The 72,089-nt window shown below is 33.5% G+C and overlaps 3 protein-coding genes, 1 long non-coding RNA gene and 1 other non-coding gene across 5 annotated transcripts; 1 reads left to right on the top strand and 4 right to left on the bottom strand.

Annotated features, from left to right (window-relative positions):
- Positions 1-4,427: 4,427 nt before the first annotated feature.
- Positions 4,428-4,534, bottom strand: LOC128282837 (small nucleolar RNA R71). Its single transcript, XR_008273191.1, has one exon. It is a non-coding gene; the product is annotated as a small nucleolar RNA R71 (small nucleolar RNA).
- Positions 4,535-20,206: 15,672 nt separating this feature from the next.
- LOC108488425 (dof zinc finger protein DOF5.1-like) lies at positions 20,207-21,733 on the top strand. Its single transcript, XM_017792704.2, has one exon. The coding sequence runs from the start codon at positions 20,414-20,416 to the stop codon at positions 21,362-21,364; it is 951 nt and encodes a 316-aa protein (XP_017648193.1). The 5' UTR covers positions 20,207-20,413; the 3' UTR covers positions 21,365-21,733.
- Positions 21,734-29,452: 7,719 nt separating this feature from the next.
- On the bottom strand, positions 29,453-37,868 carry LOC108488648 (L-ascorbate oxidase homolog). The gene is made up of 9 exons (XM_017792940.2): positions 37,428-37,868; positions 37,169-37,325; positions 36,947-37,056; positions 36,480-36,750; positions 35,983-36,079; positions 30,756-31,101; positions 30,302-30,667; positions 30,142-30,220; positions 29,453-29,880 (listed from the first exon to the last, which is right to left on the bottom strand). The coding sequence occupies exons 1-9, from the start codon at positions 37,442-37,444 to the stop codon at positions 29,677-29,679; spliced, it is 1,647 nt and encodes a 548-aa protein (XP_017648429.2). The 5' UTR covers positions 37,445-37,868; the 3' UTR covers positions 29,453-29,676.
- Positions 37,869-53,720: 15,852 nt separating this feature from the next.
- LOC128282358 (uncharacterized) lies at positions 53,721-54,450 on the bottom strand. The gene is made up of 2 exons (XR_008272617.1): positions 54,247-54,450; positions 53,721-54,000 (listed from the first exon to the last, which is right to left on the bottom strand). It is a non-coding gene; the product is annotated as an uncharacterized LOC128282358 (long non-coding RNA).
- A 10,340-nt stretch (positions 54,451-64,790) lies between these two features.
- On the bottom strand, positions 64,791-66,613 carry LOC108488762 (LOB domain-containing protein 36-like). The gene is made up of 2 exons (XM_053020587.1): positions 66,222-66,613; positions 64,791-66,111 (listed from the first exon to the last, which is right to left on the bottom strand). The coding sequence occupies exon 2, from the start codon at positions 66,092-66,094 to the stop codon at positions 65,180-65,182; it is 915 nt and encodes a 304-aa protein (XP_052876547.1). The 5' UTR covers positions 66,095-66,111; positions 66,222-66,613; the 3' UTR covers positions 64,791-65,179.
- Positions 66,614-72,089: the final 5,476 nt, after the last annotated feature.

Here is a 72,089-nt window from a genome sequence, read left to right as displayed (position 1 = left end):
AACAGGGCATACATACTGACTTGTACCACACGACCAAAGAAACGCCCGTCTGCCATGGCCATGGGAAAACTAGGGAGGTTGCTAATTTGGGCCACACGGTTGACCACACGCCTGTGTGTCTAGCCTGTGTACCCTTCGAAATGGCCACACACGCCCGTGTGCTAGGCCATGTGCCATTTAGGGGGTATACAGACTTATGTCACACGGTCAGTCACACGCCCTTGTGTGAGTCCGTGTAACACACACGGCTAGTAGACATGCCCGTGTGTTTAGGTCATGTCAAACCTGTAGGGTATACTGACTTATTTCGAAGAACTACCCCAGGGGACACACGTCCGTGTAACATGATAGTGTGTCACACACGGCGGAGACACACTCTTATGTCTCTGCCCTTGTGGACAAAAATAGGCCATTTGCAAAGCCAAATTGCCACCTTTTCCATAAGCATATAAATCAACCAAAATAGCACCATTTCAGTACATTTTTAGGCAACCAAATACATGCCAAATCAATCACATATCAAGCTATATATCACCAACCAATTCAACTACTAATTTCCATATACAAATATACCAAATCCATATATCAAAACCATCAAAACTTACCATTCCTCAAATATTGATAATTAACCAAATCAACATCCATTTAACTATATCCACAACTATGGAAAATATACCAAAATAAGCCAACATAAAGATATTATATGCATCACATATATCATTTATCAAGCACATAACTTAAGCCAACTTATATGACTAAAAACATACCAACGTTTATATCATTAACAAGCCAAATCACATGGCTAACATCATAGCTCAAAACATACTAAAATGAAACTAGCTTATACAAGTCATATACTATATATACAAAGCTTTCAAAGTACCAACAAAATGATCGATAGTGTGATGATGATCCTGATGATCCCCGAGTCTAAGCTAGCTTTGACTATTTATAAAACATAAACAAATAACACACAGTAAACTTCATAGCTTAGTAAGTTTGTAGTTAAGCAATTCAATTTATCAAATAATATAGTTCAACCATTTACACATTACCAAATCAACATTACATTAACACAAACCTTATTCATGTCTCAAACATAATTAAATACCATTTCATTAAACTTTCTCAATGTAGTACTTGAATAGGTTCCGTACATACCCGTATCACTTCGTACTAATATCTTTATCAACAATAACATTTATTTATCCATTGAATCATTAGGGATAGAAATCGGATTCCCACGAATCATAATCAATAAGTACCTATACCATGGCCCATAGCCAAATCAAAGTAACTTATCCCGGAGTACCTATACCATGGCCCGTAGCCAAACCAAGGTAACTCCTCTCAAAATACTTATTTCATGGTCAAATCAAGGTAACTTATCCCGGAGTACCCATACCATGGCCCGTAGCCAAATCAATGTAACTCATCTCAAAATACCTATTTCATGGCCAATAGCCAAATCAAGGTAACTTATCCCGGAGTACCTATACCATGGCCCATAGACAAATCAAGGTAACTCCTCTCAAAATACTTGTTTCATGGCCCGTATCCAATCAAGGTATAATTCACACCCGAAGTGTCGATATCTTGGCCCAACGCCAATGCATTAACTTAATGACATTACATTATCATCATCACTGTACTTAACGTTTAACTGGAAAGTTTCGCTTGTCGATTTCATCATTAAACACTTTCGTATAGCTGTATTCACAATTCAAACATTATCTGTAATTTCATAAACACATTTATGCAATATCAAAGCATATAAAATTCATTTATAATGGCCACCATTTTGTTTTTTTAATTAATATTACTTAATTACCAATTTACGATATTACCCTTGGTTATAAACATATAAAATCAATTAATGGATGTCCATTAATGTCCATTAACACTATCTATGGTCTAATTTCATCATAAGAGCTTTCGATTTAATCAACCATGACAATTTAACACTTTTAACTTATAGCATGCTACTTTTGCATTTTACGCGATTAAGTCATTTTTCTCAAATTGAGATATTAAACAATAAAATTAGCTCACGAAATTTTCACACATATTTATTCACATATTGTAAACACCAAAAATAATATTAAAATAATTTTATGACCTCTGATTTGTGGTTCTGAAACCACTATTCTGATTTAGTTAAAACCGGGCTGTTACATACCCTTTCGAATTAAGTCAGTATACCCTACAGGTTTGACACGGCTTAGGAACGCGGGCGTGTCTACTGGCTTTTTGTAACACACGGGCTGGCACATGGACGTGTGGCTGGCCGTGTGATCCAAGTCAGTAACCCCTCCAGTTTTCACACGGCCAGGCACACCGGCGTGTCCTCGGCCGTGTGGTGCAAGTTAGTATGTATGCCCTATTTTCACACGGCATGTGACATGGGCATGTCTTGTGGTCGTGTGAGGCACACGGCCTATTCACACGGGCGTGTGACCCCTGAGTAATTGAAAATTTTATAAGTTTCCCAAAGTTTGCAAATATTATCGGTTTAGTCTCGAACCACTTTTAACCATGTTTTAAGGTATCGTAGCACCTTATAAGGGACAATTTGGCAGGATTGAAGCACGACTTACATGACTGGATTACACGCCCGTGCCCATTTAACAGCCTTGACCACGACCTTCAGTAATCGCGCACGGGCGTGTCACATGGACGTGTCCCTACCAAACCCAAGTTTAGTCCAATTCAGAAAAGGTCAATTTTGAGGGCTCTTAGGCATTCCAAAGCCTATTTAAACACTTGAGGAGGCACTTAGGAAAGGGGATGCAGAGTAGGAAGCAAGGAATTACTCAAGGAAAGCCAATTGATCCATCTCAAGAGCCGGATTCATCATCAAGACTGGAGATCTCCCTTCAAGTTCCTTCAAGAGTTTTTGGTTTTCTTATGTTTTGTTATCTTTATGCTTTTGAGATGTTTTCTTTCATAAATATGAACTAAACCCCTAAATACCTAAGGGGAATGAAACCTAAGACAAATCTTGTTATTATTATCTGAATTGTATGATAAATATTTGACTTGTTCTTAATTATGTGTTCTTAATTCGTGATTTGATATTCCAGGATATTGATTCAAGTTAAGCTATTATTCAGAGGAGGAATAGACACTGTCTAAGAATAAATTTTTCATAATTAAGCGGAGTTGATTGCGCGCCTAGACATAGGATGACAAGATTTTGCTGGATTAGGGTGAAACCTAATAAGGGAATCCATAGATCGAGTTAATGCAATTCTAGGATGTCAATTAGAAAGAGATTTTAATTATTTAACCTAGGGTTAGACGTTATTAGTCTCGAGAGAGATAATAATATAACTTATAGATTTCTACGGATCAAGTCAAATGAATAAATCATCTAATTCAGAGTCAAATAACAAGTGAAGTCTAGGTGGATTTGTCCTTAGGTATTGTCTGAATCAATTCAAATTTTCCCAAAAATATTTTCCCAAGTTTTTCTTTCTGTGCATTCTTAGTTAGTAATTAGTTTAGACAACCAAACCTCTTAAATTTTAGGCTAGATAATAAAAAGGAAGTAAATACTAGTACTCGTAGTTCCTTTGGGTTCGACAATTCGGTCTTGCGGAACTATACTACTGTTCGATAGGTACACTTGCCTTAATCGTGATAAAAAGTTAGTCTCAAGAACATTTCATTTATAAATCTTTAAAACCTGTGACGAATATCATGCATCAAGTTTTTTGGGTCGTTGCCAGGGAGCTAGGATATTAGGAAAACTCGATTTTTATTACTTTAGCCACTTTACTTTTATTACAATTTAAATTTTCATTTTCTTTTCTAATTTTTCTCTTATTTCCTTCTGATAGGTTTTTCTAGTTTATGACCAGAAGAAACCCGTCAGGACCACTAATTTTTTACAGTGAGATCGACCGCACAGTTCACAGAAATCAAAGAGAAATAAAGCGAAGCCTAAGATACACAGAGGACGAGCAAGAGGACGATACTTCAACCACAACCGAGGAGATGGCTGAAAACCAAGAAAATCCGCTACCTCCTGCGATTGCTGTTAATCAGAATCTTACTCTGCGCACTCTGTATAATTATACTAAACCTTCTTTAACAATAACTAAATCGAGCATAGTTAGACTGGCTGTAGCCGCAAATACTTTTGAACTGAAACCTAACATAATTCAAATGATACAATAGTTTGTTCAATTTGATGGTTTGCATGACGAGGATCCCAACGCTCACTTGACAAACTTTTTGGAACTATGTGATACATTTAAAATTAATGGCGTTTCTGATAACGCCATCTATCTTCGATTATTCCCTTTTTCATTGAGAAACAAGCTAAATAGTGGTTGAACTCGTTGCCACGGGGGTCAATCACTACTTGCGAACAAATGACCAAAAAGTTTTTATTAAAATATTTTTCGCTGGCTAAAATGGCTAAATTACGTAATGATGTTTTTTTCTTTGTACAGATGGATTTATAAACACTCTACGATGCATGGAAGAGATACAAGGACCTCTTGAGAAGATGCCCTCACCATGGGTTACCGCTTTGGCTACAGATTCAAACCTTTCATAATGGCCTGAATCCTTCGACTCGACAAATGGTTAACGCAGCTGCTGGCGGAACCATCAATAATAAGTCACCTGAAGATGCCTATGAATTTATAGAGGAGATGTCACTGAATAACTATCAATGGCAAGTCATGAGGACAAAGCCAAAGGAAACAGCCAGCGTTTATAACGTCGATACGGTCACCATGCTCTCTAATCAGGTAGAACTCTTGAATAAGAAAAATGATGGTTTCCTTAGTTCTTTACAGGTTCACCCAGTAATGCAATACGAAGCAAGTGGAAGCGGATCAAACAGTTCAGAATACCCACCTTATGGCCACAACATGGAGAACGAACAGATAAATTACATGGATTACCATCCTCGATCTCAAAACAATCTCTATAGCAATACTTACAATGCATGTTGGAGGAACCACCCTAATTTTTCATGGGGAGGCTAAGGAAATCAAAGACCACCACCTCCAGGCTACAACAACCACCCTACCAACAAGAAAAAAAAGCGAACCTTGAGAAGATGCTATCAAATTCATCTCAGTGTCAGAAACTTGTTTTCAGAATACCGAGACCGCACTCAAAAATCAACAAGCATCAATCCAGGGGCTCGAAACTTAGATTGGACAGCTTATCAAGTTGATTTCTGAATGACCACAAGGTAGCCTGCCAAGCAACACTGAATCTAACCCAATGGAGCAACTCAACGCGATTGCCATTCAAGATGAGGAAGGGCTAGTTGCAGAACCAAGGCCAGAAACGGTGGTAAGCATAGGTAAGGATGAGGTAGGCCACAATGAGCCAAAACCGGTGATTACAGAATATAAACTTCGCATGTCATACCCCAATGCGACAAGGAAAGACCACTCAGACGAACAATTTGGTAAATTCCTTAAACTTCTAAAGAAACTACATATTGACTTACCGTTTATTGAAGCCCTTTCGCAGATGCCAAACGCAGTCAAGTTTTTAAAGGAGCTTTTAGAAAATAAATAGAAATTAGATGAAGCATCGCATATGGAGCTGAACGCGGTCTGCTCAGCCATTCTACAGAATAAGCTGCCTAACAAACTAAAAGATCCAGGGAGTTTAGATGTTAATAATGCGTTAGCTGATTTAGGGGCTAGTATCAATGTTATGCCTTAACAAATTATTTAAGCAACTAGGTCTAGGGAAACCCAAACAAACTACGATGAGCATTCAATTAGCAGATAAAACTATTAGATTTCCTAGGGGTATTATTGAAGATGTACTCGTTAAAATCGACAAATTTATATTCCCAGTTGATTTCGTTGTTCTAGGCATAGAGGAGGATAGCAACGTCCCCTTAATTTTAGGAAGGCCCTTTTTAGCAACCGCCAGAACAATTATTGACGTTGGCACAGGTGAACTCACACTTCGTGTGAGAGACAAAACAATCACCCTTCAAGCCCGTAGTTCGAATAACAAATCAAAAATCGAAGGTGACTGTACAAATCATTTGGCTAAAACTAACCATATAGTGCAACCTTCTTTGCAGAAAACAGGTTCGAAGAACATACATAAGCCAAGCAACAACAAAGAACCTATCCATGAAGAACGAAGGTTACAAATCGAGGAGCTAGATGAATAGCGGACACATAAATCGAAAAAATACGATAAACCAAAACCACACCATGAGGAGCTTAATTCTTCCAAAAATCAACTTAAAGTTGGAGACAAAGTACTACTCGATGCAGCAGATCCTCGAATCGCCACTTTTGAACTAAATGAAGAAACCCCTCTTACGGTAATTAGTATTTTTCCATATGGTATGGTCGAGGTAAATCACTCCAAATTTGGCACGTTCAAGGTAAATGGTACTCGTCTTAAACCTTATGTTGATAAAATTGATAGCAGAGATGAGGAGTGTAAACTCTTCGATTCACCATGATCACGCACCAGAGAAGTAAGTCGAACTTAGACTATAAATAAACACTTCTCGGGAGCCAACCCGAGTACTAACAGTATTAATTTCTTTAAATTTGAGTTTTTAACATCTAACGTACTAACCGAATCATGGTACACAGACTCTTTAAATACCACACAGCTAGGCACACGGGCCTGCCTTAGGCCGTGCAAAAACAGGGAAAAATTTTTCTAACACAGGAAGCTATAAAGTCGTCATGGCCGTGCGACATGGCCGTAGGCAAACCTGTCAAAGCAACACGACCGTTCGACACGCCCTTGCCTCAAAACCGTGGGCAAACCTGTCAAACTAGCACGAGCGTATGACACGTCCGTGCCCATCATCCGTGGGTGAACCTGTTACGTTAACACGGGCATGGACCTATGTACACGAGTGTGAGAGAAGCAAACGAAGCGAGACACGGCCGTGCGTCCGAGCAACATGGGTGTGGGCCGAATGTCAGATGCTCCTAAATTCAAAATTCATGAAACACACGGGCGTGTCCCACAGTCGTGTGCCCCAAAATCTATAAAAACCCCTCACTATTCATCATCTCCCTCCCTAAAAATCCCTAACCCTAGCCGCTGCAACTCCACACGCCCTACCCCCCATGCCCGTGCGCCGTCTACAACACCGATTTCGACGCCCCAAGTTCCTTCTTTTTGAGTTTGTTTACTCTTTTCTCTCTATCTCCCTTGAATATTTTGTTTATTTCATGATTTCCCTGCTCTGTTTGCCTATTTAAAATGAATTCTCATAGTTAGAACAATAGAATACTTTTGCTTTTTTATAAGAATTTTGTCATTTTAGTTACTCCATTATACTCTACTTTTTCATTTTCCCTAGTTTCGTGAAATTTATGCTTCCCATATACATTCATTCATATTCCTATTACATTATTCTAATAATACTATAACTTGATACATTTAGTAGTTTTGTTTACTTCATCCACTACGTAAGTCTCATGAAATCTTCATATTTAGTTTTGTGCTTTTGTGCTATTTTTGGGACGTATTGGTTGAGTTTCGATTTTTCAACGCAGGCACAATGTCATCATCACGTGGTAAGAAGACTGTTGTTCCTGCCTCGAAGAAGCAAAAAGGAGCAGCGTCATCCTCGGGTCCCATCTCAAAAAACTAACACCCCTTCCTCTATTTTCCACCAGGAAATCAGGAGCAACTTTTTCAGATACTTCGGGCCCGACCATTAGGTGTGGGCCGCTGCATTGACTAGACCGCGCTTGCACAAGTTCGGTTGGCCCAACACTTTGGGCTCCTCAACACAGCGGCCCAATCATCCTTCCTCACTCTCATCAGCCAGATGTCTCCACATGGCATCTCAAGCATGTTACATATGAGGATGATCGAGAAGCGCCAAGGAACCCACCCTCCTCAGTACCGCCTCGCCCAGTCCACCGAGGAGGAAGACCCCCAGGACATTACTGATGATGTCCCTCCACGTCACGAGGATCCACTGTCTCAACCACCACCTCCTCATCGTCCAGTTTATGCGGCGGCTTCATACACTGACATTTCTGAACGCCTTACTAGATTCAAGCAGCAGTGTTTTTCGTGCTTCGATAATATTAATGCTACTCTATAGCAGATTTGTCAGCATTTCCACATCTCATCGCCACCCCCACCTCGCGAACCATCTGGCGATGAAGATGTTTAAAAACTTTTATTTATTATTTTATGTTGTTCCTTTTATTTTCATTTAAGACTACTTTTTATTTTTCTTTCACCTTATTTTTATTAGGTTTTATAATATTTTACAATTTTTAATTTCGACTAATTCATTACGAGTACTTATTCTTCCTTATATATTTCCTAAAAGAGTTCCTGATTCTATCACAATTATAAAGAGCTCCAAAACTCACTATTACTCAGGAACTTGAAACTCCACTAAGAAAGGTTCTCCACGACTGCCATGTCCTATTCGACCACGACCATAGCTCCCACCAGATATAATATTCTTTTGGCGCAGGACTTATGGACTAATGAACCTCTACCACCACCGGAGTATCCTCCTCCACTCTCAAGCTGATTATTCTCTAATACTCTAGTTTAAGGAATTCATTCATCATTCAGGAAGTTTCACTTCTCTCCCTATCTTATGATTATCAATCTATCTTTCTCAATATATCTACCTTTGTATATTGAGGGCAATGTACATCTTAAGTGTGGGAGGTCTTTTATATCATCATTAGAAATCCCTGAATTATGTCTTATTCTCATGTAAATCACTCATATCACTATTAGAATAAATTGTAATTAACTTATGATTTTTATTATGTCTTGAATTAAAACTTACGTATTCATGCATTGATTGTTTAAACTTTAAGATATTAAAGAATCAAGCATGATAAGTTGACCTTTGAATTTAAAATTTTATAGGTTATTTCTCCCAAGTTTAGGTATTATCTTGAGTTGAAATTCACAGAATATAAACATCAAAAAGCTATAATTTTTGTGAGATTTTGAGCCTTTAGAGCATCTACTATTTCTTTCATGCTCACTTTTATTGTTGCTTTGAGTGCATCAGTATTGAATTGTTATTCTAGAACTTGCTTGACTATGCATGTCGAAACCACACCATTTGATTTGATATGTCAAAATGATAAAGGTACTTAGGTTTAACCCACTCACTCCAAAAAAGCCTACCGTCATAATTAACCCTTAGTAAACCCCTTTTGAGCCTAACAAGCCATTGATTAATTTACCCTCAATATTAACCCATAAACCATTATTGTTGAAATCCCCTAATTTGATCCCTATTTTTGTCGAGATTTGATTTGAACTAATTGCTTAGCTATATTTTTCTCTTCTATGTATTTGACTTACTCTAAAAAAAACATTCATACTTACATATTAGTAGTAATTTGGTAATGTTGAGCCGCAGTATCTAAATTCCATCTTCTGAGAAGAAGCTCACTTGTACTCAATTGATGTTTAATTACTTTTTCTAGTTAGGAAATTTTTCAATTCAGTCTTGATTCTAACCTTTTCTTTCAGCTTGTGACTACACCCTCGGACCAAAGCCACGTTACAACCCTTTAAAGACCTTTTCCTTGATGTTCATTTCAATATATAGTGGTGGAGATTAGATTTTCATGCAAGCCTATGGTAATGACTTTTTATTATTGACTATTAAGTGCTTCATGTATTGTCCTTAAAAACCTTTAGTGATTTGAGTGAATATTTAGTGAGGATGTGAAACTCTGTGATATTTTGAGTCAAAGGTAATTACTTAGATGAGGGGAGACACTTATGCTTTCATGATAAAATACTCAACTTGGAATGTTTTAGAACTTTTATGTTCTTTCAATCAAATTCTCAATGTATGATTACTTATGGATTATTTTGAGATATTATTAATAGGAATTATAAGTTAAGAAGAATTTATTTTGATTGTGAGTTGAGGGTTTTGCTTGAGGACAAGCAAATGCTTAAGTGCGGGGGTATTTGATAAACCATAATTTATACATATTTTTACCCCATGTTTAACACATTTTATAGATGATTTTTCCTTAGAATTGGTGAATTTGATGCTTCTAATGCCTTAATTTCATGTTTTATACTTAGAAGAGCATAGGAGAGCGAAAGGAACGAGAAACGGGCCAAAAACGGAGAAAATAGGCCAAAGTACAAAATCAACACGGCCTGAACTTCCTCACACGGGCAGGCCATACGACCATGTCAATTTGGCAAATTCGAAGTACGATTCACACGGGCGTGTCCCTGCCGAGCCCAAGTTGAGTCCAATTCGAAAAAGGCTAATTTTGAGGGTTTTTAGGCATTCTAAAGCCTATAAATACGCCTTAAAGAAAGAGAAAAAGGGGAGGCACGGAGAGGAAGGAAGGAATTACTCGAAAGAAGCCAATTGATCCATCTCAGAAGTCGGTTTCATCATCAAGATTGAAGATCTCCCCTCAACTTCCCTAAGGAGTTTTGGGTTTTCTTTATGTTTTGTATTCGTTATTCTTCTAAGATGTTTTCTTTTTTAGTTATGAACTAAATCCCCTAAATACCTAAGGGGAATGAAACCTAAGACGAATCTTGTTATTATTTTCTGAATTGTATGATAAATATTTAACTTGTTCTTAATTATGTGTTCTTAATTCTTGTTTTGATATCCCGGGATACTGATTCAAGATAAGCTCTTATTCAGAGGAGGAATAGACCCTGTCTAAGAGTACATTTGTCATAATTAAGCGGAGTTGTTTGTACGCCTAGACATAGGATGGCAAGATTTTGCCGGATTAGGTTGAAACCTAATAAGGGGATCCATAGATCAAGTTAATGCAACCCTAGGGTGTTAATTAGATAAAGGTCTCAATTATTCAATCTAGAGATTAGACGTTATTAGTCTTGAATAGGGATAATAACATAACTTAGGGATCTCTACGAACAAGTTAAATGAATAAATTGTCTGATTCGGAGCAAGAATAACAAGTAAAGTCTAGGTGGATTTTTCTTTGGGTATTGTCTTAATTCAATCGTTTTCCAAAAGTAATCCCCCAATTCTACTTTCCGCTAATTCTTAGTTTAGATAATTAGTTAGTTAAAAGAAAACCCCCTATTTTTAGGCTAGATAATAAAAATACGGCCATTACTAGTACTTTTAGTTCCTTTAGGTTTGACAATACGGTCTTACTAAAACTATACTACTTTTCGATAAGTACACTTGTCTGCATCGTGATAATAGTTAGTTTCAAGAACGATTAATTATAAATATTTAAAACTTACCTGTCACGAAAATCGCGACCACCCTGCCGAACCCAAGTTTAGTCCAATTCGGAAAAGGCTAATTTTGAGGGCTCTTGGGCATTCCAAAGGCTATTTAAAAACTTGAGAAGGCACTTAGGAAAAGGGATGCAGAGTAGGAAGCAAGGAATTACTCAAGGAAAGTCGATTAATCCATCTCAAGAGCCGGATTCATCATCAAGACTGGAGATCTCCCTTCAAGTTCCTTCAGGAGTTTTGCGTTTCTTTTGTTTTGTTATCTTTATGCTTTTGAGATGTTTTATTTCATAAGTATGAACTAAACCCCTAAATACCTAAGGGGAATGAAACCTAAGACAGATCTTGTTATTATTATCTGAATTGTATGATAAATATTTGACTTGTTCTTAATTATGTGTTCTTAATTCTTGTTTTGATATTCCAGGATATTGATTCAAGTTAAGCTATTATTCAGAGGAGGAATAGACCCTGTCTAAGAGTAAATTTGTCATAATTAAACGGAGTTAATTGCGCGCCTAGAGATAAAGTGACAAGATTTTGGCAGATTAGGGTGAAACCTAATAAGGTAATCCATAGATCGAGTTAATGCAATTCTAGGGTGTTAATTAGAAAGAGATTTCAATTCTTCAACCTAGGGTTAGACGTTATTAGTCTCGAGAGAGATAATAATATAACTTAGGGATTTCTACGGATCAAGTCAAATGAATAAATAAATCGATTTGAGTCAAATAACAAGTGAAGTCTAGGTGGATTTGTCCTTAGGTATTGTCTCAATCCATCGAATTTTCCCAAAAGTATTTTCCCAAGTTTTTCTTTCTGTGCATTCTTAGTTAGTAATTAGTTTAGACAACCAAACCTCTTAAATTTTAGGCTAGATAATAAAAAAAGAAGTAAATACTAGTACTCGTAGTTCCTTTGGGTTCGACAATTCGGTCTTGCTGAACATACTACTGTTCGATAGGTACACTTGCCTTAATCGTGATAATAAGTTAGTCTCGAAAATATTCCATTTATAAATCTCTAAAACCTGTTGCGAATATCATGCATCACTGTCGAAATTGGAAACTTGTAGAAAAGTTTTGAGATCCTTCTCCCACAACATCTAACAATTTTTACGTTAATCATTCCCTTCATATCATCCAACAAGACATTTCTATTAAATCTCATTGCTATTTATTGCCGAAATTCAAATATGCATCCAACGGTTGTTGTCAAGATGATTCCATCGAAATAAACGCATACGGAAAACTGATTATTCATCTTCAATACTAAATCTGTTAAAAAATAAACAATATTTCTCAAAACAATTTCGAACAACAAATAAATTACTGAAATAAAAAATTAATTAATCAATATGCAATTTTTTTCATTCATAAGCTCAGACTTTTTCAGTTCCCATTTTGTACATGAACAACATTTATCTTTACATTTAACCACTTAAATTCAGTTCTACGTTTTCTTCCATCTCCGATCCTGTATCTTCATCTGGGAAATTCTTTACAATCCAATTTAGAAATCTTGATTCTCTTCATATTCAACTTTTACAATCCAATTTAGAAATTCCTCGGGATCTTCTGGCTCTTCAATCTTTATAACGAGTATTGAATATACAAGTTCTCTTGGTAATTTCCTAACAACTAATTTATCCATCAATGGTTTGTCAAACACATTTTGCTTCCCAGTCAACTTTCGTGAACCTATATTTTGTCTCGCTATTTTCCTTGCTCTATAAGAGATTATAAACTTCACGAAGTTTATAACTAGATTCCAATAGGTTCGTGGTACAGATGTCTTCCAAAGTTCGTCGAGATTTATTTGAGGCTCCCGTTCTATTAATGTCCCTCTAAAAGTTAAGTATTGCACTTTATTCTTTCTAATCATTTCATGACCCTTCCACAACACTTTTTGCTTCTTTCATTTTACGGTAATAAGGTGTTGAACAATGTCTTCTTCTGGTTTCATTCTGTAATCTTGCACTTCTCTCATCATCTTATCAACTTTCTCTCTTTGTGCTAAAGTTATTTATCTCATCAGGCAATACCAAATATGTTGTCATTTCTAACAATATGTATAATGAAATATTTTCAGTTGTTATCACTAATTAACAATTACTTTATAATAATTTTACTAACATAAAACTTTCAAATATATTAAAAAATTTAAAACATAACATTCACAATAAACACATAATTAATCTAAATACAAAACTTACTAAAAATCACAATAAACAAAATAACTTTTAAAACAAAACATAAAAATAACACTAAACAAACTATATAATACTAACAAAATAAATTTTTCTTATCATAATCTATTCTATTTAAAAATAACAAAAAGAAGATACATTTTCTTTCTTCTCTTCTCCTCTCTCTACTGTAATTTTTTTTGGAAAAATTATTTTTTCTTTCTTTCTTCTCTTCTCCCTCTCTTCTTCCCAATTATTTTTACTGGTGTGTGCCTTCGTTTAACATTGATGGCTTAAATAGAGGGTTTGGGGGAGTGGGTACTGCCTGTGCCACGTCAACAACTGGTGCCGCCTCTGGCACATCCTCCTCTCTCTCTTTTTTTAACAGTTTATTTTTTTTAAAACTAATATTTTTTTAACTGTTGTCAAAAAAGTAGGGTGGTCACAACCCTACATGTACCATTTTGGTAAATAATTTTATGTTTGTATTATTTTGGGGGTTTTTTTATTAAATTAGTAAAAAAACCCATTATATCCTCTATTCTCTACATAGTTAACCTCTATTTGGTTACTTTTATTAGATAGTTAACCTCTATTTGGTTACTTTCATTAGCATTGCCTGACATAGCACCTTCACTATTATGTCCTACATTAGAATAGGTTAGAAAGGACTGATTTTGAACTTGCACCTTGGCCGAACTCATCTCTAATTGATTGAGCCTTTTGAGGACTTATTGATACTTGTCATCGCTATCGATTGCATTCACAGTCAATTTTTTGGCTTTATAAGAATTCATTGCCATATCCTCGATGAGTTGGCAAGCCTCGACATATGTCTTTGACATGAATGCCCCACGAACACTCCATTAGAAATTAGGTGTAAATTTTCATCCAACCCATTATAAAAAACATGAAGCTGTAACTAATCTTGCAATCCATGATATGGGCAATTATAAAGCATGAGTTTGAAGTAGATTTTCGATTGGCTAGTCTCTTTGTGGGTGTGGTGGTTGTTGAATTTTTACTTGCGAATTTTCGATGGGCTGGTCTCTTTGTGGAGGTTGGGTGTCCCTCGAAGGTTGTACCCTCATCGCGTGTATGATGATACGTTTTAGTTTCGGCTCAAATTGTTAGACACCAATACAGGTCCAAGTCATACAATGCCTCCTACAAGCACAAAAGAGTGAAACAAATTAACCAAAAATTGCAAAACAAATAAAAACAAAATTGTATCTGTAACTTCGACTTTTATCGATTATCTCCCTAAGTACACACAATGGAGATAAAAATAGTTCAATCAAATGTCGATTCCCTAACAATAGCGCCAACAACTTGACTGCCTCTCTCTCGATCGACGAGAAAGAGATATGAGATCAACACTTGGAAAATAAAATAAGATATAATTATCGTGCTTTATTGTAAGTGTGACAGGTCAGTTGTAATATTTGTAGTGCTACAATAGAACACTAGAGTGTTCTAAGGATAGAACCCATGAGAATCATGGACTGAACAATTTCTAAATAATGTGTGTGTAAAATAAAGAGTCTAACCAACTAATTGCAAAAAGCTACATTATGGCAAAACATAAAATTAAGAGAAGTGAATCTACTTTACTATTTAGCTAACAAGGACTAAATTGTAAAACATGTAAATTTATAAAATTAACAATTAAATAACAAAAGGTGGTTGGTTGACATTGATGTGGTTCAGTAATCCTTGAATTAGGGATCCAAATAGCTTAAACTCCCAAAATGGCTCCATTTTACCTACTGGCCTCCACTTTACCAAGTTAGATAAATTAATCCAAATTATCTCTCGATCTCCCGGTTAACCAGGAACTATTGAATTGGTGCCAAACAAGATCTCCTCTCGGTCTCACTTGCCTAAATGTTCCCCTAGTGTCGTTAATCCTAAATTTTTAATTTTATTCAAATTAGTACAATTTATTACAATTTGGTCCTTCATCCAAAAATCAGCTCACCATATCTCAATTAACCAATCCCTTTAAAAGTTTAGCTACTCATAATGAAAATAAATCTAACAACCATGAAAATAAAAAGCAAATAAGCCATTAAAGTAAAGCTAGAGAAAAATATAAAAGTTAAGATTTTTTTATATAAGAAAATCTAAAAGACATGTAAAAAAAACATTCAACAAGAAAATCTAAAGAAATAAACATAAAAGGAACAAACTTTAACAGGTAAAAAATGAAAGGAATTGACATACATTAAACTGAACCTAAAAATGTCTTACAACCAATGTATAGGGACTGAAAGTGCAAATAAACTTAAGCTACAGTGATAACTAACTTAGCTAACACTAAAACAACTAAAACAAGAAGAAAATTTGTTGGAAAATTTAAAATCTACAACTAAGTAAATGAAAATAAAAAAGTCTTAGAAGAAGAGAAAGAAAAACTAAGAGAAACTAAAAAAAACCCTAAGCTAAAACTACTCTAATGTGGCCTTTTTTTTTTCTCTAAACCAAATTTTGGTTGATATAGTAGCTATGCTGACCTAATTTGTGTGTCTGATGGTCACTAAACTAATTATAAATACGACAAAGGCAAACACACCTATCGAACAATAGTATAGCTATGGTGAGTAGACAATATTGTATCCACGAGAACTAAAAGTATTAGTAATTACTATTTTTCTATTATTTAACCGACAAACTGGAGTAATGTGTTTTAATCTAAAATTTACTAAGCTAATTTAACTAAGAACGCAATAGAGAATGAATCAAGAAAACAATCGAATATTAACCAATGAGATAGACAATACCTAGGAAAGAATCCACCTAGACTCCACCTATTATTATGAATCTGAATTAAACAATTTATTAACTTGTGTCTTGATCCGTAGAAATCCCTAAATTATGTTAATATCTCTTTTGAGAGTAAGAACAACTGACTCTAGGTTGATTAATTGAAATCTCTTTCTAATTAAAACCCCTATTGTTGCATTAACTTGATTTATGGATTCCCCTATTAGATTTGATTCTAATCCGGTTGATTTATGTTGTCTTATTTATAGGATTGCATGCAACTCCACTCAATTATGCTTGATTTACTATTAGACAGAGACTTTTCCTCCACTGAAATAAGCACATTAAACATGAATTAATATCTTGAAAATATTAAAACAAGAAATAAGCATACATAATTGATAACAAAAATCAAGTATTTACCGCGTAAAAACAAAAATTAAATAAAATGATTCATCATAGTTTTCATCCTCCCTAGGTATCTAGGGAATTAGTTCATAATCTTGAATGAAAGCATCTCAAAGTCAAAATAACCACAGGACATAAAGAAACTCAATAACACTTAGAAAGAAATTAAAAGGAGATATATGATCTTGATGGAGATCCAATTCCGAGTTGATTTTGATGGTGTTCTTTGAGTGTTTTCTTCGATCTTCTCTGATTGCCCCCTTATATCTTTTTTCTAATGGGTATTTATAGACTTTAGAATGCTCAGAAAGCCTAAAAATTGGGTTTTTTCGCGAATTTGGGAAGCAGGGTGCAAAATCAACACGGGCTGGCAGATGAGTGTGTGTCCAACCCGTATGAAAATGCCCATGCCGTGTGGATCCTGAAAATAGATCTATTTGTCTGATTTTGGCTCATTTTTCACCCTTTTTGCTCCCAAATATTCTCCTAAATATAGAAACATGATTTTAAGAGATTAGGAGTATCAAATTCACTAATTTGCATAATTAATCATCCAAAAATGCATTAAGAATTGGATTAAAATATGTTACTTTTATAGCGTATCAGTGCCTAAAATACCATTGAATGGACCTTCAATGATTGGTGCTTCGGGTGGATAAGATTACCCTTTTTGTCCAATTTTGTCCCTTTACGCTATAAATATCGCGATACAAAGAAGAGGATATCGCGATACCAAAAAAGAGGATATCGCGATACCACTAAAGGGTGGTTTCCAGTCTCGAGTCTGTTGGAGGTATCGCGATTCCAAAGTTTGGATATCGCAATGCCCTCTTCTTCGGTGTCGTTCTCACTCGTTTTCAGCCTCCAACACGTCTTTACATCACTCAACCAAAAGTTAGGACCCCTAATGGCATTACCGGCCAATTTGTGGCTCAAAATGAGTAAAAGTAAAGCATTTAAACTTATTACATGAAATTTTAAAAATTACGAAAAGCTACGAAAAAGACACTAGTTTACTTGAGAATAAGTTCTTTAACTATACCGAGAAAGTTTAATTTGTCACATTAAATTACGGTGGATCACATATCATACCTATGCATAATCACTACATCACCTTTAACAAAATAGTAGGGGTCAAATTGTATAAATGTTTAAAGGTTGAGGGCTAAATTTAGTATTATACTTTATATATAAACAACAAATTTTAACGGAAGAGTTATTTTACTTTTATCTAACGTATAAGAAATAGTTTACTATATTTCAATTAAAAAAATTAAAATACAATCTAAAATATAGCAGACGAGATTTTGTGGTAATTTTATAACCAAGAAACCCACCATCTTTTTAGATTATTGAAAGCATCATTGATCAAGTCGATAAGAGATTGGACGTGCCCTAGACTTTGTTACAATTATAGTTAGGGGTTAGGTAATGCCAAATTATAAATTAGTAATTTACACATTGTATCCCACAAGTTGATAATTAAAAGATTCGTTTCTTGACAATTGATACAATTTTAAGATGGTGAAAATGGTGATTGACAAATGGTTGGAGAAACTTGAAACATGTAGACCCCGCCATTTCCATCTCTCTCAATCTTTCATTTTCACCCAATTTCATCTTCTTTCCAAAGCCTTTCCTATACTTACGTGATTAAAAGCTTCCATTTTGTAAAACCATTGATCGATACTTCATGTTTAAGACACAAAACTGTTTTCAGACAATCATTGTTTGTAACAGACGATAACTATTCGTCAATTTCATGTAAGTTTTGGTTTGGATCAGTTCCGAGTTTGATTTGTAAATTGTCGTGTAGTAACTATCAATCCTTCTAATTTGTGCCTTTTCTTGTGCGAAATTTCACCGTGACTTCCTACTTAACTGTGACCCAATTCAGACAATTAAAGCAATCAAATCAATCTGTCTGTCATATTTAGTTCGTTGGATTTTTTGTTGTTTATCAGATCCTTTTTGCTCCGTAAAAGAACAAAAATACACCAATCTGTTTATTTTGTCATTTTTGTTATACAAATTTTGTTACAATCTACTTGTTAATGACTTCATGGAGATGGAATTAATGAGATTATAAAGGTCGAGAGAGCAGGAGTTGATTTAAATTGTATTTTATTTTTATTTAAAAATTGCGTAAATTAATCTTTATATATTTAATTCAATAGAAAATTAGTCTTTGTAAAAAAAAAAGAATATCTATTTTAACAATTAAAATTGGCGTGACTAATGAAGTAACTAGACAATTACACGTGGTATTTCACGTGTACTTCATCTTGATATATATATATAAATTAATTTTAATATATAATTTTAATTGAATAATCAATTTACTCTTTAATTTAATTTACCCATTTTATTAATAAAGAAAGCAAAGTATAATATCACAATTAATACAATCATCGTACTTTTACCGATTAGCTTGTTCCATCAAATGAAAGCAAGTAACTTATATTACGTTTTATATGATAAAATTACTCATTTATTGGTTAAACTGATAAACAAATTTAACCAATAAAAACCGAATTGAACCACCAAGCTTAACCTATAATTTCATTAATTATTAATTACATTTAATATTAAAATTAGTATTTAAGTACAATAAAGTTATATATATTTTACATTGGATGGAGATGGAGAATGGAAGATTTGACTGTCAATATCAGATTTTTTTTTTTAACATTAAGTAGGTATAAGAAAAAATTTTAACATTATTTGTAGGTATAAGAAAATTGATAAAGTATAGGGATTTGATTTTCAATGTTATGATATTATGTCAATATTTACTCCTTTTTATACTTGATTATGGATTAAGTGGGAATACATGTAAATATCCAAATAGGCAGAGAACCAGGTGTCTAGTACACAAGTATTGCTTGAACGATACAAATCTTATCTTTAAAGGCCATTTTCTTTCTTTATACGAATTCATCCACGAATGTCCAACTTTTTGATAGCATGACAGATGATTTCAGGGCTCTACATTTCTTGCAAGAGAAATTATATATTTGAAATATTTGTATTTGATGAATCGAAATATCAGTTTGATTTATAAATTCGAATTAAGATAAAATGTAAGGCATGAAGAAATGTAATTGGAAATGATGGAAGCAGGCTGGGGCAGGGAGGGCCATGAGTGGCATTGTGGTTGGAGGTGGGGAATTCCACTTTACACGCTCTTCAATGTCATTAGTCTTTCCTTTGAACTGGTAATCATGGATTTTCAGCCCTAAAACCCCAACCAAGCTTCTTCTTTTAGGAAACTTGATTACAAATAATCATTTGTCAATTTAATGCATAAAAAAATAATTAGTAGAATTGGATAGTTGAATTATTAAAAACACCCACAAGAAAAAATGATTGATAGAAAGGGATTCAATTTTCAGAATGGTTAGCTAATTATTAAAGTGAGTGTGGGTCTATTTATAGCAACATACCTTATACTGGCCTATGATATAACAAGATATTAACCTATGCACCCCCATTTTTTCCCAAATATAATTTATTTAAAATATGATTCCCACAAAATAATAAACTAAACTTCCATTTCACTTCCCTCCAAAAACCCACTTGCTTTTGAGAGAGATAGGCACTAAAGTAAGCATTTTTATTTTATTTGTAGAGGCTATATATTAAAGAGTCCCGGGGGCTTATCCTGTATTCATTTGCACCCACATAAACAGCCAAATTAACCAAACCCAAATTCAACTGAAACTCCCAAAGCCATTCCTACTTTAGCTTTTCACCCACTAACTCAAAAGAAAACACTCACCTAGCTTCTTTGCTTTTTCTTTTGGATTGTTTTAGATCTACAAAAAGATGATTCAAGAACTCCTTGGAGGTTCTTCTTGCTTAAACTTTGGAGGGGAGAGGAAGATCTCCATCAATGGAAGCATTTTGGAAGGAACCCCCACTTCTTCTCCATCACCATCGTCTTCTTCTTCTTCGGCGACGACTTCATCGACCACTAATTCATCGAATCCGGAGAATCATCACCAGAATTTGAGGTGCCCCAGGTGTGATTCCTCCAACACAAAGTTCTGCTATTACAACAACTACAACCTCACTCAGCCTCGTCACTTTTGCAAGACTTGCCGTCGGTATTGGACCAAAGGAGGAGCTCTCAGAAACGTTCCTATTGGTGGTGGGTGTAGGAAAAACAAAAGCACTACTGGTGTTTCAACATCTCTGGGGAAATCAAGTTCTTCCAAGATGAAAACAGTAGTTTCTGAAATTGGAAGATCTGGGTTCGATCATGAGCTTCAGTCTACTCCAATTCTTTGGACTTCAGCGGCCCAGACTTCCCATCTTCTATCCAATCTAACCTCAATGAGAGCTACCCTAAACCCTAAGCCTAACACATTGTCTAACCCTGTTAGTATTAAGGAAGAAGTGAGTTTGCTTGGATCTCAAGTGATGAATGAACCAGTGGTTGCAGCTGCTGCACTAAATGCTCGAACCCTAGGCTTGGATCTCGTTAACCCTTTCTGGAAAAATAATCAACACCACGCTCAACAACAACAGAATAATAATGGGTTCCTTGTAGGTGAAGTTCAAAACACAGGTATTCAAGAACTGTATCAAAGGCTCAAATCATCATCAAGTTATTACTCTGATACTTCAGCAGTAATTCTAAGCAATGTCGCTTCTTCTTCATCAACATCCATTTTGGAGTCAGCTCCAGTTGCTGGGGGAGAATTGGGTTACTGGAATCCGGCATTTTCATCATCGTGGTCTGATCTTCCAACAACTAATGGTGCATATCCTTAAAATAACCCTTTACCTTTCGTTTAATCTCACCTTTTTTTTTTTTATATAAGCTAAAAGTGTTGTCCATCGGTTCTTCTTTCGTAGTGCATCAGGTTGTTTCTTTTCTTTCTTTTTCTTTCTCTTTTAGGTGTGTTTAATTATTTAACTCATGAGCGTGTTCCAAGGATGTAGAACAAGTTTCTAAAAGAGATGAAAAATGTTATATGTTTTGTTACAGTTTTCGATTTTTCGTTGGATGTATCCATCACTGTAATGTTTAAAAAGGTGACATTTGACAAAGAAAACCATTATCGTATGTAAAGGGCTGAAGTTCAACAAAAGAGATAAGACAATGAAACTTGTTGAGTTTGCTTTTCTTAACCATACAAATTATTCAGAAGAGAATAACCAGACACATGGCTTTAACTTTAGTGTGGTGATTAAATATTAATTAACTCAAAAGCTTTTTTAGGGTTTCAGTTTATGAATTTTCATAAACTAAAAAGGTGCGTGTCATCAACTGGTGGGTTGCATATGAAAGATTGAAGATTCTCTAGCTACGAAATAAGGTTTGAAGCAGGCTTTAGTGCAAGTGTTGCCATAAACAGCTATTTGATTCGGCGCAGTTGAAAGGAGGATTCCTTGCAGCTGCATCCTTATCAGTTGGTGTGTCGGCCTGCTCTTGCCCTTGCCTGCTTCTCCCTGGATTTGCCTTCACTTTTATTCCTTTCTTTTTTTCACTTTTCAACTTTTTAACATTTCCATTCAATTGTTTTTGAGAGCTGAAATTAGATACTTTTTCGCTTGTAAAGGGTGTCTAATCATGGCATTAAATTGGATGTTTATCATTTTTTGTAATATCTAAATAGAAATTAGCATAATTGCTTAAAAAACTTTATTAGATTCAATTTACTCAACAAAAAGGATATTTTATTAAGAAAAAACCACTTAACAGTGAATTGCACGATAACACCTCATAAACCGCGAGGACATACAACATTGCAAACTAACGATGAGACCACAACTACCGCCTAAGAGGCCTAAAACTTCCGACAATAGAACATATCAGAAAGGTTAAACTCTGTATTTAGTTGTTGTATTTTGTGAAATATGTTAATTTGATTATTTTTAGTATTTATATTTTTAAATTTTAAAATTTCATTCCTTATAATTGTTAAATTAATTTAGTTAAATTTTGCTATTTTCAAAATCTAATCAGGTAAATATCTTATCATATGTGTAATGTCACGTCGGTTTGTTATTTTCACATATTATTCACTAAAAGTTTAGTTAATGGATTAACGACGTCTTTTGTGTCGAGTTTAAAATTTCAAAATTCGAAAAGTATAGAGACTTAAAATAATCCAAATAGAAAAATATGGACTAAATTTATAATTCCACACATAGTACAAGATTAATAATTAAATTTAATCCAATGAATTTAGCTACTACTATTTGCATCAGGACTAAGATTTCAAAATTCAAAAAATACAATGACTAGAATTGACCAATTCGAAAAGTATAGAGACTAAGATTGATCAAATTAAAATACAGAAACCAAGTCCATAACTTTTATAAAATATAAGGACTAATAGTATAATTTAACCTATCACAAAAGCATAATAACACCAAACATACATTATAAGAAATTGAATTGACAATCAGCCTCAATCACCTTCTAAGCTCAAAGAAATAAACTCAGCAAGAATAATCATCAATGCATATGATCTCCTCAAAAAGGAAAGAAAAGAAACTATCCTCCATTTTCTCTACCATCTCCAACTCTTGTATCTACTGCTTGTGCGCTTTATATACTCAAAACCATCTTCCACAGTTTCGAGACTTCAACAACTCGTAAACTTTCATCTCATCATTTTTCTCATAAACCCAACCGCAAACTTGCCTCATTACAGTACATCCCAAATCAAGGGTCAATTTAACTAAATAAAAATTACTTTTTTGGATTCCGTACCACTTTCCTCAACATCTTGCTTACGAAAGAAACATTCAAGCCTCTAATCATCTCAGAAAATTTTGGACAATATGTACGTATCTAAAATGCATAAAGTAATAGATCAAGAGTCACTTTAAGATGCATGAATAGAAATTAGTAGTGACTTGGAACAAGGGTTGTAAGTGATGAAGTGATTGTAAGAAAATTGTAAAAGAAGAGAAGTGATGTGAGTTACCCAAAAAAAAAAAACAAAGAAGAAGAATTCATTTCATCTTGAGTATTTTTTCCTTCACCATCTTTAGATTCTCTCCAATAAAGTGGTAATCAGAGTTAAAGATTCTTACAAAGAGTATGTAAAATAAAATTGGTCATGGCTTCTTCAAGCCTAATCTACAACAATGTTTAAGATCTTATCTTTGAAGGTGAAAACTACGATTTTAGGCATTCAAAATAGATACATTATTCACTTGAATGCCTTGGAGTTAGTCAAGGAATATTATGAAGATCTAGAAAATGCTACAGTGCAAGAGGGTGTCCCACCCACCCTAGTCAATTCCAAAAGGATTGTGTATGTTTCCATTAAAATATTATTATTTTACTTTTACTTGTTCAATTAAAATTCTTTGTGATTTTTTTTATAAATAAAGCCCAGTAACTAAGTAAAAACAGACACCATGCTAAGTATTGCCAGTCTATCATAATTCTGTGAGATTTATTCTTTTAAATAAATTCTAATTTTAAGATTGATATTCCCGTTGAGCATCAATAGAAAATTTCATAACGCTCTTCAGTTTGTAAATTAGAACCCACATTCTAAGCAAGTTGAGGTTTGAGAATAGTAGAGAAAATCGTATTAGTCGAAAGTCAAGAAACACCTTATACCGCCTATTCCAAAACACAAGTACAAATTTGATAAAGAGTTTATTATTATAAATAACACAATTGGTTGGGTTTTAGAAAAAAAAATTCCAATGTGCAAAAAAAATTGTTGTCTAAACTGAATTTTTCCAGCACGTAAGTGGTGACCCAACTAGTAGTGAAAGTGGACACTTCAAAAGACATTGTGATAAGCAACAAAAAAAAACATACAAAAATTATTTACACAACTCGATACAACAAGTGAGATTAATTCACTATCTTTGAACTCTATACAACAAGTGACCTTAGTTCTATCGCACTTCGGTATAATAACCTCACTTTTGTATTCAAAGACTAAACTTCTTACTTCTAAATTCTCCCATTAGAACTTAAGTTGAAAAATCAAACAACAAAAGGTTATATTCTCTCAATTGCACTCCTACAAAAATATTTTTCTATGAACTGATAAATACTCTCAATAACTTGGTACCTAAACTTATATAAGTCTCTTGAATATATAGAAGTTTAAGACTTGCTAACATACTAGTGGCCGGTTACAATACAAATCCCTATTAAACAATAGCTAAAATAGCTAAATATAATATTCTAATAAAGAGCAATATAAAGTGGTCTGTTGAGATATATGTTTTTAGTGCTCTTAATCCAATATTCACAAATCAAGGGATTTGTTATGTAAGATTCGTTTCAATCCAATCTTCAAAAAATTGTTACTCCACAAGATAGATCATCAAATATGAACACGTCCATAAAATCAATTAAGTTAATTTCCAACTGATTTGATTAGCACTTTGACAGCTACCTAAAAAAACTTTTTCCCGATAATGAAACATCTATGGAAACAAAATTTTCATATTTAGAGCACAAATCTATTTTCACAAATAACTTTAAATATGCTCAAATCCCATCAAATTAATTATATTTAATGTAAAGATAATAAAAAAAAACCATAAAATTAGCTGATATTTTCTTAGATTGCATATGTAAATATATATAAATACAAAATATAATAGAATCACCACCTGTGCAACTTAGGTACTTCTTTCGATCATGTCTCTAGGATGTTTGGTATTGGCTTACTGTTCAGGATCATGATAGAGCTCTGATGGATGGTTGGATTTGATCTATGCAACATCTATCGAGGCAGCAAAAGCTTTTGCTATCCGTGTGGCGTGCTTGAAAGCAAAAGACAGAGGTTGGTCCCATGTCATTTTTAGTCTGTCTGCATAAATGTGATCAACCGATTTAATTCGCCTTCTTCATGTGAATGTTGGAATAGTTTGCTATTAAACAAGATATTCTTTATTGTTGTCTTTGTTTTGATCATGTTTCCTTTTCCTAAGTGGTTCAAGAAGGCAACAAAGTTGCGAATTAAGGGTCTGTCTGTTTTGTTACTTCTATTTTCCGGAAAATGTTTTCTTAATTTTTCGGTGTTTGATTCTGTAAAACATAGGGAAAAAAAACTTGTTAGTCAAAGGAAAAACCTTCGCTTTTTTCCTGAAATTTCCGTTAAGTCATTTTACGCTTCAGGAAAAAACCTCTCTTCAAACATTTTACACTTGTAACAATTTCTCACCTCCTCCTTTATTGTGTTCCTCTTACCTTAGGAAAACACTTCTCCCTGTCTCACTCATCGGTGCTCTCACCAACCATACCAAAGGTAAGGTTTCATATTTTCTTTTACAATCATTCATTTTCATCTCTGCTTCTTAAAGTTCTGGTAGATTTTTTTTCTGTAAAAAATGGGTTCTTAGTATTATTAGATTTTATTAACCGTATAAATATTAACTATGACATGAACCAATTAATACTTGAATTTATGATTATTAGATATAGTTTGTCGTTTACAAAGTTTTCTTGAAACACTTTTTGGGTCTGAAAGTGCAAATCGAGGGTCGATGGAGAAAGTGGGAAATGGAATGGGTATTGATTGGATTCAATTTGGAAAGGTAAGCCCGGGTTTGTAGAATGAAATAGGATGGGTTACCTCACTTTCTTCTTTTTTAACTTCTTATGTTAAAGATAAAATATTTCATTTGTTTTAGCAAGCTTTTGGCACTTCAAAATTGAATTTTATGGCTGTTCTGTTTTCATGTGGTTTATTGTTTATCTTTGTAACTTGTTATTTGTTGTCATTAGGGATCGCTTTTCCCTTCTACTCATTTTATTTGATCGATGGCGTTGTGTTCTTCAACAATCTGTGTGAAGCTCATTCTATGGAGGATGTTTTTGAAAAAGTGCAAAGGAGAGCTCTTGGCTAAGCTTCTTCTATTGAACAATTATATGTTATTTTCTATTTATATATGTTCTTTCTCTTTTTAATGAAAGTGTTATATCTGATAGATGTGCTTGTGGGATACTCTTTTGCATATTATTTTCATTCAAGATGATAACTTCTTAAGCTTTAGTAAGACAAATATCTTGAATTCTAGCTAATATTCTTGTTCATCATAGAAATTGCTAGTAGAACTTCTTTTTAGGTGTTTAAGCATGATAAGAACAAATGCAAAAATAGTTGGATAAGTACATATTTCCCATGCAAGTATGAATTCCTTCAGATAGCTTAAGCTTTTTTATTTGTGAAGGACAATTTTCCTTGTGGACACTTCATTAAGTAATGTTCATTTGATTGATTCATTCTTGTAACAAGATTTGAACACTTTACAAGTACACTTACATTTCTATTCTATTTATCCTTGGTAGACTTTTTGCTGATATTTTTGACTGATGTAATTAACTTAGGGGGAAAATGGTTTTGCAAAATCTGTAGTTGATAACTTCTTAGTCCTAATTACCAAGTCATTGATCAATGGAGGGTAGCATGGAACTTTAGAATCCAAATTGATGTTATGGCTTTTATGTACTTTTTTTGCATGGAGTCAAGTAAAGGACATTGATGCATTGGCAACCTAATAATCATTTTTCCCTTTTGGTCTCTACGCATGATAACATGCTTGGTTTAGTTTTTGGTTTATCATTGGACAAGGAATAAAATGACAACTCTCTTGTTTGTTGATGTTATTGTTAGTTTTGATTTGAGTTTGCTGCTAGGTTGAGTATAATTTATTCTAGTGTGGTTGATGTTCTATGAGAAACAAATATAACACTAGGAATTATTGTTGTTAGGTTAATTCACATCAATAGTTTTAGAACTGTTGATGAGTTTAATCCTACTTTGCTTCGTTTTTTGTTTTTTTTTTTTTTCAACTTTTGCAAATGAAATTTGCTCTAATTGTAGGCAATGGTGATCATATAAATACACGTGGGCTGTGCCAGACCGCAGAGAGAAGATGGGAAAAAATGCTGGTCAAGGGGAGATTTGATGTTGCTTCTGAAATGGCATCACTTTGTTATGGGGAAATTGTTGGTTGAGGGGGAGATATGATATGTAGATCATAAAAATGTTAAACATTACCTTCATATGTACTGGTTGAAATCTGTATTATCTATATTTATGATATTTGTTTTAGTACATCTCTAATGGACTGTAATGCATTGATACCAGATGCAACTGTCTTACCAGTTTTTCGGATTTTTGGATTTGCTTTATTAAAGTAAATTAAGGGAGTGGTTAAAAAGCCATTGGTAATTGGTAATTTGGGTGTAATTACACAATAATGACATGATCGGATAACCATTGTAATTAGTGGGCTTCACTGAAACGGGTGTAATTTAAGCATCCAGTTATATTTTTCAATTTTTAAGAGAGGCGAAGTAATTATATAGCTAATTGCACTCAAAGTTGATTTAAAAAATATATATTTTATTTTTATAAAAGTTATAAATATTATATTATAAACATGAATATTTTATTATAAAAATTAATTTACAAAAGTGTTATAATATATTTATTTATAAAAATTTATATAAAAATTATGAATGTAACTTATTTATATAAAAATTATGAATGTAACTTATTTATGTGTTAATGCTATATATTATAAAAATAATATAGTTATTCATAAAAAATGTTATATTTTTTATCATAATTTATTTATAAAAAATAACTTATTAAAGTTATGATAAAAATTATATTATTTATAAGAAGTGTTTTATAGAACCTTTTTTTATAAAGGTTATATATTATATATTATAAATTTTATGTTATTTTTATTTAGTTTGTGTATTATAAAAGGGATATAAACTAATATAAAATCTTTCTCCAAATTAAATTTATATAAGTTTCTATAATTAAAGCTATACACTATTTGTATTGTGAATCCAAATATTATAAGGTTGATACTAATTATGTAAATACAAACGGTTTTCTTGCAACATATCGTGAGGTATGATATTGTTTAAGAGAATGGTGCCAAACACAAGTACCATGAATAGCTTGCAAACTTTATAATTTGAGGTATTCAAGACTTCAAACTATGGTTGAGAAGACATTTTTAATTCTAAAAAATTTATATTAACATCACCACTTTTTTGTAGCATAAAAAAAAACACGATAGGTGTTGCATATTTCATAACTTGAATTATAGGTAGAATTGAGATGATCCATACTGAAAGAAGATATTGATAATTTAAATGATATATATTTAAATTCAGATGACGAACTTTGTTCAGAACCAACATATAATAATAAAGAGCAAATGTTAAATGTTACAGAGAAAGTAACTAAACAAATATGCCCTAAAATAATTAGATAAAACTACATATGGTGTGTATTTTTTTATTTTTATTTATTAGTAATTGTATTATCAACAACTTTTTAGACTAATGAATACATATGTTGATTTTATTTTAATTTTTGTTACTTGTTTAGAAATTATATTTATCATTCCAATAATTTTTATATTAATTGATACTTTTTAAAAATATAAATTATATAATTGTGTAATTACAATTTGTACTATCAAACATGACATATGATATAGGTTATGAACATTTAGAGAATTACATTTTTTTTTGTAATTACAAGAGGTTGTAATTACATTGTGCCGTTAAACAGATCTTAAGTTAATTCCTTTGAAAAAAAGAGTTAGATATATATTTTTTAAATCATGGTTGAGTATAAAATAAAATTAGAATTGAAATATTAACAGCATTTTTTAAAACTAAAATATTGGGATTGTTTTATTTTTTAGTTAATTAAAAAGAGTATGGAAGTATTAAGAAAAGGTAGATTGGGTAGCGGTAATGACTAGCCGGTGACTACACCACAGGAGCTTCCAACTCTCCTCTCGTAATTTCTGCGTAGCATTCTTTAATTTGACCTGTTCAAAGCTGACGCATCCAAAGAAAAGGTAAATTTTGCTACTTTGAGATCCATATTTTAACTATAGATATATTCTTGATACCATGATTTGATATTTCTTTCAAGCCCTTGCAGCTAATACAGAAAACAAACGGAATAGATATATAATCTGATGTTTTCTAACATACACAAATGCAAAAGTAAAAAACAACATTTCAATCCACTATTTTTTCTCCTCTAGTTTCTCGGCAACCAAACGCTCGTGAACTGGAACCGATACGTCCATGGATTTAACCCATACTAAGGGTGAAACCCAACAGCTTTGCCGCAAAGTAAGACATTAGAGGGAATACCGTATTCGTTGGTGAGACTTCGAACAGGATCAAAGACTCTCAAGTAAAATTGTTGCCCAAGATATTGTCTTCCCCATGCTGCAGACCTCAGGTTCCACATACCTTGGTTGTCCATGGAGATCAATACGGCTGTCCAAGAATTTGGATAAACCTGGCAGGGAAAAGAAAACACCAGTAGCACAAAAAAAAATTCAATATATATGGAAACCCCTAAAATACCGGCTATAGTATTCGGATTTCAGAGTGACTATTGTATACGAGTATATCGAACATGGTTAACTCATTTTGTTCAAGTTTTTCAATATATATGGAAGAACATATCCTCATAGTTATAATTAGTATATGAGGTATAAGCTCCCAAACAATTATCTTATCCGGACTTGATCCTGAACAAAGACATGATCTGGCTTACCTGGGTAGTGTGTCTCGTAAGAGCATCGACTAGATTGTAAGTTTTTCGTTTATGTGGATTCCACCGTCCGGAGCCGAAACTGTATATAATGTAACAGAAACGATAAGAACAGATTTCTTTTTTTAAAAAAAAAAAAAAAAAACAGGGCATTGTGACTCACCCAACAACCCAAAAATCATAACCATCAAGATGCCAGGATTGCAGGGTGTTTTCGTTGTTCTGAAAGACGACTTCAAGAAAATCATGGAGAGAAGCTGGCATAACGGAGGTAGCTACAGTTGCGGCACCACCTGAAGGAAGGCCTTGGATGGAATCCATGGTGAAAACACCAGGAATGTTAAAATAATCCGCAAGTTTCGGAGGGGTATCCGAATTCACATAGGAGACACCATTCACGGTGTAACGCAGCTTTCCATTTATAAAAGATGCCGAGTTGGCCAAAACAATGGTCTTGGTTGTTGTTATCTTCCCATAATGGAATGAACCCTGGGGATTAGGCCTGGCTGCATTAGATGTCAAATTCCACCTTCAAGAAAACGAAGGAAAACGACTTAAATACGTTATATTTATGCTAAATTGAACACATGAACCAAGTATTCATCAATCACAAGTACCTATATGTCCTTGCCTGCTGCATTGACCAATGAAATTGGAATGCAGGAGCTGCAGGCAGGGGTCCAGAAACCGGAGTTTGTGAGTTTGCGTAGTGCAACATTGCAGTTGCAGTGAGAACGGTCCTCGAAAATCTTGTTGATGCAGCAATGTAGTAATCCTTTGGTGGCTGATTCAACGTTACTAAGACAGCTAAAGATTGGCCGACATGAACATCAAGAGAATCATATAAGTTCTGAACCACATGAGATCCTTCAACCTCAACTAACTTCATTGTATGACCCTGAATCCTGAAGTTGAATGAGGTGGATAATCCGACATTTGAGATCCTAAACATGTATGTTTTGCCTGAAACACCACAAATAAAACTTAATTAAGTAATCACATGATGTCCTTTTGGAACTGTGAAAAATAAAATAGAATAAAATAAATAAAAATAAAGAACACATAAATTTTACGTGGAAACCCTTTCGGGAAAAAAACCACGGGCAGAGGAGAAGAAAATTCACTATGTCGAAAAATTTTTACTCTAATACAAGAGGAATAGACTATGTCTATTTATAGGCTTGCAAAGCCATATTCTAGTAGGATTGAAACACCTTATCCTAATCAATATAAAATAGATGGAGTTTAATAAGGTTTAAAAACCTTATTCTAAAATAAAATAAAAGAAGTCTAGTTCTATATGGATTTTACTTTTATTTTATTTTCCATCGTATTTTATTTAAATAAGAATTTGGGTCACTTAATTCTAACAATCTCCACCTTGACACAAATTCTCAATGAACAAGTTCTTCATCGCGAACTTTCAATAAACAAGTTCTTCACCTCTTCCAAAAAACCCCTTAAGGGTTTAACTTCAACAATGAACACCAACCAAGTCTAAGCAATGCTCAAACTTGGTTATAGGAAGTGACTTAGTCATCATATCTGCAGGATTTTCATGAGTGCTAATTTTGCTCACAACAATATCACCACGAGCAATAATATCACGAACAAAATGATACCGAATATCAATGTGTTTTGTTCTCTCATGAAACATTTGATCTTTTGTAAGAAAGATGGCACTCTGACTGTCACAAAATACTGTGCTGATTTGAAGGTCTTCATTGAGTTCACTAAATAGTCCCTTCAACCAAATAGCTTCTTTACAAGCCTCAGTAATTGCCATGTACTCACTTGATTGGTAGACAAAGCGATCGTAGTTTGCAAAGTGGCTTTCCAACTAATTGCACAACCTCCGATTGTAAAGACGTAACTTTGTGAGAGATCTTCTTCTATCAAGGTCTCCAGCAAAATCAGCATCAACATACCCTATAACTCCATCTTTAGTTCTTCCAAACTGTAAGCAAACATTAGTAGTGCCTCGTAAGTATCTTAAAATCCATCGAATCGCTTTCCGGTGTTCTTTACCAGATTCGCCATGTATCGCTAAGCGACCGATCGCATATGATAAATCTGGACGTGAACAAACCATAGCATACATGAGAGATCCTCTCGCACTAGAGTATGGAACATGTGACATGTACTCAATCTCATTATCGATTGAGGAGATAAGGCCGATGAAAGTCTGAAATATCGCTAAAGGAGTACTAACAGCTTAGCACTCTGCATATTGAAACGCAAAGAACTTTCTCAATGTACCCTTCCGACTTAGGTACAATTTACTTACTTTTCTATCTCGAGAATCTCCATACCAAGTATCTTCTTTGCTGGTTCTAAATCTTTCATCTCAAATTCTTCACTTAGTTGGGCTTTAACCTTTCTTATCTCTCTTTATCTTTTCTTCGCTATCAACATGTCATCAACATAAAGAAGTAGATACACAAAAGAACCATCACTGTTTTTCTTAAAGTAGACACAACTGTCAAAACTACTTCTTTTGAAATCATGAGAAGTCATAAAGGAATCAAACCTCTTGTACCACTATCTTGGTGACTGTTTCAAACCGTAAAGGGACTTTTTCAGCAAGCAAACATAGTCCTCTTTTTCTGAGACTATAAAACCCTCTGGTTGTTGCATGTAAATATCTTCCTCAAGTTCTCCATGCAAAATGCGTTTTACATCTAACCGCTCAAGCTCCAAATCATGCATGGCCACAATACCAAGCAAAGCTCGAATCGAACTATGCTTAACAACCTGGAGAGAACACATCATGAAGTCCACTCGGAATTTGATGTAACCCTTTGCAACAAGCCTTGCTTTATATCTGGGTTCTTCAACTCCCGAGTCCATTCTTTCTTTTAAACACCCATTTACAACGAATGACCTTTTTACCTTTAGGAAGTTTTACAAGATCCCATGTTCTGTTTTTGTGGAGTGATTCCATCTCCTCTTGCATAGCAAACATCCACTTTTCGAGTCTTCACACTAATCGCCTCGAATAATTAAATGGCTCTTGATTCGCATCTATATCTTCAGCCACATTTAAAGCATAAGCAACTAGATCAACCTCGGCATACTTCTTTGGAGGTTTAATTTCTCTTCTTGTCCTGTTTTTGGCGATAGAGTATTGCGGTGAAGAAGCAACTCTATTCTCAATTTTGTCTTGGCTTGAGGAGTTGATTCGTATTAATCGATGCTCCACCGGTTTTGGTTTTCTTTATTGGAAGAGTCTTTAAGAGATAAGTTAGGTAGCATAGCGGTTTCATCAAAACAACATCTCTGCTAATCACAACTTTTCTATTTTCAGGACACCATAACTTATAGCCTTTTACACCAGCTTTATAACCAAGAAAACGCATTTAATGGATCTCGGTTCCAATTTTCCATTATCAACATGAGCATACGCAGACACCCAAAAATCTTTAAATCGAATAATTAGCGGGATTACGGACCATACCTCTTGTGGAGTCTTTTCTCAATGGCAACGGATGGAGATCGGTTGATCAAAAACATGCGATGAGAGTCGCTTCGCCCAAAATGACTTGTAAGTTGGCATTTGACAACATACATCGAACCTTCTCCATGATCGTTCGTTCATTCGCTCGCAACGCCGCTTTTTTTGTGGAGTATGACGAACCGTCAAGTGTCTCATGATCCTTCCGACTTGCACAATCTATTAAACTCATCGAGCGAACTCTAAGCCATTGTCTGCATGCGGAGGTATTTTATCTGCTTTTCCGTCTGCTTTTTCAATCATAATTTTCCAAGACTTAAATGTGGAAAACACATCGCTTTCGCTTGGGAAGAACGCCCAAACTTTTTCGGAAAAATCATCAATAAAGGTTAGCATATAATTAGCTCCACCTCTCGAAGGCACTCGGACGGCCCCACGATCGAATGGATATACTCCAACGTTTCCTTCGTGTTATGGATTCCTCTAGTGAATCGAACTCTCTTTGCTTCCCAAAACACAGTGCTCACGAAATTCAGGTTTGCAAATTCCTTGCCCATTAAGAAGTCCTCTTTTGCTTAATTCGCCATGCCATTCTCACTCATATGCCCTAGGCGATATGCCAAAGTTTAGTAATATCATCATCGACAAGGAAGAGGAAGCGACAATTGCATCACCGATATGATGAGAACCTCAGAAACATATAACTTGGCAATCTTTCTTTGCCCTTTCATCACAACAAGGACCCTTTGAAATCTTTAAAACCCCACTTTCATTGTGTATCTGCCCTTTTGAATCAAGAGTACTCAACGAAATTAAATTTCTTTTCAATTCTGGAACATGCCGCACGTCACTAAGTGTTCTGACAACTCCATCAAACATCTTAACTTTAATTGTTCCAACACTTGCGATTTTACATGAAGCATTATTTCCCATCAAAACAACACCTTCAGATACTGTTTCATAAGTTGTAAACCAATCCCGATTGGGACTCATGTGGAAGGTGCAGCCTGAATCAAGTATCCACTCCTCGCTTACTTTAGAATCATTGACAGAAGCAACTAGAAGTTCACCATCGCTGTAGTCTTCTACAACATCAGCTTCACCGGAATTTTCTGGCTGTTTTCCCTTTTGATTCGCAGCCTCCCTTTTAATCTTATTTTGTAGCTTATAGCACTCAGATTTAATGTGCCCTTTCTTCTTGCAGAAGTTGCAAGTTTTACCTCTGTTTGAAGATTTCGATCTACCCTTAGATTTACCACGAGGATTCCGTTCCTGTGTTCTACCACGATCATCATCAACATTCCGGTCTTGTCTCCCACGAACAATGAGACCCTCTCCCTGAGAGTTGGGTTTAACCACAAGATGCTTCATCTTATCATACGAGGTTAAAGAATCATAAACCTCATCAAGCGTGAGAGACTCGCGGCTATATAAAATCGTGTCTCTAAAGGTTGAATAAGACGGGGCAACGAACAAAGTAGAATCAACCCTAGATCTTCCTTATCATCTTGAACCTCCATGGCCTCCAAGTTTGAGAGAATTTCTTTAAACAACATTAAGTGTTCGTGTCTGACGCACCTTCCTCCAAACGATGAGTATAAAGACGCCGCTTCATATGCAACTTGCTTGTTAGAGTTTTCGACATACATATTTGTTCTAGCCTCTTCCATAATGCAATGCGTTTTCTCTTTCATCACATCCCGCAAAATTTCGTTGGACAAATGCAGATGTAATTGTGTTAATGCCTTTCGATCCTTACGCTTCTTCTCTTCATCTGTTAATGTCGAAGGCATCTTATCTATCCTAGCGGGGCATCCTCTAGATCCATCGTGCAAGAAGCGCTTGCATCTTAATTTGCCACAACGCAAATCGGTGTTGCGATCCAACAATGAATTTCATACTTCAAAGACGCCATTACCGTGATCGAGATGAATAACCCTAAGCTCGATACCAATTTGTGAAAAATAAAATAGAATAAAATAAATAAAAATAAAGAACACATAAATTTTACGTGTAAAACCCTTTCGGAAAAAAACCACGCAAGAGGAGAAGAAAATTCACTATGTCGAAAAATTTTTACTCTAATACAAGAGGAATAGACTATGTCTATTTATAGGCTTGCAAAGCCATATTCTAGTAGGATTGAAACACCTTATCTAATCAATATAAAATAGATGGAGTTTAATAAGGTTTAAAACCTTATTCTAAAATAAAATAAAAGAAGTCTAGTTCTATATGGATTTTACTTTTATTTTATTTTCCATCGTATTTTATTTAAATAAGAATTTGGGTCACTTAATTCTAACAGGAACAATGAATGAAAAAACTTCAAATTTAGAATTATGCTGAATGAATGAATAAAAATGCTATGAATTAAAGTTGAGGATGACCTTGTTCACCACTAAAGGTACTTTGAGTCTGTCCATTTATAAGGACTCCATCAGGAAAGGGCAGAGGCTTTCCTGAGTCCAAAGATTGCTGCAATGTCTGCAAAATAGGAAATAAATATATTTGAGACAATTAACCAAACCATGCTTCTCCACTTTAACCACCCGGTTCAATCCCCGATCTCTCGTCTTCCTGAATTATCACCCCTAGGTACTTAAAAGCACTCTGCTAATTGTAACACTTAACCATCAAGTGTGATAAAATCTCAATCGTCAGTCTTTCTTTTACCAACCATACTCTTCATATACAAAGTATTTCTAAGACTTGGCATTGCAAGAATGACTATGATCAGTTAATAACTTGCATACCTCTGCAAATGTTATCTAACTTAGTGTTTCTAATCGAAAAACAACATCAGGAGCGGAAAGACGAAGATACTAAAAAATTGAAACGAAAATCTTAACCTTTGGGAGAAAAAACCAAGCAGGTGAACACAAACCTTATGGCTGGTTTTGTACCAGTCACCAATAAGTAAAGTGAAGTCTCCATCAGGGTATCCGTAAGGGATTGGGATCACACTTCTATGGTATATATTGAGTGCTCCAAATCCTCCAGCAGCTTTATGCAATAGAGTTGAAGGGAAATATGTATAAGACCCAATTTGATCCTTGGCCTGGAACTTGTAGGTATAGTTTGAGTTTGGAGGGATAGGGCAATTGGTTCCCAACACTCCATCCTGCCATGAGTTCTTCCGTTGCTTAATGCCATTCCTGTTATGGTTAAAAACAGGCCCCTCATTAATCATTATCATTTTGACAGTGCTATAAATTTTGGTAGCAGAATCGAAGTCCAAGGAAGTCAAATTTCTTTCATATGTTTAGCAAGATCGAAATGAAGTGAAAGTGTCCATGTTTGAGACTCAAGGCATATGCAAGTATATATATAGAGAGAGAGAGAGAGACTCACCATGTCAACAAGAAAGGCTGGTCAAGCTTATTAATGAGATTCAAGACAATGTTGTTATTAGTCACCACTTCAAGTTTTGGTCCTGGAAACTGATCATTGATGAGAATAACCTTTCCAAAAACAAAAATCAAAACTTGTTCAGCAACCCCGGATGAAATCCACATCAAACAAAGCACATTATTTTCAACATTTCCAATAAAATAAAAATCATATTATTCCAACCTGCTGGGGAACTCCAAGAATAGAACGAGTGCCATAAGTAACTGTCCAAGTGTAATAAAAATATGGGTCTTCAGCATCCACTTGGGACACACCCAAAAGAGCCAAAAGTCCAATAACCCATTGTAGCATTACTGCTTTTCCCATATCTTTGTTCACCCTGAAAATGCAATTGAACCAAGAATGGTTCATTAGTAAACTAGGAAACATACATGGCAGAATTGGGTTATCACCATTTCACCACCTTGAAAGATGAACTTACCTGATTTCAGAATCCATGGAAAGTTAACTATTCTTCTGAGGTAACATTGACAATATAAAAGAAAGAAATACAGACTTCTTATAAGAAAAAAAAAGCTGCAACAGATACTGGTCCACTGCCTTTCTTTTATTGTTTTTCTTCAACGTAAATTTCTCCTACCTGTAACCTTTTTTTGAATTATAAAATCGAAATTTTTTTCATAACGGGAGTATGGATTTGTATTTAATAGATTTTTTTTCTTTAAACCAGTCAATGTAATTTCAAATAAAAACAAAAATATCAAAAAAGAAATGACGAGTACATGTTTTTCGTTTTTCTCTTAAGTGACTAGAAAGGTTGGTTTTAATTGAGGTGATCAATATAATTTGACGTCATAATTCAATTAGTTTGAAATGTTTATCTTGGTAACTATAATAGAATTTTTATAATAAAAACAATTAAATGTGAAACCGGAGTAATAAGGGCTACAAGTAGATACATACATTTATGAGCATATTAAAATTTAAAATCTCAAATAATTATCAACAATCAATTTTAAATTAATATCCATCAAAATTAAGTTTATAATTAATAGGATTAAATTAAAATAATTTTAAAAAAGGAAAAATCTTCATTCAGACAAAAGCTCTGCCTGTGTGACAGGTTTATTTTATTTTATTAAAATAAAATGTATAACAATAAAAAGAAAATGAAAAAAGATCGGTGTTATACATCTTATTTTAATAAGTAAAATAAGTGATAAAACTATAGTTTGAAAATATTGATTTTAATCCAAAAGGTTAAAAAAATATTTAGTAAATTATTAAAACCAGCCACCTGGTTGCTTAGAGACTCCCGTCAAGCCTAGAGGCGTAAGATTGTTTGATGCTCTGCACATTGCACGTCCCCATGTTTATAATAATTGCTTTCATTTCATCATTCTTCTAAAAACAAATTTCTTTCCTGTAATCTCGCCATTGATTACACCTTTTTCCTTTTCTTCCTTTTTTAACTAAACCATCATAATTAAAACACTCTTTTTAAGTTAACCTTTTTTTTCAAAGGCTAAATTACATTGACGTTTTAATTTTATATATTATATTATTATTTTTATAATTTTAAAAATTTATAAATATTCTCATTTTTTTATTAATTTTATAATATTCAAAAGGAATATATAAAATATGTATATATTTTAAAATATTAAAATTTATATTAATTATAATATTATTAAATAAAATTAAAAACCCTACCCTCTGTACTCCTTTTTATAACTTTGGATAACCTATTATGTCTAAAGATGGCAAAACTCAAACCGCATGATGAATTTTGAATATTTGGAGTGGATTTTTCCTTTTGAAAAGTGGATGTTGGGTGATTTTTTCCTTTTCGATAGTGGGTATAGAGTGATTATGGTAATTGCTTGCCCCACCCTGACCCACTCTACTAGATGAAATTACCATTTTATCATTGTATATATAACAATTAAAAGGGTAAAAATGTAAAAATGTTGTTAGTTGTCTTTCTATATCTAGTATGTACCTAAATTAGGATTGTAAGGTTTGTGCCTAACTCATAGGCTAACTTGTAGTTGTGTTCCATATTACTTGTATAGCAGACTTTCGTATTAGGACTCTTGTATAATGTATATAAAAATGATACTATCATATAAAATGATATAATATTCTTTTCCTTGCAATTCTACATGTTTACATGGTATAAGAGCAGGTTTATTCCATCATTAAAGATATCTTTTCTTTTTCTTTGTTAGGGTTAATCAATCCCCTCTTGTGTGATTGATTTATTGTATATTTGTGTTTGAGGTTGTGTATCTTTTTTTTATATGCTAAAATCTGTAATTCAAGATAATAGACAACATGTCTAACTCTGATTTGCGTGTTTCTATTAGAACTACCATAAAATTTAATGGTTGAAATTATGCACTTTAGTCTCAAGCTTTTCGTACCTTCCTTGGTTCTCAAGGTTGTGATCATCATCTAGTTCAAATAATGACAAACATTCAGGATCCTAAATATGTAGCCTAGTGTCAATCTAATTGTGCAACGAAAACTTGGTTGTTGAATTCATTGGAACCTGAGATTGCTACCTCAATTCCTAAGAAGATGTAAGACTCTATTAAAGAAATGTTCTTTAATGATGGTAATAATTCTCATATTTTCTCTTTCTTTCAACAACTTATTAATAATAAACAAAGTGAAAAATCCTTTACTGAAGTTTTTGTTGGTTATAGAGGAATTATCAATGAATTTCGTGAATTGAAGCCTCTCTCTACAAATTTAGAAACTCAAAAACGTCAATGGGAAAATCATTTTGTTTGTGGATTTCATGTAAATCTAAATGATCAGTATAATGCTTACTCTTCAAACAACTTTCTCTTGCTTACAATCAGCTTCTTTAACTCTGTCATCTCTAGGCATCAAGTAAGTTTCTGTACTCAAACCCAGAACTGCAAATGCATGACACATGCTTTCATAAGTTTAAAAGTGTCTGCCATTTTAGTTTGAATACATGATAAAAGAAAATCATGAAAGGGGATCAATGATGGGTTAGATGAAGTTAGGAAAGGGAAAAAGAGAGTAATTCTATTAGATATCGCCACACGGTATTGCGAAGTGCAAACCATAATGTGCGAAGCTCAGGGCCTTGCAGAGGGGACACTACGGTGTTCGAGCATCAAGGTATAGGTTGGTGAATGGAGGAATAGATGGGATATGATATGAAAAGTGAATGTAAGATCATGGCTAGGCCATGAGACTGATCAGAGGCTATACGTCTAAAGATGAGTAAAACCATGGCTGAAAGATGCCATGGCATAACACTAATGATGAGTAAGACCATAGCTGAAAGATGTTATGGTATCATGATATAAATGAGTACGATCATAACTGGAAGACGCCATGATATCATGGTAAACAAGATTAAGACCATAGTTGAAAGACGCTGTGACATCCTACGAAAGCCCGTCGGGACAATAAACACAGGGAATATGAGGTGTAAGACCATATTTGGACTATGCCTACCTAGGTAGTCCACCAGGACGATAAACACGGGGTCACAATGTGTAAGACCAGGGTTGAAAGATGCTATGGAATTAAGAGATGATTTGACAGTCAAATGAGTAAGACTATAGCTGAAAGACGCTATGACATCATAGATAGTTTAGTAGGAAGTTAAACATGGGATAGTCCAACAAGATGTTAAACATAGGATAGCCCGACGGGACGTTAAACATGGGGTAATCTGTCGAGACGAAAAACACGAGGCTTGGAGAGGTAAGACCATAGTTCGACTAGGACATCAAATGGAGTCCATCAGGACCACAAATGTGTGATTATATGACGTAAGATCATAGCTTAGCTGTAGCAGCATAAGATAGTCTATCGAGACAATAAACACTGGTGGATGATCGAAATAGTAATCGTTAAACAACCCGCAAACAAGGAAAAAAGGTTTGAAGGAAAATGGAAGTATCAGATACAATTAGTTTAGAAAATTCAATTAATTTACTTAACTAGACATTCACATTGGCATTTAAAACCCATTTTAATTATCATGTTGGACTGTTGTTTGGGAGGTAACAAATGTTAACGGCAGAGTAACCATTTCGTAACAAAACGATAATGTAAGTAACTAAAATGTAACATTTCAAACATAAGTGACTAAAATGTAACCAAAGGCAAACAAAAGTGACTATTTTGATAGTTTACCCAAAAAATCTAAAAAAATTAATGTGGGCTACATCATTCATTTATAAGAGTTAGCTTTAAGTAAATAGTTGAATATAAATTATAACTTAACTTGACATCTACAGGTGCTAAGCTTCATAAAAGACATTTATTAAGGATAGATTTATGATAAATGATGAAAATTTAAATAAATATAAATTAGACACTCATGGGTTTCAAGTTCAATAGAATACATTTACTAAGTTTAGATTTACGAAAAAGATGAAAATTGAAAATGTATTAAACTCGACAATGATGAGTGTTGACTTCATTGAACACATTTATTAGAGTTAGATTTGGGAAATGATTAAAATAATAATTAAACAGGAACTCGACAACCACCAATGTTGAATTCCTTTTGTATTTATTAGAGTTTAACTTTGAATGATAAAAATTAATTTTAGATAAATTACATATTATAAGCAACTCGATACCACGGATGTCAAGTATCATTATACATTAAATACAATTTAAAAGTTCAAAGGTTATCATTAAATACAAATATATTGATTTGATTTGAATTAATTTTGACTATCATATGTTAATATCAAGATTAGTTAATCATTATATAATAATTACTTCGATTGTATTCGGGTATAAATATTGTGACACAAATTAACATTAAAACTTGACACTCGTATTTGAAAGATCCGGAACCTTCACATTTTTCAAGGTCTTTCGTGGCGTATTGTTGAGGTAATCAAAACATCATTATGTTGGGCAAAGCAGTATATTTCGGCATCAGTTTCGCAATGCTCTAAATTTTTAAGATCAGAGTTAGTTCTAGTGTCTTCGGAAGGTTGGGCCTATTTGTATACGGATGGGTTGGTTAAACTTGGAGAGATGTTTGTCGCAGCTAGAGTGTAACATCCCTAACCCGTATCCGTCGCCGGACTAGGGTTAAAGGCATTACCAGACAAATCAGAACATTTAATTTCATTTCATAACATCAAAGCATCAGAGATCAACATCAATATAGAGTCCCTTATATAGGTCTTCAAGACCTAAAACATGCGTCAGAAAAGAGTCGGGACTAAACCGAAGACATACAAAATTTTCTCAAAACTTAGACATTTTTTTAAACAAGTACAGGTCACACGCCCGTGTAATCAGGCTGTGTGCCTTACACGGCATTGGACACGCCCATGTGTCTAGGCCGTGTCAAAACAGGGCATACATACTGACTTGTTCACACGGCCACAAGACACGCCCGTGTGCTTTGGACTTGGTCGAATCTGACTTAGGCTACACGGTTAGCCACACGCCCGTGTGCCTTGGCCGTGCTCGAACCTGATTTACAATTGTAGGGTACCCCAGGGGACACACGTCCGTGCTACATAGCCGTGTGTCACACACTGCTGAAACACACGCCCGTGTCTCTACCCGTGTGGACAAAAATAGGCCATTTGAATAGCCAACTTGCCACCCCAATTGGGTCAAACCTACAAGCGCCAAACCAAATATATTTGCACAACATTTTATGACCAATTCACAACTAAAATATAAGCCATTCATGACATAACATTGCCAATCAAATTTCTATCTCAATACATCAACCAAATCATAAGAAATCTAAAATAAAATCATACCAAACATATGTTTCAATTTCATGATCAAAACTTATGAATTACTATAGCTAACACATGCCAAAAGTTTACCAATCTTACCATTTCTTATATTTATACATAAACATACCAAATATATCATATTGCCTCATAATTCATATACCAAAACCATATCATAATCACGTCCATACCAAGCCATATCACATGGCTAAATATATATACAATCACAAAACATAATCTAAACACTTCTAGCCTATACAAGCCATACTCTAATATATACATTTTCAAAGTACCAAAATAAGGTTCGATAGTGTGGTGACGATCCTCAACGATCCCCGAGCTTACAGTAGCTTTGATATTTATAAAACAATGCAAACACATACAAAGTAAGCTTTCAAAAGCTTAGTAAGCCATATACAATTAAACTTATCATTTAAAGCATATAAACATCATCAATTTACTTGCACTTGGAGCCAAATACCAACACAAACCTCATATTCATATACTTACCTTTCATTTTCAATATAGTACACAATTCGAACGTACCTGAATCATATATATATATATTTACTTATTCATTCATTTTCTAGGAATGCCCATTTGAACCGTTCGGAAACATATGGATACATGGATAGCTCGGAAAGCATATACAATGCCAACGTCCCAGACGTGGTCTTACATGTAATCAAACATCGATGCCACTATCCCAGACAGGGTCTTACACGAAATCAGATATGATGCCAATGTCCCAGACGTGGTCTTACACGCAAAAAGCAGAAGTCGATGCCAACGTCCTAGACGTGGTCTTACACGATAACACATATCAGAAATCCTATGTCATGATATATGTATCCTAACTATTCTTATGGTTCGTACGGAGCTTTTCGGATGTCAGAAATTTGTCGATACTTTCTCGAACAGCACATATTTAGCTCGAACATTCATTCATCACAATTCAATATCATATAAAAAAAATAAGAATTTGATTCAAGCATGTGAATGACTATGCGAATTGGTTATATGAGCCCGGAGGGTCGATACAGAAATAATATGAATAAATAAATTCGAGAATGAGTTGAATTGAAGAAATGAGAAATTGGAATATAGTGAAATGAAGTTATTTGAACCTTAAGGTTGAATGTTATAATATGATAAGTTTAAATGCTATTATCAAATAAAATGGTGTGCAAATTGGTAATATGCATAGTTCATATGTTAATAGAAGCTTTTAGTATGAAAGTTTATGTGTAATAGCTAAAGATTGATCTTGAATTGATAGTATGTAATTGGTTAATTTTTTGTTATATTGACTTGAATCACGAAAGTGTAACACCCCAAAATTAGGCTTGGAAGTTTTGAGGGTACTTTAGGAATTTTAGCTTATATGTGCTCGGAATTTCGTAAGGTTGGTAATCGATACTATTTTTGACAATGGCTATTAGAAAATTAAGTCAATTTTTGAAAATGAGTTTTAAATACCTTTAATTTTGAAAATAGGGTTGGTTTGTAAAAGAGTCAAAATAGAGAGTTTCTATGAAGAATTTGCCCAAAATTTTAAAATCAACCCAAAAACCCTCATTCTTCAAACTGATTTCACGATAGTTTCTCCCTATTTCATTGTTGTGTCGTCCCTTGCTTCCCAAGCTCCTCTCGTTCACTTTTTGTTCTTCAAACCTCAATCCATTGCTTCCCTTAATTCTCATAGCATTAATATTAATAAATCTTCAAGAAAACATCCTAAAACAGGGGCGAAGCCAGCAAAATTTTTTTAGGGATGGCCGAATGAAATTTTAATTTTTTATAGTTTATATATGTATAATTTATAAAAGGATAAAACCAAATTTTTATAATTTTAAGGGGGCCAAAGTGCAATTTTACCTTTATTAATTTAAAATTTTAAAAATTTTAAGGGCCTAAAATGTAATTTTACATTTTAGGGGGGCCGGTGTAACACCCCCTAACCCCGAACCGTCGCCGGAACAGAGTTACGAGGCATTACCGGACGTATCAGACAACTTATGAATAATTTACAAGTAAAATAACATTCATAGCATAATTTAATTACTAAATTCCTATATTGAACTCTCAAAGTCTAAAGCATACATTTAAGTGAAACGAGACTTGTTTAAGAACTCCAAATTTTTTTTATTATAAATTTCGACAGTATTTCTGCTTATTTTTACATAAATCCCCCTGCAATTAAAACCATATACGTTTCAAGCATAACCAATTCAACCAAATTATTTCACACATTCATTTTCTATTCTAAATACCTCTAATCAACTTACTCAGTATAATATCAATTTAAATTTATCATTGTACTAATTAAATTGAAATGGATAAAATTTTTCATTATAATTATTAGACTTGTAATACTAATATTTTAAACCATTTATATTCAAAACATAATAACCTCTATACACATCCTATGTACATGCCACATTACCAAAAGAAAATATACATCACCAAAAACTTTTTTGAAGTTTGTCCGGCTTTGGATCTTTGGTTCAAGATTGACTTCTACAACCTACGCACAGAAACAACCGTACGCTGAGTATGCATATACTCAGTGGTATCACTATAATTCAGTTTATAATTAAATATATTAAATCGCACACATACTTTTACATTACAATTGTAATATCCCGAATTAGGGCCTAATCGGAATAGTGGTTTCGTGACCACAAATCCAAGATAGAAATAATTATTTTATAATTATTTTGATGTTTATGATATGATTGCATGATTGTGTGAAAGTTTCATGATGAAATCCTATGCCTAAAGTGTTTAAATTGAAATTAGGGACTAAATCGAATAATTTGCAAAACTTGCATTCTAGGAGTTTTTAGTATGAAAATTGTCTTGGAATATTAATGAGGAGGTCTTAAATAGAAATTTGACCAATTTATAACTCTATGGACAAAAATTAGACATGGATGGAATTTTTGGAAAGTTTAGTAGTAAGGGCATTTTGGTCATTTAGTTATTAAAATGAATTAAAAGCAAAATTAAAAGCCAATTTTTGTCCATCTTCTTCATTAGGCCGAAATTTCAAGGGTTCTCCATAGTTAGGGTTTGTTTCAACCTTTCAAGCTCCATAGTAAGTGATTCTAAGCCCCGTTTTTAATGTTCTTTACGTTTTTTGAATCCCAGTAGCTTGATTAAGCTTATGCTAGCAATAATTCAACCTAGGGTTCATATTTGGAAAAATACCCATAGGTGAAATTTGTGTATTTTGGTGTTTTATGATAGAAAATGAGGTTTTAAATTATGTTAGACAACTTGTACTACTCGGTTTTAAGCGAAAATGAGTAAAAGGGCTTAATCAGTAAAAATACCTAATAGTCATAAGTACATGTTAGAGTGTGAATTTGATGTTGCCATAGAAGGGAAAAATGATCAGCATGTCATAAAACATAAGAATAAGGGATGAAGTTTAATTCCCGAGCCTAGGGGAAAAAGTGTAATTATGCAAAAGTTTAGGGGCAAAAATGTAATTTTTTCAAAGTTCGTATTAAATGCTATTTTGATGAATGTATGTATTAAATAAGATTAATTTAGCATTATAGATCAAGAGAAACGAGATTCAAGTCGCGATCGAGGGAAAAAACAAAGTTTACGAAGAATAGGCTCGATTGCTAATAATTTTGTACCGAGGTAAGTTCATGTGTAAATGTAGTAACATAATTGTATTTTTAAGCAATTTAATGTTGTTTATATGATATGATGCTTATTATTATCATGAAATGTTATGTTTTGTGGTTATTGTTGAATAATATGTAATTATGTGAATTACTTGATAAGTATGAACTATCACTGAAGTATCGATTTCGATATTCCGTGGAAGACGGAAAAGATGTGTAATCGAGGAAAAAGCCCATTTGAACCTTGGGAATAGATCAGAATATAAGTGACATGTCCCTAGGATATTTGAGTTTTGAACTTGTTGAGTTGAGTCCGAGTTCGTGAGATGGAACTAGGCATCCGGGCTCACTTATGGATGCCAACGCCCGAGCTCGTTGAGTTGAGTCCGAGTTCACCTATGGGTAGGTTACATGGTAGCTTGGCTACATAAGTTCCGCAGGCTATTGAGTTTGTCTAGCTGCGGGTATGGCTCTTATGTTCATGAGATCTGTGTATTTGAATTATATTCCGATGTGTTCAACGGGTGAATCTTAAGTGAATAAGAAGAAGGCCTAAAACGAAGGTGACATATTGGTAAGTGTGGTAAATGAGAAAATTTGATAGGTATGTGCTTAAACCCTCAGGTTGAAAACTTGATATGATGAAATCGTAGAAAGATATTAAATACAAATTAAACATGAATGTCTTGGTGTTGTTTATGCAAATGATGTTTTATGTGGGATTGTGTGATTATGTTACTTGCTATTTGCATGTGAACTTACTAAGCATTTGTACTTACTCCCTCCTTTTCTTTCATTGTAGTTTTGACAAGCCGGCTTGAGAATCGAGATAGGTCGAAGACTCGTTCACACTATCTGAAGGCCTAAATTGGTAAAATGGCTTGTGTGTTTTGAATGTGGCATGTATGGCAAAATACTCACTTTGTGTAAATGATCTTATGATATGGCTATGGTTTGGCAAGAAAAGGGTTTGTAAATGATTAGCCATTGGAATGGCCGGTTTGTAAATGATTAGCCATTGGAATGACCAATCTAAGTCATATTTGATGTTATGTATGTTTAAAATGCTATTTAGTCCATGAAAATCCTTAGTAAAGTGAAATTTGTCATAAACAGAATCGACAAAGCAAAGAAGTGATGTAAATTTGAAAAATCACTAAAAATAGTAGAAATGAAATTAAATGATGAGTAAGTTGTTAAATTTAAGCTTAATGAGTCTATTTTCATATGGATTGAACAAAACAGGTATATAAATTATATTTTATGAGATATTTGAATTTTTGTGAAACAGGGCCAGAGTGATTTTTGGATCCCCTATTCTGACTTTAAAAATTCATCATAAATTGTAAAAAAGTAATTAGAAGTAATCTTTTATATTTAAAGATTCCTTATTGAGTCTAGTTTTAAGAGAAACAAACATCATAGACATTGAAATTCTATACAGAGAGATTTCTAATTCGAAATACACAGAGGTCAGAGCAGTCGAACCCTGAAATAGGGGAGACTTTAACTAATAAACTGTACTAATTGGTTCAACCAAAAATTCTAGAAAAAAAAATAGTAAATAGATATATGAGTCTATTTTCATGGAACATTTACGGAATTGGATTTCAAATTTCGGAACTCGAGATATGAATTTTTAAGCGACTGTGACGCAGATTGCTAGCTTGACTAGAAATTTTAAAAATAAATTGTTTGAGGTATTTAAGTAATGAATTAAGTCTGTTAACACCTCGTGTTCGACTCCGGCGACAGTCTCGGGTACGGGGCGTTACAACAATTATCATCACTTAATGAACAATTCAATCTTTCATGTTATCATTCAATTATATATATACCATTCTTATTTCTTTATTTCAATTCTCAACTTTCACATATGCCATATCATTCAAATTTAGTTTTATCAGTAGATTTATTTCATTTGTCCCTATTAACTTGACTCGGACTCGGCGGATACATGGATTCCAACCAACACACCAGAACGGCACAATGTGCCTTAACGGTACACAATATCTAATCAAGAATCGAAGCTTGGTAGCGATGGCGATAAAGATAAAGATTCAACACACAAAGTGTGAATTTGTAACAAGATATGATAACGATTCGACACACAAAGTGTCGAATCGAATAAGAATAAATAACAATAACGATGAGTCGGCACATAAGTGCTCGATCAAGAAGCGGCAAAAACCCGTATCTTCTATATCCTATGGCATGCCAACTATATCCGACTAGCCCGACTAGTTAATAGGGTATTTAAATCATTTTTCAAAGATAATTTCCATTTCGATTCAATATTAATTATAATTTATTATTTTGATCAATTTTCACAATAATACAATAATTCACTTCATTAGAAATTTTACAGTTCAATGCAATATACGTAACATTATTCAGTAATTTCACAGTTTAATTCGGTATTCAAAACAATATTCAGAATCCCATAATTCAGTTCAGTATCAATCTCAATTTTAATACCCAATCACAAATTTTATTAGTTCATTAAATACTTACCTCAAAATACTTACCACATATTCATATTAAATTAAACATATATTAATTATAGAGCTTGAGTTATAGTGATACAAACCAGAATTCTCTTCGGATTTAATCCTCGACGATCTTTCTTTTTCCTTTTTGGGCCGATGCTTCAGGCTCGATATTAGCTACGAACAATTAAAATAATTTCAAAATTATTAGCATAACACAATTTAAACGCTGAAATTTTTATCTAACTTTTACTTTAATTCCAATTTAATCCCAACTAAACCTATATATTTTTCTTTCTCAATTCATACCTTTTTGCTACTCAATTTCTTGCCAAACCCACATCTAACTATTTAATTTTTATCATATTTTCATAATTTCGAATTTATTTCAATTTAATCCCTAAAACTCAAAACTTATAGCTTAGTTTACAATTCAATCCTTTATTCAATCCTAACTTAAAATTCATTCAATTAAATCCCTAATTCATTATTTTGCTCAACATGAACTATGTTCAAGAACCTAAAAACTTTCAAAACCTTAACTTAATTTCAACAAAACTTTGTTCTAAAGCTTCTAAAACATCAAAATTAACTAAAAAGGACTTAATTGACTTATCAATTAAAGTTTCAAGCTTCAAATCTCTAGTTTTTCCTTTTTCTTTCCCTTTTTCTTTCTCTTTTCGAATGCTTCTGTTTTCTATTCTGTTTGTTTAGTTTCTATTTATTTTATGCTTTATCTTTTTTTACTTTATTTAATTTATATTATATTTAATTAATAAATATCTATTTAATAGCAATTATATATATAACAATGGTACACACACATGTTTTACATTTGTCCAATATCACCACCCTACATTTGTCATAATTTTATTTAATTATCACATAAAAATCTTATTTTATAATTATTTAATTAATAAATATCTCTTAATTATAATAATAGTAAATAATAAATATCTACTAATTTAAATAAAATATTATAATTGTATAAATATTATCATTACATATGTATATTTTTATCACCTTACACTTGTCATAATCATACTTTATTTAACATATATAAAAAATCTTATGATATAATTATTTAATTATCAATAATTCAATTTAATCTAATTATCTATTACTTTAATATTAAGTAAACAAATTATTTTATAACAAGTACACATGTATCTATTTATTACAAATATACCAATATTTTTATTACCATACAATTCTCTACTATTTAATAATAATAATAATAATAATAATAATAATAATAATAATAATAATAATATAAAACCATAACAATTAATAATTATAATAATCAATTATATAATATAATATATATATAATCTAAATAAAATCTTAGATTTTAATACGTTTATGCTGCCTCAACCATTACTTAATGGTATATTTGCCATTTTGGCCCTCTTTACTTAATTGCTTTAGAATTAAACTTTTACCTCTTATTCAATTTAATCTTTTTTACTAATTACTCTAAATTAAGCTAAATTTACTTAATTAAAACCTAATTAGACACACCACTAGGCTCATAAATATTTTTAATAATTATTTTCGAACTTATTTCACTAAGACGAAGGCCCGATTACACACTTTTCCGGTGCCCATGGATTTTGGGTCGTTACAGCCGGGGCCCATGCCAATCCCCTTTGGCTTCACCCCTGTCTTAAAACATCATTAATTTCATCTTCTTTTTCAATAGTGGGTTTTCCCAGATTTGTGTCAAAGTCCGTTTTTCTTCCATCGAAGGTAACCAGTTATTTCTCTATTAGCTTTTAGTATTATTGGATCCTTAAAACTAAGTTTTTACCCATTAAATCGTGAATTTTGAATAAAAGCTAAAAAGGGGTTGTTAATAGTGAATTTCAAGTTTTTGAGTAAAAACTTGATTTTAAAGTGTTTTTCAATTAGTTTTGATGTAATTAGAAGGTTTCTAAAGCTCCATTGAAGTTTCGTTAAGGATTTCTCGAGTTTTAATGAATTTTGGTCATAATGGTCAAAACTTGAAACGTGTAGTTTTGTATAGGTTAAAGGTTGGGAATTAGTCGTAGATGAATATGTAGATGAATGGAATTCGTTTCATGAGAAAAGATTAAGCGTAGGTCGAGATATTCAAATTTGAAGTTTTCTATGTCGAAGGTTTCAGTTAAAAGAGAACGTAGCTTAGACTATTGCTTTTTACTATTTAAGGTGAGTTAATGACTAATTGTTGATTGTATGTTTGTGTGGTTTGTCTTCTTGAAGTGTCGGAGTCAATAGAACCTTCAAAGAGTAGAGACATAGGTAAAGAAAAGCTTGTCTCAGCTTTCAACTTTCAGCGAAAACATATTTTGGTGAGTATTTTGGAATCGCTGCTCATAGATGATTCGTTGTGTAATTGGGAATTTAGAGGTAGCCTAAACCCCTACTCTAAATTCCAAGTGTAAGTGTTCTCACACCTCACCTATGATTAAATGTGATAAATGTGAGCTTGTGCAATTGCGAAAATATGTGCATCTATGAGATGCTATGATAAGTGTTTTAAGTTTGTGATGACTGTTGTGAAAGAGCATATATGGGTATGTTATTCATGCCATGTGACAGCACTCATCGTTATAATCGAAGTAAGAGTTGTGCCCAACACTCAATATGTAGTCAAATTAACTCGTACTCAATCTATCCTACGGCATGCCAACTATATCTAATTTTGCTTGAACAATTAATAAGGTAACAATTTATTCAAATTATCATTTTGTTCAATTCGCATCTCATCAATTCAATTCATAGTTCAAATCATCAATTTATTACATATCACATCCCATTTCACCCCAATACAAAGTCAATTCAATAATTTTATCGAATTACACTATTTTAAATTCTATTCAATTTAGTCTTCTATCTCAATAATCAAACATAATCATACCAATTCGATTCAACTAACCAATCTTAGCTTACCTTCACATTTACCATTCTAAACAATAGAAGTGTGCATAAATTAAAGTGATCTGAATTATAGAAACACAAATCAAACACTTGGGTTACTGGTCATCAGATCTCGTCTTTCCTTTTCCCCTCGACGTTCCTGCGTCGCCTTTAGCTATGAATTAGAATATGAAAATACATAATATCAAATTTCAGTTTAAATCACAATCAATTACAAAGTCACACATATTTTACAATCTATTTAATTTAGTCCCTAAAATCGAGACTAGCATAAATTTCAATTTAAAACTCCAAATTAAACTCTGATTTCATTATTATTAATTAGGACCTTCTATTTCTTATTCCTACATTCAAATTTTACATTTTATTTAGTTTGTTCCCTAATGCACAAAACTATCAATTAGCTTTACAATTTAGTCCTTTTTCACAACTAAGCTTAAAATCTATAATTTAACACCCAAAAACTCAAGAAATAATTGATGCAAACTATCTAAAACTTTAATAATTTTACAAATTGATATATGGGCTAGCTAGATCAAGCTCTCATGACACTCAAAAACATAAAAATCACAAGAAAATGACTAAATTACACATACCAATTTTTTGTTGAAACTAGCAGCCCTTAAGGCTGAATTCTTTCTTCTTCTTTCGTGCATGGATGAAGAAAAGAGATGATTTCTCTTTCTTTCCACTATATTAGTTTTATTTTATACATTTTATAATGTAAATAATTTAATTATAATATTTATAATATATATAAGTTATTCACTTACCATCCACTAATGTTTCTAAGATGGTATATTTGCCATTTTAGACCTTGGTTTAATTGTTATATAATTGCTTAAGCCTTTGGCCAATTAAAAACCTATAGTGATAACCTTTTTACAATTTTGTCCCTATACCTTAATTAACTATTAATTCTGTAAAATTACTTATCCAAAATTTAATTCATCAATACATTAGTTTTGTAAATATCTCTATTTAACATTTACAAACTCAATTTATGAAAACAGGGTCCCATAATCATAGTTTCTAACACTACTAGAAATTTTGTCGTTATATTTACTATAATTAGTTATAATTATGAAATCAATTTAAAAAATTCAAGGTTTTTTTTTTTGGTAGATTCATCCACATGCTATTGGATTGAGAAATAAACCACTTCCATTCTTTGATGACTTAGTCTAAATATTTGGAAAAGAAAGAGCTACAAGAGCTGCAGTTGAGATAGAAACTATTGCAATGGAAGATTTGGATGTTGAAGATAATAAATTTGAAGATGTATTTGATGTTGAACAAGAGGTAGTCAAATATTTTGAATCTAGAGAGGAAATAGGTGCTTCAGCTTGTCAAGCACCTACAATTGCTATTGTGATTATTGTAAAGAAGGTTGTAACTAGTAAGAAAAGACCTCAAAGAATTAATGGGTTATTTGATCTTATGGAGGAGATAGGTAAGTTTGGTGTTGCTTATCGAGAAGTTGCACAAGAGATTAATGACATTTCTTTTTTTTTTCAAAAAAAGAGGCAAATGAAGGTGAACAAAGAATGATTATTTTCACATAAATTATAGAAATTGAAGGCCTCTCCAAGGATGAAATGCTTTCTATAGGGGAATATATTAGCAAAAGATTCACACAAGGTAGATTTCTTCTTTTCTTTGCCAAAATATTTGGAAGGGATTATGTACTTAAGCAATCAAGTGAATGTAATACTTATTGACCATCCTTGGACTTCTATTCTTCCAGGGGTGTGTAGCTTCATTGTCTCATAAAATCTAGAATATATTAGCAATCTTTTGTCCATAGACTATATTAGCAACTTTTGGTATATATTTATTTTGGATATATTGTCAAGTAGCAGTAGGTTATTTACAATTTTTTATTAACTTATTGTCGATAGATAATATATTTGACATACTTTGTCTATGGTATAACAAGTGCATAGGCTTATTGTAAGACCCGAATTTTGCTCGGCCCATAGGGAAACCAAAATCAAACAAAAAAAATTAAACAATCCATTAAATTATTTTAATTACACTAGGCCCAAAAAAAATCAATTGCACAAGCCCAATAGCCTAAGTCAGAAAAACATGGAAAACCCTAGGCTATTGCCTTGCATCGCAGCCTCTACGTTCAGCGTCCCTCCACCACGTACGTCGGCATATCAAGCACGACCCCTAGCCCATGTGCAGCATGCACCATGCCCCACGACGCTCTCCTCCACGATCTGCAGTTTGAGCGAGAGAATAGCAAGCAACTGTTTGTATTTAGCTATAAAGCCTTCAAAAATTTTTATTATAGAGGGTTTTTTTCTTTCTTTTTCCAGAGAAATTGTATATAAAATACATACAAAGATCAATAAAAAGCCATCGAAAAATATACTTCAAAGGTGATTTTTCGCTATTTATTATGTTTTTTATTTTCATTCAGATTTACAATACCAACACAAAATACAAGGGAGAAAGGGAGTCACCGGAGTCGCACCGTGCTCGCACCGTCGGCGAGCCTTCGCTGGTCACGAATGGAGGCCCTGGGCACTAGCCTTTCGGCTGGAGAGTAAAGGGAGAGTGAGGGAGATGAGAAAACATACAAGGCATTTAGGGTTTTTTTTTTTTAAAGCAAAAGTTAAAATGCTTTTTAAATAAAAATTTTAAAACATGTTTTAATTTAGGTAATAAAATGAAACAGCATTTGGGGGAGTTTGTCCGCGTGTTTTGCTTCTGAATGGGGTATTTGTGCGTTTGGTCCCTCCTTGTTTTGGTGCTATTTGATTGATTGATTGAGTCCCATTTAGATTTCTTTTGTTTTTTTAATTTTTCCCCTGAAATTGGTGCATCTGTTCACCTTAGTCGGCATTGAAATGTTGCGTTTTGAAGTAGGGAATAATTTCATTTTTGGTCCCTGCGAATTTGCGCGCATTGCGCTACGATCCTTATTTCATTTTCTATGGTTTATTTTATTTATTAATTATCCTTTGATTTTAACTTTTTTTTCAATTAAGTTTAATTCATATTTTTTTATTTTACTATTCATCTTTTTCATATATTATTTTATTATGTACTGTTTTTAATTAATTATATTTAGTTAAGGTTTTATTTCTTTTTTTTTACTTTGATTTATTATATGACTTATTGGATTTAAAATTCTTTTATATAGTTTTAATACCTTAGGGATTTATATGACATTTATTTTTCTACCTTGATATATATATACACGTTTATCCCAAACACTTTCATATATTATTAGTACTTATATATTTTATTTATATTAAGTTTTCTTTATTTCATATATTATGTTGCAAATCGTTTACCTTGTTTTATACACATCATTTATTTTGGAAATTTCATTTATACGTTGTTACTCCATTTTATTTATTTATTATTATTTTATCTTCTTGGTTTATTTCAAGCGTTCATGCAAAATTATTTATTTCAAGATTTGTGTATAATTGATTGTTTGTATATTGATATTTCTAAATTGTGTTTTCTTCATATCATTCACTTATTTACCTGTTTCAAAATTTGTTACATGATGTTCTTTAGTGTAATTTGCATGGAATTTTCTCTTAATTGGCTTCTAATTGATTAGCTTTCAATAATTAATGTTTGCATTTATATGATATATGATATGTTACCATTGCATGTACCCTAACTCAGCCCTTTGTGTTCTCTTATTATTTATTCGTGTGATATTATTGCCCCGAATTTTTATTCCATGCTCGATGCTAAGCTTGTATGCTCGTTATTGCATCATGATTTTAGATTCCAACTTTTCGCCCGACATCAATTGTTTTTACCCTAAAGTAAACCAAACCAATGCGTTTTGAGCCGGCTTTATAAAATAAAGGCGATGTTTGATGTTCGAAGATTCGAGAAATTGTGCCCTAATGTGCAGGGTTTCGATTTTCAGTTTGTCCGAATAGTCAAATATCCCTTTAAAGTTTGGTCTGTGTTTTCTCAACTCCTCAAAACAAGGCAATGTTTCGTGTTTAGAAATTCGAGAAATCGTGCCCTAACGTGCTGGGTTTCGATTTTCCGTTTGGCCAAATAGCAGAATACCCTTTTAAGATTTTGTTGCGTGTTTTGGAAATCATGAGGTGATCTCGGTTTTTGGAGGCTTAAAATATCGTGTCCAAACGTGTTGGGTGTGGTATTTTATTCCTTCGGAACAAGTGAATCTTAAAATCCAACTCGAGTTATTCACACATTTTTAATGGATCGTATTTTAATGTTTTTCCAAATTTTCAATAGTAGGACATTAATTAGTCAATTGGTACCAATTTTGGGCGTTACGAGGGTGCTAACCCTTCCTCGTGCGTAGCCGAATTTCGAACCCATTTTTGCAATTTTCGCAGACCAAAATCATTTTTTTGACAAATAAATTTGTTTATTGAAAAACGACCACGTTTTGAGGTGACCTGATCACACCTCATCAAAAAGGATCGGTGGGGACTCCAAACTTTAATTTTTTAAAGTCGATTCCCGTTTTTCATACTTAAAAAATGGTTTCGACACTTATGTTTAAAATCTTATATAGTTGTAGGTATTTCTAAGCCAAAACATAACTTTGTATTTGTCAATATTTAATGGTATAATGATATTTGAACATTATTTGTTGTTGTTGATGTTTTAATATCTTCATGTGAATGTTTTTACTATAAGCTCCTTACAAAAACATATATAGTTTTGCAATGTCCTTTGATTTTACTTTTATGAAAAATTTAGTTTCATTTCTCTTTGTTATTAAAAACAACAAATTTCTCTACAAAAATCAATTGACAAACCTTATAAATAAATTTTCATAATTATGTTTAGTGATGATTCAATTGAATCCTTATGATCCTTTAAAAATATTTGAATTCATATGATTAAATAAAGGTGTAATAAAATGAACTTATTAAATTATTTTAATATTATAAAATTTGTGAGTAAAAATGTTGAAAAAGTGAACTTGTAAAAACAAAAGTTTTATAATAAGGACATTATTCTAATCTTATTTTTAATCGTACATTTCCATAATTTCATTATGAAAAATAAATCAAATGTTCCTTAATAATTAAAGTGAAATTGAGTGTAATTTTATAGGAAAACTTTTCAACCGTGATTCATAATTTATTTATTTTTAAAATATATACTTTTCACCCATGTACATATATCTAGTATTTATGAATATTAATTTGGATTTGGTTTTTTAAAGAGTAAACTACAAAATAGTCATTGTTGTTTGCTTTAGATTACATTTTAGTCATTTATGTTTAAGATGTTACATTTTAGTCACTTACGTTATCGTTTTGTTATAAAGTAGTCATTCTATTGTTAAGCTCCGTTATCTCCCTAACGACAATCCTACGTGGCAGTCCAAATGGATTTTAAATGTCAACTTGGATGTCCAATTGGGATGAGAATAGTTTTTTCAATCAAAGTGGAAAAGAAAACTCATAGAGAAAAGGAGACGAACGGTTTTTCTTTTCCAATTCAAGCTGTAATTAATTAAATTTATTTAATTAAAAAACCTATTCTCGTCCTAGTTGGACTGCCACATAGGATTGCTGTTAGGGAGATAACGGAGCTTAACAGCAGAGTGACCACTTCATAACAAAACGGTTACGTAAGTGTGTAACGCCCCAATTTTCGGAAATTCTGTGAATGTTGACAAAATTTCATGCTTTGATTTTGTCATTTGTGAGTGAAATTATGAAATAGGACCTATGTGAAAATGTTTGAAAATGCTATAGGCTAAATTGAAGTGGCCAAATAAATAGGAGTGCAAAATAGGAGGATTTGCATGATAAACCTCCCATTTTATATGAAGTGGCCAGCCATCATGTTGTTGTAGACAAAATGTACACTTGATATCCATAATTTATGGTACAAATTGATACAAATTGATAATAGGTTAGGTAAATGTTCCATGATAATAGGTTAGGTAAATGTTCCATGATAATGAGTTAGGTAAATGTTTCATGATAATGGGTTAGGTAAATGTTTCATGATAAGAATTTCATGTCTTTTGTATTAAAGAATTAAATGGATGAAATATGAAGTTTTATTAAAAGAAAAAGGGGTGAAAAGAACAAAGTTTTGTCCATCTTTGTTCATCATAGCTGAAAGTTAGAGAAGAGAAAGGAGAGGAGAAAGCTCTTGAGTGTTCGGTCATTAGGAGGAGGAAAATTGAAGGTAAGTTCTTGGTACCTTGCTTTTATTTTGAGGTTCATGAGTTCTTCTTGATTCTACCTTAACTCTTGAAGTATATTTTGATTTTTGGTTGTGTTGTGAGCATTTGGTCATGAATTAAAATGAAGGAAATGGTTGTTGTTTCATGTTCTTTTGATGAAAAATGGAAGATATGTGAAGTTGAGCCAAACAAATGAGCATGCATATGCCTTAGATGCTAAAGGGAAAAATCGGCTAACATGTTGTGCTTTAAAATGATGAAATGGAGATTATGCTTAAGTAAAAATCATAGATATGTGATGATTGATTGGTGATATACATGTTTAAATAACAAGCATGCAAGTTAGGTGTGAAAGAGTGATTTTGGTAATAAATCTGCTTGGGACAGCAGCAGTAACGTGACTTTGGAAAATCACCATAAATTGTGGGAGATGAGTTAGAAGCTGCATAAATTATGTAATTAAAGCTTAATGAGTCTAGTTTCAAATAGAATAAACAAGAACATATTTTGAATTCTGTACAATGAGAAATTTGATTCGTAATGAATAGTGGTCAGATTAGTCAAACAGTGAAACATGGGAAACTTTGAGAAAAATCTGGTATTGATTGGCTAAACCAAAAATTCTGAAAATTTTATGGATAGAAGATATATGAGTCTATTTTCAGGGAAAATTAACGGAACCTGATTTGGAGTTTCGTAGCTCCAATTATAAATTATTTAGTGACTGTTGCTCAGGAAGACAGCTTGCAGTGAAATTATGATTATGTGGTAAACATTGACAAAAATTTGTTAATGAGTTGCTTATTGATTTCTTATAAGCTTACTATGATCTGTAGGTGTCGCTGGCCGAATATTGTAAAGGGTTAATACGTAGTTCGTATTTGAATAGTTAGATTAACGTGTTAGTAATCCAATTGTAGGCAGTTCGTGTGTGGATCTCACAAGATATCGTCGCAAAATGTGTGTAACTAACACCCTCTTTCTTAGTCTAGATCGGCAAAAGTCGAAAAGTCGAAATGCCGAAAACCAAGATTTTGTAGATTTGCGAGTGTGCGAATGCTCGTGAGGTAAATCGATTAATGTTTTTGGTAAGTTACAATGTTTGACCGTAAAGTGCATGATTTCGTGCCCTCGATATTTTTGGGCTTAATGGGCCAAAATTGGAATGATGGGCCAACTGCCCAATTCGGTAAGAACCCTCGACGTGATTTCGTAGTACGTGAAAGGTAGGAATATGCATGAAAACCCTAAAATAGATAAATTACTGAAATACCTTTAAAAGTGAAAAATTTACGCTTTTACCTCTAGGAGATAAATTACCAAATACCCCTAGGGTTAAATTGACCTAAATGCATGTTTGATCGTTGTTATTTATTGCATGCCATGTTGTTATTATTTGATGCATGGGATTGGGATATTGACGGAGGAAGTACTGAAAGTGGCTTGTTCACGTCTTGGAGGCTTTGCCTCAATTTATCGTTAATCGAGCAAAGAAGGTCGCAATCGTGGAGTGTTAAATTTGGGTGGGTTGAGCTATTCCCACATGGAGTGTATGGCTGGTACGGGTGGAGTGTAGTGGTTGGTGGGTTGAGTAGTCTCCCAAATGGGCTTGCATATGTTTATTGATGTTGCATGTATTTTGAAATGGGCCTATGGGCCATACGTTATCTGAATAAGGGTTAAGGCCCGTTCGTAATTTGAAAAGGGCTCGCCCAAGACCACTGTTACTGAATGGGCTTAGGCCCAATGGGCTTGAGTGACTTTGGCTTTGAATGGGTTTTCCTTACACACCGAGTTTCCCCAAACTCACCCCTTTTATTTTCATCCACGCAGTAATCCCCAACCATAGTGGGCTTGAGTCGTGAGGGAATTGAGTGGCCACCCGCTCGAAAGTTTGATTTTCTTCTCGTGAACTGGACATCCTTTTAATTACGTTTGAGGTTTTGGGCTTTTAAATGTAATAAGGCCGCTTATTTATTTTTGATGGTTTTTATATGTTTTATTAAGATAGGTAATATTTATATTTAACTGTTGAAATTAGATAGCTTTAGGGCGCGTTTTCAAAAACAGTAATAGATTTCAAAATAACACGAAAACAAGCAAAGCTTCCGTAATGAAGATATTTTCCAAAATTAATCACTTTTCCTAAAAAGGACTTAATCAAATTGGTTTCCTAGAAATATACATGACGTTAAGGTATGGCAATGGCGGTTTGCATGTCTAGGATTGAATTCGAAGGGAGTTTGGTACTTAAGCAGTCCGATGGACTCACCTCCTCTTTTTCGGTTTCCTACCTGGTGCACAGCTTCCATTCACTTTAATCCTTAATGAATTAATCTTTTGAACATCAAGTACGATTTTCTGGACTTAGAATGGAGTTTTTTTTAACGTTTTTGATGTGGCATGCCGGATCCGGCCATAACTTCTAGGCCGGGTTTGGGGTGCTACATTTAGTGGTATCAGAGCCTAGGTTGTAACAACTCGGCTGTAGAATGGGTTTACAAAAACAAGGATTTTCAAAATAAAATTTTATAAAGAATGCGAAAAACTCGATTTTCAAAATTTAGATCTTTAGAAGGTGGCATTCAATCTCCTACCAAGTCTGTAAGTATTACTCGAACTCTTCGAATATTTTTCGACTTATCTGCATCAGATCAAACTCGCTAGGATACTCTAGATAGGTGATACTGAAACCATAGAAAAATCGATAAGAGATCAAATCGTAGCTAGACTTCGATTCTGCGAAAACAAACTTTGAATTACTGTCTGATTCATAAAACATCTGTAATAAACACTGGAATATTTAATTGATGCATAAAAATTAGTAATCAAGATAAATCGATATGAGTACGAGAGCTACTCGGAGAAGAGGCCGTGGTCGAGGCCGAGGTAGTACTCAAGCTGGATCTTCGTCTTTTGAACACATACCCACTGGAGTAGCACGACCACCACCGGCGAATGAGAATGGGCTGTATGATCGGGCTGCCGAGGATGATGCCCTGTCATAGGCAATGCTTCGTGTTCTGGAAAGGGTTACCGGGGCAAGTACGGGCAATGGAGTTCGGAGGTCTATTTCTGAATGACTTCGGGCTAACGGAGCGGAGATCTTTAGAGGCGTATCTGGTATAGCCCTGAATGTGGCGGAATATTGGTTGGAGGCCGCAGAATGGATTATGGACGACTTGGACTGCTCTGAGGAGATTGTGAGTAGGGTATCTGTACTAAGTCCATTGGGTCACTCGGTTAGGGTAGACGAACTGTATAGGAATGTACCCTTAGAAACTCAAGACAAGGTTTTTCCTGGAGATCTGATGGAGTTACCGTTCGGAGAGTTTGACCTCATTCTGGGAATGGATTGACTTGTTAAGCATAAGGCGACTCTGGATTGTGCTTCTAAACGAATGGTGTTAAGAACTACAAAGGATGAGGAGGTTATGGTGATAGGTGAGAGAAGGGATTATTTGTCCAATGTGGTGTCGGCATTAAGAGCCGAAAAGTGGATTTGGAAAGGTTGTGAGGCCAAATTGGTATTTGTAAGTCAGTCGGAAGAGGAGGGACTGACAGTGGATAAGGTTAGGACCATAAAGGAGTTCCAAGATGTTTTTCCGGAGGAGCTTCCAAGATTGCCTCCGAATCGAGAAGTTGAGTTTGGAATAGACTTGTTGCCTAGAACGGCACCAAAGGTTCATCGCACCGTATAGGATGGCAATCAAGGAGTTAGTAGAGTTAAATGCTCAAATTCAAGAGTTGTTGGATAGGGGCTTTATTAGGCCAAGCGTGTCTCCATGGGGAGCACCGGTGCTATTCGTGAAAAGAAGGATGGTACGATGCGGATGTGCATTGATTATCGCCATTGAACAAACCGACGATTAAGAATAAGTATCCACCGCCAAGGATTGACAATCTATTCGACCACTTAGAGGAGCTTTTGTATTTTCCAAGATCGACCTTCGATCCGGATATCATCGCTAAGGGTCAATGAGGCAAATATCCAAAAGACGACATTCAGACTCGGTATGGTCATTACGAGTTTCGGTTATGCCATTTGGACTAACGAACGCCCTGCGGCGTTTATGGATCTGATGAATCGTGTGTTCCAATCATTTTGGATCGGTTCAGAGTCGTCTTTATTGACGATATCTGGTATATTCAAACCGAAACGAAACATGATGAGCATCTCCGTATAGTCTTGTAAGTATTAAGGAGAAGGAACTCTTTGCGAAGTTCAGAAGTGTGAATTTTGGTTGAGGAGGTAACCTTCTTAGGACATGTGGTCTCTGCTGAGGGGATTAAGGTGGACCCTCGGAAAATTGAAGCGATTTTGGAGTGGAAGCCGCCTAGGTCAGTGTCAGAAATACGGAGTTTTCTAGGACTGGCATGATACTACAGAAGGTTTGTGGAAGGTTTTTTTGTGATGACAGCACCTTTGACAAAACTCATAAGGAAAGGAGTACCGTTTGTATGGACTAAGAAGCAGCAGGAAGCTTTTGAGAAGTTGAAGAAAGTTCTGACTGAAGCACCTGAGTTGATTCAGTCGGAGTCTGGGAATGATTTTACTGTGTACAGTGACGCATCACACGTAGGTTTGGGCTGCGTGTTAATGCAAGAGGGTAAGATGGTTGCATGTGCATCACGATAGCTTAAGCCTCATGAGGGAAACTATTTGACTCATGATTTAGAGTGGCAGCAGTGATATTTGCACTTAAGATTTGGAGACATTACTTATGAGAAATGTGTATTATATACACCGACCATAAGAGTCTTAAGTATTTGTTGACTCGAAGGAGCTGAACCTTAGGCAAAGGAGATGGATTGAGTTGCTTAAGGATTATGACTGCTCGATCGAGTATCACCCAAGCAAGGCTAATGTGGTAGCCGATGCTCTAAGTCGTGGAGTCAGATTCGATCCGAGAGCAATGTTTGCTCGCTTGAGTCTCAGATGATAATGGAAGTCTGCTGGTGAGTTGCAAGTGAGGCCAACTCGGTGGATCAGATTAAGGAAAACAGTTGAACGATGAGTCTTTGGTCGCTCGTTTTCAACAAGTTAAGGAAGGAAACTTCGAGTCTGGGAGCCGAAGAGACGATGCAACAAAGAATACCCTCATCTGTTTGATTAGGTAAATTTCGAGGACGAAATTTCTTTAAGGAGGGTAGAGTTGTAACGCCCCAATTTTCGGGAATTCTGTGAATGTTGACAAAATTTCATGCTTTGATTTTGTCATTTGTGAGTGAAATTATGAAATAAGACCTATGTGAAAATGTTTGAAAATGCTATAGGCTAAATTGAAGTGGCCAAATAAATAGGAGTGCAAAATAGGAGGATTTGCATGATAAACCTCCCATTTTACATGAAGTGGCCAGCCATCATGTTGTTGTAGACAAAATGTACACTTGATATCCATAATTAATGGTACAAATTGATACAAATTGATAATAGGTTAGGTAAATATTCCATGATAATAGGTTAGGTAAATGTTCCATGATAATGGGTTAGGTAAATGTTTCATGATAATGGGTTAGGTAAATGTTTCATGATAAGAATTTCATGTCTTTTGTATTTTCATCGTTTAGAATAAAATTCAATCATTTTTTCTTTCACGTTTTAAAGTATTGAATTTAAACCGAAAGTAAACAAATTCCCAAGTTCACTTCAAGTTCTCTCCACCGAATAACATCTATTATTTATATAAACCATATATAATATAACAACAATTCTTCCTCCATGATAAATAAAAAAAAATTATCATAACATGATATTTCTAAGATTATACGTAATGAAATTCAAAGTAAAACGAAGACCAGAGCCATGTTAGAACTTAGAAAAATTGAAAACTACCGCAATCCCAAGACCAAAGACCAATGCAAAAATGCAGATCCCTATATATAATATAATATATTATATAATTAATTATGTGTTCAAATGGATGAAGGTGTTCATCAAAACCCAAAAGCCCGATGCTGACTTAAGATCTCAGATATCAATCTCAGTTTTTGTCAATTTTTCTCCCTTTGTTCTTCACTTGTTTGCTGCAGAAAACCCTGAAAGGAAAAAAGTAAAAGAAATTGTTGACAATCTAGATCATTAAGAAAAGCCAAGACTAGACTATGTATATATTTGTTATCTTTTTTTAATATGGATGAAAAAGCAACCATGGCAGATTTGCAGTTTATGGCAAAACAGTGAACATAGGTTAATTAATGGTTTGTGTACATAAAGCACAGTGAAAAGATTACACTTTTTTTTTTTCTTTCTTTTTTTTTTTCAAATTTTCTTGACAAAAAGAACATACAGAAGCTGACTGAAAAGTCTGAAACTTCATCTAATCCCAATGTTAATGAACTTCTTCTCTTGAAACACTGTGATTTCTACAACATTAGTTTCTTTTTTCATAAAAAAGAAAATTGAAATTAGTGTCCTTTATTAGGTAAAAGGAAGCTGTCTAATAAGGGCACGCTGTTGTGTTTTCAAAGAGGGTGTGAAAGCAAAATCTGAGAGGACAGCTCAAGATCATGGATTTGATCTACCACACCAAATTCCCACAAAAATCTACTCTTATTTATCCATTTTGTCTCATGCTTAGGTTTAAATGGTAACTAGCTAGCAAGTTCATGTTCATTTCAAATCAAAGGAGCTGAATTGGAATATATTACAAGTCTAATCAAACCTTTTTTTTATTCTTAATTAGCATTGAAATTTTTTAATTCAAATTTGAGTAGTTCGAGGATGAAAATTAAGTAAATTAGATCTTACACTGAAATTTTGAGCACAACCCCTTCTCATGCTTAATACAAAACACATTGCAGTGTAAGGCTAATGAAACAAAGGTGATAGATATCCATTCATTTCAAGTCAATCTAAGGATGTCATTTATAGCTGATGAAAATGGGAATATCCCTCATCTGTGAAAAGACAATAATTCTCTTTACCAAACCTTCTGCCCTTGCACAATTAAGAGTAATTCTATCCTTTCCACTGCCATCAAATGATATTTTCCCCAAATTTATTAAGGGAGAAAAAAAAAACCCCAACATACATAAAAAGCTATCTAAAACACCCCTTCATAAATGCAAAAGCGTATCTGGTATTTTCTAAAGAATCCTTCGTGGATAGGCATTCATCATAAATTAATAAAACAAAAAGGGTAGATAATTAATTTAACTTTTACCTAGATTGAAAAATTTGTTGGAAGGCAGGCAAAAAATAAAGATGGATTCTTTGTTTTTCTTTTCAATCAACAAGAAGGGCCAATACTCCTCGCCTCCTCGCTCCCTGATCTTTGCGGTTGTTGCTGCTGAGGTGGTTGCCCTTGTTGTGGCTGAAGTAAAAGTTGTGCTTGGAGTGGATGATGGCCTCCATGACAATGGTGATGATCTTGTTGTGCTTGAATCTGGTAAGGGTTTTCAAAGCTTCCTAAAGCCAATGAAGGTGACATGGTGGCTACTGCTGCTGCAGTTGTTATCTGATTGAACCCAGTTGCAGTAACTGAAGCAGACCCTTCAAACCCATTGTTAAACCTCACAATCTCAGGCTGTTGGCCACCATGATGTTGTTCATACCCTCTAAACATCTCTTGTTGTTCCCTTGCTGCTATCACCGCCGCCAATTGTTGCTGAGCCTCGAAAATCTGTTGCTGTTGAGGTTCCCTTAACATTAACTGCCCCGAAGCCGCCGCCGCCGCCGCTGTAGGAATCCCCATCATTGGCATCATGTTATGTTGCATAACAGCGGAGGAAGAAGGTGATGAAGAAGGGTTGCCAACATGTTGTTGCAAGAAAACCGACGGTTGTAATATAGGAAGCATTGCTTGAGGACCAATATAAGTAGACAACTCTTTCTTGGCATTGTTAAGATCATGTTGCATTTGTTTAAGCTTATGCTGTAAGATGGAGATGAGACCGACACAGCCATAGACGGGATCCCGGAGACGAGCCTCGGCTTCGTAGGCTAACGAGTTGACGGCATCTTCACGTTGGGACGTATTCAATTCGTTTAAAAGCTTGGCAACGTTGCTGGCGCCGAATACTTTATGAACATTGGCGAATTTTTGAGGATTGTCGGGTGGGAAATAGGGTGCAAACACGCACTCTTGGGTGCATTTTCGACGAAGGAACTTGCACGCCGCGCAAGGAGAGTTCGATGATGACATCTTTTTTTTTGTAAGATCTTATGAGATCCAGAAAGAGGGGAAAAAAATGGGTATTATATTTGCATTGAAATTGAGAAAAATCACAAAGAAAACTTACATGTTCTTATGATTGAAAACTAAACCTTACCTTTTGGCCTTTTCTCTAAGAACAAATAACTTGCAAAAGTGGGTTCTTCACCGTGCAAACTTTCGGATAAAAAAAAGGGCCTTAAAAACGACAATAAAAATTATGTTGTCATTTCTGGGCAGATCTTGTTCTCTCAAAAACTTGTGTTTCTTTTTTTTTTTTTTGTCACTGTTTCATGGAAAAAATCAAACAGAACCAAAACAGATAGTCAAAGAAAAGCTTTAACCTAACCCTAAAGACTAGAGAAAACAGAATCCATTTAAAACCAAAATCTGAGGTTTTTATTTTTGGGATGTTAAAAGAAAAAAGAATAAAATTAGTATCACCTTCAAAGTGTTTGTCTTTTTACTATGAGCGACAATTGAATGCGTCTCTGAGTTACCACATTATCGCTGCCCTTTAAATAAGAAATTTTCTTTTTAGGTTTGTTACTTTGATTCCAAGAATTACAGTTCTAATTTATTAACTGAAAATTAAATCAAACTAAATCCAATCGAATTTAATGAATATCAAATTAAATCAATTTTGGATTTTTCGTCCTTTATATCCCAAAAGTTGCCCTTTGATTTTGTTTCCCACTTTTTAAGATTTAGTTTGTTAATTCTGATCTAATTTTCATTACAGTGAGACTAATTATAACAAAAAAAGGAAGTTAATTAATTTTATTTTCTTTAATTTAATAAAAGTATTGCATTAAATAATTAAACAATGATACCAATTAAAAGGATCCTCAGAATAATTATTAGTATGAAAATTTTCATTAATTATTAGAATGAGAGAATACAAATTTTCTTTGGAGATTTCATTTCATCCTCTTAGCTTCAAGATAATATTAGAATTCTATGGATGGTATTTAGTAATGGAAAAAAATTGATTAAAATTAACTACCTATAAATTTTGACTTTTGACTTTTCTAACTCAATAATTTCTAGGTTCAAGTGTACCTTTAATATGAGATATATTTTAGGTACTCTCCTAACTTATTTTAAAATGATATTTTTTAAAGATAACTTACGAAAAAGATTTAAATGTAATTGATTGTAATTATATACATGTAGTATATTAGGATAATCATTATAATTAGTGAATCCATTAAATTGATTATAATTGAAATATTTTTACAATATTCAATTGGTGAGAATTAAAATAATTACTTAGATAATTACAAATAATTATATTCTAATCAAATTCTTAATGGTTTTCTAAACCTTATTTAAGGTTAAAAAATATTTTTATACAATAATTATAGTATTTTAATTTTAGGATATATTCTATTTTTAAAATATAATTATATTTTATTTTACCAATCTTGTTTAAATAATTTGGAAATTATATTGACGAGAGATAATTTTCTATACATTTTGACTTATTAAAATGACTAACTAAATTACACAAGATATATTTTTGATAAATTATTTAAAATTTAACTAAATTACATGGTATTTAATATTAATTAGTTATACTTGGTCAATGAGCAATAGATGATAACAATAGGTATATGTTTAATGTTAGAGAGATAATAATTCAACAAATATTGGATGCTAGAGTACTTAGATAAAATTGATTAGTATGTTTAATTTTCTTAGTAATCGTATTATCAAATACTTTTTGGACTAATGTATTACATATGATGATCTGCTTTTAGATTTTGTTACTTGTTTAGATAATTTTTTAAAGTATCATTGATAATTTTATAATGATTAGTATCTTTTAAAACTATTTAGTCATGTAATTACAATTTATACTACAAAAAAATGACATTGGAAATTACAATGTGACTATAATAGAGTGTAATTACACGTTATTAGTCAAACATATCTAGAGAGTTAAAATTTTTATAATTACCATCTTAATAATTATACTTTCATCCAATTATTAATGGTATCCAAACATACTCTTATAGTTGTAGAATAATAAACATATAACAAAAATGGTTTGAAATGTTGTAATATTTGTAACCAATCAAGAAATCAATTTTTAGCCCTTAAGCAGATAATACTCTAAGCTAGTAATTCTATAAATTTAGAGTACAACTTCCATGTCAATTTCATTTTAAGTAATTGAATATATCTAATTTATTTTTATTCCACGTACTACTAAAATTATAAATATATTTAACTATGTTTGATAAACTGAAAATTTAAATGCTAAAAATTAAGTACTTGTTATGAAATAAATAATAAAGAAAATAAATAACAAAGGAAATAAGAGAGTAAAAGAGAAGTAATTCTTTTATTAATCATTGGAGATGAATACAATGCTTATCCAAAGTCTATAATTAATTATTTATAGATATAAGAAGTATAAATAAAATAAAATCTTAATTCTAACAAACATTAGAGTGCTAATGAACATCAAACTTATCTTGATTTTAATGGATATCCACTTAATAATAAAATATTCATAACACCCCATTAGATGTCCATTGGTATATAACATGCCTCGTTAAAACCTTACTAAGATAAAAACCTTGTAGGAAAAAAATCCTACTAAAGGGAAGATAGTACACATATCTATAATACGCATAACATGTTGCCTCTTCAAAACTTTAGTAGAAAAATCAGATGGGACAAAACCTCGATTAAGGGAAAAAGAGTACAACACTTATTTACTCCCCCTCATGACAACATCTTATGATTTCTCAAATTCTACGTATTCCAATCTTGAATACTAGCTTTTCAAATGATCACTTAAACAGGTTTGATAAACATTTATATATCATTCTTCTGAAAGTCATAAGTGAGGAAGAATTTAGAGGAAATATATTTCGATCTCTTCAAGAGTTTCAACAATAATCATACCAAACTTTGGTCATGATCTTTCTATAAAAATATATATGAGTATTTTTTATGGGCGTCGAAACCACCAAATAAAAATAATTCCTATAATAAAAGTACTCTAAACAGTAGTAAAAAGTAGTAGGGTCGAGTCCACAAGGATTGGCGATTAAGATAAACTTTTGTGTTCTTCTCGCGGACAGAATTTTTGTCGTGGCGATAGTCGTGTCCACGACTCCAAATAACCTGCCAAAAAAATAGATAAAATAAACTAATGATGTTTTGAAACGTTTAGAAACGAAATAATGAAGACAACAATAATAAATACTTGAGTAAATCAAAATTAAAAATTAAATTAGAAATAAAAATTAAATTTTGATAACAGAAATATTAAGCCTTCGCCCTAGACACGGTGAATTCCAATCTCTGAATCGATCGTCGAAAATTAGTCTTCTCCCCCAAACAATAAGCTGGTTACAGCGGCTAAGAATGTCCTAACCGCCAATTATTCCTCTTGTAGTTGACCCTGGTATGACATGCGAACCAACTCTTGCCGATTATCTAACCACAATACATGCATTTGCGATTCAAGACTCCGGTAGCATTGCATTTTGAAGAACCTAACTCGGATTAACAGCCTTGCGGGACGATGCCGACATTAAGGGTTTTAGTCCCTCGACTTACATGCATAAAATTCCAATTGTAGAGCATGCAATTCCCAAAGGAGAGACTCAAAGGCATTTCAATCCGTTCATGATGGAAGTGGTAAGGAAAGAAGTTCAAAAGTTACCTGATGCTTAGATGATCTGTTCCATTTCTGACAGTGTGGGTCAGCCCAGTCCATGTAGTGCCCAAAAAATCTGAATGATCGTAATTGAGAATTCGATAGGTGAGATGGTTCCCATCCATGTCCAAAACTGGTGGAGAGTCTGCATTAATTACAAGAAGTTGAATTCTTTAACTCGAAAAGAGCATTTTCCACTTCCTTTTATTGACCAGATGTTAGAACATTTAACTGAAAAAATCTCATTATTGTTGTCTTGATGGTTACTCAGGCTTTTTCCAAATTTCAGTGGCACTGGAGGATCAAGAGAAGACGATGTTTACGTGTCCATTTGGCACGTTCACCTACAGATGAATGCCGTTTGGACTTTACAACGCACCAGCCACATTTCAACAGTGTATGGTAAGTATATTTTCCAACTACATCGAGAAAATAATTGAGATATTCATGGATGACTTTACTGTGTATGGTGAGTCTTTTGAGGTGTATTTGTCAAATCTTGCCAAAATTTTGAAAAGGTGCCTAGAATTTAACCTTGTTCTAAATTATAAGAAATGTCATTTTATGGTTGCTAAAGGATTAGTTCTAAGTCATATCATTTCTGCTGAGGGAATTTTTGTTGATAAAGCAAAAATTGACATCATTAACTCACTTTCATACCCCACAACTATGAGAGAGATTCGTTCTTTTCTTGGTCATGTCGGTTTCCAAAGATAGTTCATTAAAGACTTTTCAAAAATTGTACAACCACTTTGTAATCTCTTACAGAAGGACAAAGGGTTCGAGTTTGACTAATCATGCAGGGATGCATTTGACACACCAAAACATAAACTTATCTCGACACCCATTGTTCAGCCATCAAATTAGAACTATCCTTTCGAAATAATGTGCGATGCAAGTGACCATAACGTAGGAGTACTCCTTGGGTAAAAAATCGAGAAAAAACCACATGTTATCTCTTATGCATCTAAGACCTTGGATGCCGCCCAAAGCAATTACTTGACCACTGAAAAAGAATTTCTAGCTATAGTTTTTGCTTTAGAAAAGTTTGGTTCGTATTTATTAGGGATTAAGATTGTTGGTTTCTCTAACCATGTAGCTCTTAAATATCTGATCAGGAAAAAAAAAGCAAAATCAAGGCTTATGAGATGGATATTACTTTTGCAAGAGTTCGATATCGAGATAAAGGATAAGAAAGGACGTGAAAATTTGGTAACTGACCATCTGAGCGGAATACCTCTATCGAAATATTGTCACACCTCTTAAAGACGATTTTTCGGATGAAAGTCTGCTTTCTACTCAAATAGCTTTTCCTTGGTACGCAGACATGGTGAATTGCCTTGCTACAAGTATAGTCTCTTCTAATTTATCACGATCTAAGAAAGATAAGATTAAACGTGAATTAGAATACTATGTTTGGGACGACCCCTACCTTTGGAAATACTATTCTAATTAGGTAATTCGATGTTGCATTATATAAATTGAGGTAAAATTGACTATATCTTTTTTGTCATTCTTACACATGCGGTGGACATTTTGGCACTAAATGAACTATGCATAAAGTACATGAATGTGGACTATATTGGCCACATATTTTTCGTGATGCATATTTATTCTATAAAACATGCAAAAAGTGTCAAAGGGTAGGAAAGTTGAGCTGGAAAAATGAAAGGCCTCTAACACCTATACATTTATGTGAAATTTTTTATATATGGGGCGTCGATTTTATGAGACCTTTTATCTCGTCATACGATAACATTTATATTTTACTTGCAATTGACTATGTGTCAAAGTAGGTGAAAGCTAAAGTAGTCCATCATGCTGATATCAAAACTGTAATGGATTTTCTTAAGAGTTATATTTTTTCCAGATTTGGTACTCTATGAGCATTGATCAGCAATCAGGGAACTCATTTCTACAATAAGATAATCAGCACACTTTTGAAAAAATATGGTGTACTGTAACGAGTTGCTACAGCTTATCACCCTCAATCAAACGGTCAAGCGAAAGTGTCAAATAAAAAAATCAAGATGATTTTGGAGAAGACCGTTAAGCCAGATAGGAAGGATCGGAGTTTGTGACTAAATGATGCAGTGTGGGAGTACTGCACAGCTTATAAGGGACCCATAGGAATGTCTCCTTATCGATTAATTATTAGTAAACCGTGTCATCTTCCTACAGAATTAAAACATAGCATTTTGGGCGATTATGCAATGCAACATGGAGCTGGAAGCTGTAAGTAAGTATCGTAAGTTACATATTCAGGAACTTGAGGAAATTCGACGAGAAGCGTATGAAAGTGCCCAA

The sequence above is a fragment of the Gossypium arboreum genome, chromosome 10, assembly GCF_025698485.1.
Source record: "Gossypium arboreum isolate Shixiya-1 chromosome 10, ASM2569848v2, whole genome shotgun sequence".
NCBI lineage: Eukaryota > Viridiplantae > Streptophyta > Magnoliopsida > Malvales > Malvaceae > Gossypium > Gossypium arboreum.
This window is presented reverse-complemented; position numbering and strand designations above follow the sequence as displayed.

Bases quoted from the DNA above. Each gene is read 5' to 3' on its own strand.
- LOC108488425 (XM_017792704.2), top strand. From the start codon at position 20,414: ATGATTCAAGAACTCCTTGGAGGTTCTTCTTGCTTAAACTTTGGAGGG.
- LOC108488648 (XM_017792940.2), bottom strand. The intron at 36,751-36,946 runs GTGAGTCTCTCT...TAACCATAACAG, and splicing joins CAGCCTTTCTTGTTGACATG to GAATGGCATTAAGCAACGGA. The intron at 30,668-30,755 runs GTACTTGTGATT...GTTTTCTTGAAG, and splicing joins CAGCAGGCAAGGACATATAG to GTGGAATTTGACATCTAATG.
- LOC108488762 (XM_053020587.1), bottom strand. From the start codon at position 66,094: ATGTCATCATCGAACTCTCCTTGCGCGGCGTGCAAGTTCCTTCGTCGA.